We start from the raw sequence: 71,172 nt of genomic DNA, 5'->3' as shown, positions 1-71,172 counted from the left end.
AGAAACTGGAACCTGGTGCATTGCTGGAGCAGCCGCCGTGGGAATGCCTGGCGTCACCTTGGAAAGTTACACAGAGTTGCCATGTGACCCAGCAGTGTGGACAGTTGTAACCGAATTTTTAAAAAATTGAGGTAAAATTGATGTAACATAAAGCTAACCATTTTAAAGTGAACAATTCAGTGGTTTTTAGTATATTCACAGAGTTGTGCAACCAGCACCTCAATCTAGTGCCAGAACATTCCATCACCCCAAAATAAACCCTGTCCCCATTAGCAGTCACCCTCACCTGACTCCTCCAGCCCCTGACAAGCACTAACCTCCCTCCTATCTATCGACGCACCTGTTCTGGACGTTTCCCATAAGTGGAATCCCACACTGTGTGGCCTTGTGTGTCCGGCTTCTCTCATGAGCCCCGTGTGTTCAGGTCCATCCACGTTGTGGCGAGTGTCAGCGCCTCCCTCCTTTTCACGGCCGAGTGACACCCCATTGTGTGGACAGACCATGATGTGTGTCCATCTCCTGCCGATGGACGCTTAGGCTGTGTCCACCTTGTGGCCATTGTGAATAATGCTGCTGTGGACATTGGTGTACAAATACCTGTTTAAGCCCGTTTTCAGTTTTTTGGGGCATAGACCTGGGAGTCTGGTCATATGGTTATTCTGTGCTTATCTTTTTGAGGAATCGCCAGACTGTTTTTTGCAGTGGCTGCCTCATTATAGCCCTGAATTCACCTTCATTTTCTGGGGACAAATACCGGTCTGAGAAAATGGGTGTGAAATCAAGCGACTGGTTTCTTGTCTCAGCTGAGTCAGACCATCACTCAGACCTTCACCAAGCCCCGCACCCTCTTTTGCCTCAGTTTCCCCATCTGACAAATGGGCAGATGGGGTCAGACCGAGATTTCAAATCTTTGCGTGTACTGACAGAACCCTTTATTCAAAGGATCAGTTTGCACAAGGTCAGTGGGGTAGATGGATGAAACGGGGGTTCTCTCTTCTAGGTGAGGTGCATGTTGGGGGGACATTTGACTTTCCTATTGTGGCTGTAACAAGTTGCCACAAATCAGGGCTTAAACCACACACGTGTATTCACTGACAGTTCTGAGGTCAGGAGTCTGAAAGGGGTCTCTCCAGGCTAAACCCAGGTGAGGGCAGGGCTGGTCCTTCAGGAGGCTCCAGGAGAACCATTCCTGGCCTTTTCCAGCTTCTAGAGGCACCACGTCCCTGGCTTGTGGCCCCTCCTGCCCCTCCTCCATCGTCACAGCCAGCAGTGCAGCCTCTTCTATCTGTGACTCTGAGCCTCCCGCCTCCCTCTTATGAGGACCCGGTGATGACACTGGGCCCCCTGGAATCCAGGGCCATCCCCATCTCAGGAGACTTGACTTACTCCACCTGCAAAGTCCCTCTGCCATGTGAGGTGACATGTCTGCAGGTCCTGTGGATTAGGGGAAATGTCTTATGAGGGCCACTATTCAGCCCACCACAGAGGACACCGCTCCACTCAACCTCCCTCACCCTTGACCCACCTTAGAGCCGGGACACCAGGTGAGGGAACAGGTGAGCCCCTGGGATTAGATGATCTCCAGTTGCTCACTTACTCAATAAGCATTTATCAAGCGCCGGCTGTGTACCAGGTCTCCGTACCAGGCGGCTGTATATCAGGACTGGCTTTGTGGACGTGCCACCTGTGCAGGTGTCCACGCTGTACGCGTGGTTCAGTGCTCTGCTGTCACCGTTTTGAAATTCTTGCTCATTTGATCTCTTAAGTTGTGTTTCATTAGTGGAGTCTGATGGACAATGGAGCAGAACAGGACACATGCACAAGACAGGTGTCTAGCCCTGGTGGCTGCGCTTGTACCTGCCAGCTACCTTGGTGGTAGTGGAATGTTTGCAAGTCCAGAAATGAAACGAAAACAGTTAGCTTGTGTGGGGCCATCCTTCAATGGTTCTGGTGAGAACAAGACACATACATGTAGGGGGTGGCTGGTTAGCTCAGTTGGTTAGAGCGCGGTGCTGATAACACCAAGGTTGCCGGTTCTATCCCCGCATGGGCCACTGTGAGCTGTGCCTTCCTTAAAGGAAAAAAAAAAAAAGACACATACGTGTACAACCTACAAAACATAAGCAGTGTAATTTCGGTGATTCTGCCCATAGGAGTTCTGTGCTTTAATATTTATTTGCTTTAAAATTGGTATTGCAACAGAACAGTCACATTCCTGCAGCTCATTCAAATTTTTAATTTGTGTTATGTACAATGAAACAGAAATGCAAAAAAAAAAAAAAAAAAGGCCGGTGGAGAGAGAGGCACTGTGCACCGAAGGAAAAAGCTTCATACCTTAGCACCTTGAATGACAACTTTTTTCTTGCTTTGGAACTAGCGGCCCTGCATTCTTATTTTGCAGTGAATCATGCAAATTCCATAGCCGGTCCGTATGTATACTGAGCGCTGGAGACAGTGTGAACAGACAAAAATCTCTACTTTCACAGCCCAGACATTCCAGTGGGTGGATAGACAAGAAATAAGTGAATATCCCACGTGCAAGGTGACATGAGCTGTAGAGAAAAATTAAGAGGCTGGGAGATTGTGGTTATTTATTTGTCACATGTATCAAACGCCGGCTTTGTACTGGTGGTGATGGTAACTCGTTTTCAAATTGTTTTAGTATAAGGGGGGACTGAAAAATCTCTGGGAAGGACTTTGGCCAGTGTGGGTCATGTGCCTATTCCTGGACCAATCACCACCGCCAGGGGGAGAAGATACTACATGATTGGCTGGCTTGGTTAAGGTACCCACTCTCATGGTTAACACATGGTTCAGAAGGATTCCCCAGAGTGGGAGGAGACAGGGCTGTACACACCTATATCCAGGCCCAGGCAGTTAGGGCTGGGGTGAAGGGTGGGGTGCAGTTAAGATCAAAGGTTATCCTTGGGAACAAGATGAGGATTCACAGAGGAGGGCACATTGGAGTTGGGGCTTGAGGAATGAGTAGGAGTTTGCCTGGTGATGAAGATGGAGGGCAGAGGACACAGCACCAGTGAGAGAGAGAGAGAGAGAGAGAGAGAGAGAGAGAGAGAGAGAGAGAGAAAGAATGGCTGTCAAAGGGGGTAGTGATGGAGACAGGCAAGGCCAAATCAGGAGAGTGGGAACTTTGACCCCAGGCAAAGAAAAGCGGGGGAGACATGTACCACGTCTGCAAGGGAGAAAGGGTGCTGCAGTCAGTGTAGTGGGAAGTCTAGACCAAGAGTCAGCAAACTATGGGCTGAAAGCCAAACGTGGCACTTGGCCTGGTTTTACAAATAAAGTTTTATTGGCACACAGCCACATCCATTCATTTATGTCTACGGTGCTTTCACTATGAGAGCAGAGATGGTACTCCCGACAGAGACTGTCTGGCCCACAAACCTGAAACTATTTATGCTCTGGCCCTTTATAGCCTGGTCTAGAGGAGTGAGAACAGAGGGGGAGACCCAAGAGGAGGTGAGGCCATGGGCACACTGAAGAGGGAGCCTGTTCCAGGGAGATAGGCAAGAAGGCAAGAAGGAGGATGCCGGAAGGATTGAATGTGTGGCCGGGAGAGGGAGATGGGTGGATGGCCGGGCCATCACTGATGGGGATGCAGGAAGACCCTGAGGCCAGTTAAGCTGGTTGACTCTGGGACCCGGGACGGTGGGGAGGGGTTCTCTGAAGAGGGGTGGACACGCAGGACTGGAATCTTCCCGGAGGCCAGGTGGGCCGGGGCTAAGGCTTCCATGGGCCTAGAGGCCCTGCTGGTTATCTTCAGAATGGTCCCCATCGTGCCAGAGCTCACGAGGCGACTTACACGTACAACCTAGAAGGCCCCCGAACTGGAAATTCCAAGAGTCCCACACTGCCTAGGAGCCACACACCAGGTATGGGAACCCAGCTGGTCCGGGGCTCCGGAGTCAAGAAGGGCCTGAGTTGTCAGAGGATGTTCTGTACCAGGAATTGCGTGAGCCATTACCTGTGATGTAGTCAGAGTACAAGCTGTCACCGTAAGTGACCAGGCTGAGGTGTCCACACTGTGGGGACAAGCCTGGCACGAGACTCAAGTCCAGTTCGGGTAGAACTTCACGTGACTGCCAGAGGCACGGGGCTTCGTCCACACAGGACAGGGACTTGAGCCTGTACCAAATGCCCATCCAGCCTGCATTGTGCCCTGTGAATGCCCCAGGTCGGGGCCGCTGGACTTATCCCAATGGCCTTTGCTGACCCGGTGCCCCAGCACCACTCCTGGGCCCCGCCTGGCACAGACCTGGTGTCCAAGGGTGCCCGGAAGGATGGGCCTTGGGGAGGGCCCAGGGATCAATAGCTCCGCTAGTTGCCGGGGCGGCCGCCTGCTCTCCCCCACCCCACCCTCCAGGAAGGCGGATAAGACTCGGGGACCCTCTTGAGCGAAGCCGGGCACCCCTATCTGCCACAGGAGGACCCAGTTCCTGAATTGCTCCGACGGGCCGCACCGCAGGCCTCTGCCGGGGCCTTTAATAGCCAGGGCCTAAGGTTTTATTGTTGGTTTAAAAGTGTAATTAGTTCAAGTGTAAACAGAAAAAACCTGCTTAATTAAGAATTTTTAAACGGGCATAAAGCTCCAGCGGAAACATTGGCGAACCCCTAGAGCTGCTTTCATAAAATCGATCAGAAGAGGCTCCGAGTGAAGGGGCCGGGCAGGGTGGGGGGCTGTGGGGGGCCTTCTGGTGGAGGCCACTCGCTGGCCAGGGCGGGGGCCCCAGGGACCTGCCAGTTTACGACCGGGGTCTCGGGACCAGTGCCTAATCATTTTTACGCATTAATGGAGATGACAGTTGGCCAAGACAGGCTGTTTAAGAAGCCTTTATGGGCGGCTTGGAGCCGAGTCCCGTGGCCCCAGGGCTGGCTGGGTGGTGAGAACCCCACCCCTGGCCAGGGAAGCCCTGATGCTGCCCATCTTTTTGGGGCCAGTTGGCCTGGCGCCCTCTTGGTGTGGGACACACACACACAGGCATTGGTGGACAGAGGCTCTGTGGTTACCAGGCCACCTCCTGCCAATCAGGCCTGTCCCCTGCGTGTGTCAACACCTTCCCTCCCTCAGTGTTGAGGGCTTAAACTTGCCACTCAATTCAGGCGACTCCTGCCTTCCACCAGGGACGGGCGACGTCCACAGCGGCACTGGAGGCCTTGGTACAAACCAGGGCCTGTGGCAAGATCGGCTGGACCTGGCTGGTGGGGAGGGGTGGGTGGGGCGGTCACCCATTCACAGAAGAAGGTCAGGGAGACCCAGGCTGGGCTCAACCACTCACTGAGTCCCAGAATTTGGCAGCTCCAAGTGTCAGGAGCTAGATAAGCAGGGGAAAAGTTACAAAGAGCCGGTGGTTGATTGCACTCCACACCGTGCAGCCTGAAACCTGGGGGTTCAGGGGACAATTTGGGGGGCTGGGGACAAGCCAGGCAGGGCGTGGAGTGAGCGCTCCTGCCCAGCATCAGCGCCCTCTTCAGTTAAGGGGTCTGTCTATTCCTTACCCTTCCCCCACCCCCCGCTGTGACTCTCTGAGGATGAAAACATGCGGTATTTTGAAAGCAGTTGGCAGGTTGAGACTGGTGGCTGGAGTCCCACTTCCAGCCATGGAGCCTCTCAGATGGAGAGAAGGTGGTAGTGTCCTTCACCCTGTCCCCTAGGAGCCCCCTCAGGTCCACCCAGCCCTGCTCCTCCTGAATGGAGACAGGGGATAAGAGCTGGCCTGGACTGTGCTCTTTGTACTCCAGGAGCTGCACGAATTCTGGTGTTATGGTCACTGCATCCCACACAGCCGGCATGCTGCCCCACTGGACAGGTGTGGACCCCTGGGCTTGTCCTGTCCCCATAGTGACCTAGGTGTCATATCCAGTGGTGCCCAGCTCCAAGACCTGAGCTTGGAATGGCTGAGCCATCTAGAGAACACAGGGAGGGTCCAGGGCGGAGGCCCAGGAGAAGACCCTTCGTTTCCAGAACAAAGAGGCCACCTGCCGGGAGTCCTGGCGTCCCAGTCCCTGGAATCTGGGCAAGAAGGGGATCCATGAATACCTTTTGGGTGATCAGAGAGGTTGAGATGGCTGCCCAAGGCAGCCCAACAGGTTGGGGCAGGGGTACCCTGGATCTTGGCGTCTCACTGCCCCCATCTCTCTTCCTAAGAAACAGAGATGAGGTGGGTCCCCAGTGGCCTACTGCCTGCCTGCTCTGAAGTTGGGGGTCTCTGGCCTGCCCCCCCCAGGATGATGGGTGCTCCCTACAAATCATAAAATACATGAAGGGAGGTTTGCGGCCAGCACTGAGGCCGCTGCCCAGAGCCCCGCCTGCTCCCAGCCGTAGCCACGAAGGCAAATCAATAGCTGGCGAGGCAGCCGGATGGGGGATTTCTCTCCTCTGATTGGGAGGTGAATGCTGCTGCAGGGAGAAGCGGGCTGGACATGCTGGAAGCCGGGCCCAGGCCAGATGTGCGAATGCACAGGCACATCTGCTGGCCAGCGGTCAGGACTCCGCCTAGCTCTGCAGTTCTCCTGTGCGTGGTTCACTCGGTGTCTCCATCTCTCCATGTCTCTGTGTTTCTCTCTTTGTCTTTCTGTGTCTTTGTATCTCTTTAACTTTCCTTTCTTGTTAGTCTCTGTTTCTCGGTCTCTCCCTCTGTCCCTGTCCCTTCCTATTTGTCTCTCCCTCTCAGAATCCAAACTAAGACCTGAGATCGCCTCCAGAAAATGTCCCCCCTGGAGACCACATGCCGAGCCCTGAACGGGAGCTCCCAGTCCAGGATGGGCCAAGGCAGTATCACCTCCCGTGGTCCCCCAGACTCCCACCCTGGCTCTGGTCGAGTCTCCTCTGTCTCAGAATGTTCATTCAAGTTTGAATATGTTCCCATCACGTAAAAGCCATGACACTTCCATGGGAAATCTGATTTTGGCCACTGGGCTGCTGCGGCCATTCTGATGTGCGTTCCTGGTGGAGCCCCAGCACCCCTGCCCCGCTGGCCCTAGGCCTGGCTTCCTGTTCATGGACTATTTAGACCCTCACCATCTGAGAGGTGGGCTTTGTACTACAGATGAGCAGACCCAGAAGCTCCCCCTCCTCTTGCCACCCTGAGTTCGAATCTTCCTCCAAGTGGGACCCTGGCTGAGTTCTCAACCCCTTGGACCTCGGGGCTCTCATCTGCAAACTGGGGGCAAGTTTCAGGAAATGACTTCAGTCTGAAACGGACAGGGCCACCTTAGCAAACCAGATGGTCGTGAGTGTGAGAAACAGGAAACTGGACTCAAATGGCACCAACATTGGAACCATAGTGTGGACATATGGGCCAAAGTTCAAAGACAGGCAGCTGCAGATAAGACTTGACCCAGCAGCACAGCCTGGTCACCAGCAACCCAAGAGAATGGCCAGCAGCCTCTTCCCTCCTTCAAGCCCAGCGAGCGAGAGAGAGACAGAGAGACAGAGACAGAGAGACAGAGAGACAGAGAAATACTCTCATTTCCCTCTAAGCAGCTCAAGGACGAGGTTCGCTCTGATTGGATCAGTTGAGGTCAGATGACCATCTCTGACCCATTCCCTGAAGCCTGTGGATGGATAGCTCTGACTGGCTCTGCCTCGGGTATGTGATTTTCTTGGGGTCCCTTCTTCCTAGGGGAGGGGCTGGGGGAGTCGAAGGAAGGGCAGCACTGCCTGTGCACCTGGGACTGATCAAGCCTACAGACCCCACCTACCCCTGGTCAGCCCCAAAGTCTTTCCACCCCCGAATTCCTATACCCCCTCCTCCAGGCAGCCTTCCTTGACTCCTACTCCCTGAATTTCCTCATCCCTCTAGCCTGGCCCTGGCCATGTGAGGCTGGATGTGTCCAGCTGTCCCTACACCTCCAAGCTGGAGGGTCTCTAGGCTTTCCACATTCTGTTCAAACAAGTCCAGCCTCTCTCTGGCCCCCTAGCCTCAGTTTTCCCATCTGCAAGAGTACGTGGAGGACTTCACTGATCAGGGGAGTGGGACAGGAGTGTTCTCAGCCAACACCTCCACCAGAGAAAGAAACACAGAAGGCCCAGTGAAATCTGAATTTCAGAGAGGCAGTGAGTACGTCTCATACTTAGTGTGTGTCTGGGACATCCACACGGGGGGGGGGGGTGTCACTCTCAAATGGCTGCAGGTGACCAGCTAGGACTTTGGCCCCTCCTTGTTCTCCATCAGAGGGGAGCTCGGAATGGGGGGCTGGACCTCCACTGGGGCCATCACACCGGATCGTGCTGTGCCTGGGTCCATGGACCCACTTAGACAAAATATTCAATTCCCATGGAACTGGGCCTCCTGATTTCATCTGGCAACAGAGGGTGCAGGGCAGGCTTTTCCCCTGGCCACTCTTGGGTGTTTCTCTCACTACCCAGGACCTGGCTGACTCGCAATAGAACGTCCTCCTCCTATGAGTATTTATTCAACACCTACTGTGGAGCCGGCACACCCCCAGAGGTGGGGAAGGGGCCAGGGGACACCTGGGTTGGAGGGGGCATGATGCTGGGGCGGCCCAGAAAGGCCAGGAACCTAACCGGGGTCACTTAGCAGGTCTGGCTGCTGGTCACAGAGGGGCCACCTTGGGGAGGGTGTGGCCAGGGCCCCAGGAGGCACAGATCCAATGAATGGCTCTGCCGTGTGCAGAAGCCATGCAGCCTGGATGGAACTGTGCAGGGGTGGGGGGTTGGACACATGAGTGAGCACACGTGTGGGCACGAGCGCATGAGTGTGTGTGTATGCACCTGTGCACACATCCCAGTGTATGTGTGTGTGTGTGAGTGATGTGTCTGTGTCAATTCCTCTCTGTCTGTGTGCATGTGTGTTGCCTGTGTAGGCACCTGGCCCGTGTGTGCCCAATGTGGATGTCTGTGTGGATGTGTGTGGACATCTGTGCATGTGTCAGGGTGTCAGGGTGCTCCACCCTCTAGGCCCCGTGGCTTTGTCTTTTGTACCTGATGGCCTGACTGTGATGGAGAGGTGGCCTTGGGCCACTGGTGGCAGCTACCAGGACAGCAGGGATCCTCAGGGTCAAAGGTCCAGGGTGAAGGGCAGCTGGTCTCCCAGAGCTCTGCACTGTGCACATGTGGGCACCAGGCTGGTGGGCCCGGGGTGCCCGTCCCCCATTCCCAAATGGATAGGACAGGGCAGGACCACCCAGGCCTCCAACCCTTTGAAGCCATTTAATAATCACCTAGTGTGGGAGGGGCTGGGGGCTCCGGATGCAGAGAGAGAGACAGAGATAGACAGATGGACAGAGACACAGAGAGGGAGAAGCAGGGACAGACAGAGACACGGAGAGAGAGAGAGATGGAGGTTTGGAGGACAGAAAAACACGGAGACACTCAGAATAGCATCTTTCTTTGTCTCTGTTTTTGTCTGTCTCTCAGTCTCTGTCAGCTTTGACTCCACCAGGCCAGCCAGATAAGAGATCTGTATATAGAAACAGGAATAAGTAGAGAATGTACACAAGCCAGCAATTCCACTTCTAACTATCTCTCCAGAAGAATTACAAAGAGGTGTGGAAACAAGTACATGTGAAGGCGCGTTCCCAGCACCATGACTCACAATGGCCAACAGATGGGAACAAGTCAGTGTCCACCCGTGGAGGAACGGAAGCACACAGTGTGGTGTCCATACAGTGCAGTGCCATAAGGCCTTAAAAAGGATGGACATTCTGACCCCTGCTACAATGGGATAAACCCTGAGGACATTGTGTTCAGTGAAACAAGCCAGTCACAGAAGGACAAACACTGTGTGATCCCACTCATAGGAGGTCCCCAGAGGGGTCAGATTCACAGAGACAGAGAGTAGGTGGTGGGGCCAGGGGCTGGGGGAGGGGTGGGGAGTGCGTGAGTAATGGGGACACGGTGTCAGTTTGGGAAGATGGAAAGTTCTGGAAATGATGGTGGGCACAGCTACACAACGGTGCGAATGTGCTTAGCACCACTGAGCTGTGCTCTTAAAATGGTTAAGATGGTGAATTTTATGTTATGTGGGTTTTTAACACAATACAAAACATTGTTTTACAAGTGCATAAAAGACAAGGTAAAATTTATGCAAGACAAAGAAAGTTTGATGAGTTATAACAAACATGTCACTTGTTATGTAATATGAATTCTGCCCCGTTGGCTTTGGTTCTAACTCGTGAAGTTCAGTTTTTCATGTTTTCATGTGTTTCCTCTGGTGGGAATTTCTTTACTGTGGTTCTTGCAAAAAAGTATGTACTCATGAGGAAACCGAAGCCACCTGAATGTCCCTCAAAAGGAGGCTGCTACAGTAGGGTCTGGCTCCTGGTGGGACATGTGGGGACCTGAAAGTGCTCACGTGGACGAAGTGCTGATGTGTTCACCCAGTCTGAAGGTCAGAGAATGTTGATAGAGAGACACATGAACAAAAGCACGTGCTCGAACGAAGTCAGTCTGTTTCTGGAAGGAAACCCAAGACCCTGGTGATGGCATCACTGGGGAGGGGGACTGAGACGAGGTGTGTTTTTTTTGCTGTGTTCTGTTTGGTTTGGCTGAAAATATTTATACCACTGCATATAATAAAATAAACATGCTTGCAATTAAAATTTCCTGCTAGTGCCATTGTCCCCAGAAAGCAGAGGCCCCTCCCCAGGCCAGCACTGAAGAACTCTTTTCTGGTTGAAATTTCAACTTTGTCTCTCCCTACCCCACTCCAGCCCCTCAGGTCCCATTTCCACGCCTTTGAGGCTCACCCCTCCCCCCTGGCAGAGGACCGAGTGTCCCTTCCCAGCCATGACTCACCACCCCTGCATAGAGGGGACCAGATAAGTGTTGACTAGAAGATGGGAAGACAGACTGCAGACAGGGACATACCGTGTTTCCCCAAAAATAAGACCTAGCCAAACAATCAGCTCTAATGCGTCTTTTGGAGCAAAAATTAACATAAGACCCAGTATTATATTATATTGTATTGTATTGTATTATATTATATTATATTATTTATACCTGGTCTTATATTATAGTAAAATAAGACCGGGTCTTATTAATTTTTGCTGCAAAAGACACATTAGAGCTGATTGTCCGGCTAGGTCTTATTTTCGGGGAAACACGGTAGGTGGATGGACAGCCCAAAGGATGGACGGGTGGGTAGAGAGTGGACGAGAGGAAACACATGAAGTGTTTAGAGAAGGACCTGGAATGTAGTAAGCAATCAATTAACTGTTAGCTTGTGGTGGGGTGGGGGGAGGGAGGTGGGAGGTAGACAGTGGAAAGAATGAATGTTTAGGTGGTACAAGGATGGATGAATGAATGAATGAAGTCATGATGGACAAATGAATACATAGGCAGACTAGATATGTAAATAAATACCTACATCAATATGCAAATAAATGTTTGAGTGGATGGGTGAATGGACAGACAGATGGATGAATATGTGAGTCTGCGGATGGATGATGGGTGATATATGAATTAATGGATGGACAGATGGGTAGATAGAAGGATGTATTATGGATGATGGATGTATGGAAGTAGGGATGGACAGATAGATGGATTAATAAGTGAATGAATGTATAAATAGAAGGGTGTAGTATGGATGATAGATACATGGATGGCCAGATGGATGACAAGTGGGTGGATGAATGAATTGATGGGTGGATGATAGATAGATGGGTGGATGATGGGTAGATGATGGATGGGTGGATGGATGGATGGATGGACAGATGGATGACCATACACATGGATGGATGCATATGAGGTCTGACAACCAAGTTTGTGAACTCATCCTAGAAAAAGTGCCACTTACCTCATTGCTGAATATCACTATGGTCACCTTTGAAGTCCTCCCCTTGGGAAGCTATGCACCAATACCAGTGATTAGTCCACCCTTCAAAGCAATTTTGGAGCTCTTTTTCCGGAATGGCCGTCAGAGCTGTCATTGTATTACCCTTGATGCCCTGAATGTCATCAAAATGTCTTCCTTTCAGTATTTCCTTTATTATCGGGTAAAGAAAGAAGTCATTGGGGGCCAGATCAGGTGAGTAGGGAGGGTGTTACAATACAGTTATTTGTTTACTGGCTAAAAACTCTCTTACAGACAGTGCCGTGTGGGCTGGTGCCTTGTCATGATGCAAGAGCCATGAATTGTTGGCTAAAAGTTCAGGTTGTCTAGCTTTTCATGCAGCCTTTTCAGCACTTCCAAATAGTAAACTTGGTTAACTGTTTGTCCAGTTGGTACAAATTCATACTGAATCATCCTTCTGATACCAAAAAAGGTTAGCAACATTTTTTTGACTCTTGATTTGGACTGATGGAACTTTTTTTTTTTATTGGGGATGGGGAACAGGACTTTATTGGGGAACAGTGTGTACTTCCAGGACTTTTTTCCAAGTCAAGTTGTTGTCCTTTCAGTCTTAGTTGTGGAGGGCACAGCTGAGCTCCAGGTCCAGTTGCCGTTGCTAGTTGCAGGGGGCACAGCCCACCATCCCTTGCGGGAGTCGAACTGGCAACCTTGTGGTTGAGAGGACACGCTCCAACCAACTGAGCCATCTGGCAGCTCAGCTCAAGGTGCCGTGTTCAATCTTAGTTGCAGGGGGTGCTGCCCACCGTCCCTTGCGGGACTCGAGGATTTGAACTGGCAACCTTGAGGTTGAGAGCCCACTGGCCCATGTGGAAATCGAATTGGCAGCCTTCGGAGTTAGGAGCATGGAGCTCTAACCGCCTGAGCCACTGGGCCAGCCTGATGGAACTTTTTTGATCATGGAGAATTGGCTGACTTCCATTGTGCACTTTGACGCTTTGTTTCAGGGTCATATTGATACACCCATGTTTCATCACCAGTGATAACATGGCCCAAAACATCATCTTGCCTCTCTAAAGGTCTTGGCAAACTTCGACTCTCCTTTGCTTTTGTTCATCTGTGAGCTCCTTTGGGACCATTTTTGCACACACCTTTCTAATGCCTAGATTTTCAGTTAAGATTTTCCTGTTTCTCTGTTGATGTTTACTTGGTCTGCTGTGCTTCTCACAGTCAGCCAACGGTTTTGATGCACAACTCAACGAATGTTTGCAATGTTTTCATCAGTTCTGCTCGTTACTGGCCGTCCTGACCTCGCTTCATCAGTGACGCATTCTCTCCCCTCAGAAAAACGTTTAATCCATTTGTACACTGCCGTTTTCTTCATGGCATTATCTCCATAAACTTGGACTAACATGTCCCTGATTTCACTTCCACTCTTGCCAAGTTTAACAAGAAGTTTAATGTTTGTTTGTTGCTCTAATTCAAGCTCAGACACTCGCGACAGCACACAAAAACACGCAACAACAGTAAAGAACGCCACTCAGCAAGACACCACCACACGTCCACACAAACACAGCTGTGAGACACTAATATCCCAAGGTTATGAGACCTTCCCGAGCTGTTTGTACAGTGCTGCCTATGTGAGCGCACGGTGGCAAGTTCTTGGACGTAATTGTCAAACCTCTATAGACAGATAGGTGGATGGACAATTGTCCTTGTGGGTTCCACATCCAATGGGGCTGCATGCCATCACTTCTAAGGTGTATTGGCTCACAGGTGCCACCCTTGCAGGATTGGATGTGGCCCTCTGCTGGCCTCTGGGTCTCAGTCTCCCCCCATAGGCTCATCCTGAGGGAGGACATGCGGGGACCCAGAGTCCTCTATGCTATCCCTCCCACATCACCCTGCACCATTCCTCTCCAAGAGCAAGAAATGGGGTGGCAGACGCAAAAAGGTAATTCATCTATGGGAGGGAGTGTTAATACCTTGAAGACATGGGGGACACACTGTCAGCTCCTACCAATTAGTGGCCTAAGCTGTGTGGGTGCTCTCCGTGGTGCGGCCGAGCTGATTACTCTAATTAATTTTGCATCGACCTGCATGGATCTGCTGGAAGAGCACTGATCAGCCTGGGAGACGGATGCTGCCAGCCTGCCAGCAGTCCCCATGGCCCCAGCCTCCCCCACCAGCCACTCGGCTCCTCCCTCACTGCCCAGTCTGGAAGGTGAAACACCTCCTCACCCGGCCTTCAAGGCCCTAGGAAGGGGGGACCCTTCCAGACTCTCCAGAGTCCAGCCAACTGCCCAGGACACACAGCTAGACCTGACTCTCTTGCTTCTTTACAGAGCAGAGAAGTGGCACTGCTGGGAACCTGCATTCTCTCTGGCTCCATTCCTTGTAACAATGACAGGGGAGGAGCTGAAAACATGTCCCAGGGTAGGGGAGAGTGCTCAGCTGGCCTTGACACGGCTCATGGTTGTTGGAGGCTGCCCCATGAGAGAAAATGTGTGGAGGGGGCACCATAAGTCAAACACTTGCAGCTAATGAAGCTTTCCCCACCATGACTTCCGGTGACAGCCAGGCTCACACTTTGCCATGTATGGGGGACTTCCTAAGTCAGAGGGGATACAGGTTTTCTATTCCTGCTGTAACATCACTATAAACTCAGTGCTGTAGGACAATACAGACTTGCTCTCTGACAGTTCTGGAGGTCAGAAGTTCTAAAACCCAGGCGAGGGCAGGGCCAATCCTTCCAGAGGTTCCAGGGAGATTCATTTCCAGCCTTTTCCAGCTTCTAGGGGCACCGCATCCTTGGCACCCTCCTCCATCATCACAGCCAGCAGTGCAGCCTCTTCTATCTCTCTGACTCTGAGCCTCCTGCCTCCCCCTTTTGAGGACGCTGTGATGACACTGGGACCCTGGGGAATTCAGAGTCGTCCCTATCTCAGGATTAAGATGACTTAATCCATCTGCAAAGTCCTTCTGCCGTGTGAGGCAACCTGCTGCCCACAGGCCCCAGGACCTGGACTTGTATGTCTTTGGGGCTGTCATTCTGCTGCCTACGGAGGGCCGTATTGGGACAAGGCAATCCCCCAATGCTGATCAGAAGTCAGATACACCATGCCTGAATGGACTATTTAACTTGTTGAGGTGAACGGAGAACCAAAGACAGGAGCTAACCAACAAACACATCCAGAGAAAACAGCACGGGACCAGCGCCCGCCCCCAGTCTCCGCCCTGTTTCTCCATCAAAGGGTAAATGACATGACATCCAGTGTTCACCAGAGAGGATTTCAGTTTTTATAGGTGGGTGAATATGTACATATAGATACACCTAGGTAATCTCCATCCCAGTGAAGACCAACGTTTCCTTCACCCCGGAAGGCTCCCCACCAGTTTGTAGCCCCTGGAGGTAATCGCTACCCTGACCTTCATCACCAAAAATCAGTTTCACATATTCTTGAAATTCATGTAACTGGAGTGTGTGTGTTCTTTTGCTTAACAACGTATCCAGGAGATGCTCCGTGAAATTGGATATACTGACTGCTTATGCTTTTTTATTGTCCTGTAGTATGCCATTGTGTGAGTATACCGCCCTTTATGTATCTGTTTTACCATGGGTATTTGCGTTGGGTGCATATTTGGGTTATGTCCAGCTTGGGATGCCCACGAGTAAATCTGCTGTGAACCAGCTTGTATAAGTCTTTTTTGTAGACATAAGCCCTCACTGCTCTGGGGCATTTTCTCAGGAGTGGAATTGCTGGGGCCCAGGATAAGTGGATATGGCCAGTCTGCCAATGTGGTTGGACCAACTGAAACCCCCCTCACAGCAGATGAGAGTTTTCGCTCCTCCACTCCAGAAGGAACGACCAGCAATCAGGAGACAAGAATGCATTCACACCATTTTCTAGGAAATCGTAGTCATTGCAGACCTAAGAATAAAGAATGTGAGAACTAAGAAAAGGGCCCAGACTTTCAAGGAGATTAGTAGGAGCACACGTAGCCAAGAGAGCTGCACCAAGAAACAGAAGACAAATGTTCCATGCTCTCCAAAGAAAACGATAGAAGACATGGATCTTATAGGAAAAAGACAAAACATTAAATGCTAAGTAAGAGGCCAAGATAAACACTAAGTCTGGCAGGGCTAAGGAACAATGGAAAGGAATAAATAATGACAAAACAAAATTTCAAATATCATTAGATGTGGTATAGATCACAATCCACATTACAGAAAATCAAATCCATGTGGATCACCAGTTTGATAGATTATTCCAGAAGGCAGAGAAAAAAAATAGACAAAACAGAGCACTGGTGTTCCCAGACAGAGCTGTACTCCACAGTCTAGCAAAGAACACTTTCTGCAGATGTAGACAGGTCTGGATCTCTAGTCCAAAAAGGACTTCCATTTTTGAGGCAAAATTAGAGTAAAACAATCAACATCTACATTTCGACTGGGGGAATCCACGCATTTCAAGACTAAGGGGAAAATATACAAAAATGCAGATTAAAACAAAGAAGATCTGCGAAACCCACAGCCTAGGGAGCATAAGAGACACGAGAACTAAAGGTCATGTGGGATTCTGGGGCAGAGAAAGGACACTTAGCAGAAACTAAGGAAATCTGAATATAGGATGAACTTTAGTTATTAGTTATGTGTCAATATCCGTCCATCAGTTGTGACAAATATACAACACTAATGTGAGAGGCTGATAATTGGGGAAACTGAGTGTTTATGGGAACTCTCTGTACTACCTTAAAACTTTTTCTGTAAATCAAAATCTGTTCTAAAAATTAAGTTTATTAAAATAAACAACCTACAAAAGTAAAAAATCAGGCAGGCTAGGTTCAGATTTCTCCGCTCCAACCTCATATTTTAAAGGCAATAAAGCATTTTTACAAAAAAGGAAAAAGAGAGAGAAAGAGATAAATATGTGAGGAGATGGATAGTTACCTAACCAGTAGGAAGAACCCTTTCCCACAATGTACGCGTCCATGAAATCACCACTATGTACACGTGAAACATCTTACAATTTTATTTGCCAATTATACCTCAGTAAAGCTGGGGGGAAAAAGAAGAAGCAATTTAACATTACACTCGGTATGTACAGAGATTAAAGTGTGATTATGAGACAAACAGTAAATATATGTTTTGAGAGATGATGTATAATTTACAAACATTAAAATTTAACAGCAAAAGACTGGACAAAATCCTTGGTCATATCAACAAAAATCGACAGTTTTCGGGATTCAGCAAAAGATCACTAATGGGGGTGGAGTCCATATATACTGTTCTTTTAATAAAATTGCTTATTTGAAAAATACATGGTCACTGTTTTAACGTAAAAGTGACTGATGATAGGACAACAACAAAATGCTATATTTCTCCCCAGTTACTGAAGAAAAAATATTCAAGAAGACATTGACCATAATCCAAATTAACAAAGCAGTCAGCAAGACACATTGATGGAAGGAAAAATAAGATAAAACCACATTACCAGAGAAAAGCTAGAAATCTCTAATCTACAGATAAATGTAAATGACATACGCTCTTTTTTTTAAAAAAAAAAGAAATACTCTTAATTTTTTTGGAGGGGGGTCAAAAAACAAAATCCAACCTCATGTGCACACAAGAGACCCAGGTGACTTGGAAAGATTAAAAGATGGTTCAATGCCATGTGGGACTCTGAAACAGTAATGGGACATGGGTGAAAAAAATGGAGAAATCTGAATAAAGTGTGGAGTTTAGATCACAGTAATGGACCCTGGTTGGTTTCCTAGTTGTGTCAGATGTGCCATTGGTGATGTAAGATATTAACATCGGGAACTCTCTGTATTGGCTTTACAGCTTTTCTGTAAATATAAAATTATCCCAAAATAAAAAGTTCTTTCAAAGCACAGGAGGACTCTAGATGAGGTTGGGTATGGTGATGAAGGGATGATCCAGCAAGCTAGATGTCATTAAAATTAAAAGTGTCTGCTCTGTGAAAAGCACTGTCAAGAGAATGACAAGACAAGCCATGGACTGGGAGAAAATATTTGCAAAAGACACAACTGGTAAAGGACTGTTGTCCAAAATACGCAAAGAACTCTTAAACTTCAACAATAAGAAAATAACCAACCCAATTTAAACATGGGCAAAGACTTGGACACCTCACTCAAGAAGATATACAGATGGCAAATGGGCATATGAAGAGATGCTCCACGTCATACGTCATTAGGGAAATGCAAATTAAAGCAACAACAAGAGACCACACAACTTGAGAGTGGCCAAAGCCCAGAACGCTGAGCACACGGGTGCTGGGAGTATGTGGGGCAAGAGGGACTCTCATCCGTTGCTGACGGGAGTGAAAACTGGGACAGCCACTTCGGGAGACAGTTTGGTAGTTTCTTACAAAACTAAACATATACTCACCGTACAATTCAGCAGTTATGCTGGTTGGTATTTACCCCGGAAAGTTGAAAACTTATGTTCACACAAAAAGTTGTACATGGATATTTATAGCAGTTTTGTTCATAATCGCCCAAATTTGGAAGCAACACAGATGCCCTTCAGTAGTCCGTCCAAATAAACTGTGGTCCATCCAAATAATGGGATATTATTCAGTGATAAAAAGAAATGAGCTATCAAGCCATGAAAATATATGGAGGAACCTTAAAACCATATGACTAAGTGAAAGAAGCCAGTCTGAGAAGGCTACATACACTGTATGATTTCAACTTCTATGACATTCTGGAATAGACAAAACTATGGAGACAGTAAAAGATCGGGGTTGTGGGGGTGGGGGTAGGAGGGATGAGTAGGCAGAGCATAGAGGGTTTTTAGGGCAGTGAAACTACTCTGTATGACACTGTAATGGTGGATATGTGTCCTTACACATTTGTCCCAACCCATAGAATGCACAATACCAAGAGTGAACCCCAGTGTCAACTATGGACTTTGGGTGATTATGTACGTGTCAGTGTAAGTTCATCGATTGTAACAAATGTCCCCCTCTCCTTAGGGGTGTTGCTAATGGGGGCGGCTGTGTGTATGGGCAGGGGCAGGAGGATTTGATAAATGTCTTATTTTCCACTCACTTTTGTTATGAACCTAAAACTACTCTGAAAAAATACAGTATATTTTTGAAAAGCAAAAGAATGAATAAAGCTATGCCAGGCAATTGAAGGCTCAAAAGACAAGAAGGGCCATGATTCTGACATCAGCCAAAAACAAAGTCAGGATAAACAGAGTGCAGCGTGTAAGGAAGCCCCTTTGTTATTATTAAGAATGTAACGCAGGGGGTGGCTGGTTAGCTCAGTTGGTTAGATGAGGTGTTAAAAACACCAAGGTTGCCGGTTTGATCCCCGCATAGGCCACTGTGAGCTGTGCCCTCCTTAAAAAAAAAAAAAAGAATATAATGCAAACGGAAATGTAATTGTGAGGAACCTAAATGTGCCAAAGCATATTCAGTGATACGAAGCTGTCACACAGAGGAGACAGCTTTAGAAATACAGGAAAAAGTGGGCAGATACCTCATAATAGGTTTTAACCCACGTCTCCTAGTACTTGTCAAAGGAATAAACAGGAAAATGGGACTGACCAGAATCAGCGTAGTGTCAATAATGACATCAAGCTAATAGGCACATCAAACTCTGCTGTGACAAAGGACAGAATTTCTTTCTGAAATTTCAAAAGCCAGCCACCTATCGGGCAACAAAGAGATCCCCAATATATTTCTCAGTGGAAAGAGTAGCAGCCATGTTTGTCGACCACTGTAAATAAAACTAGAAATAAATAACAAAATACTAAAAAGAACTAATTCTCGGGTCAAAACAATTCCAGGGTCTTTTAGAAATAATGAAAAAGGGAACCCTCTTACCAAAACCTACGGGTGATGGCTGAGCACAAATCCGTCGCCTAAATGCTTTCATTGCTACAGAAAACAAACAAACTGTGAATGTGAATAAGGTCAGAAATTCAAGAAGAGAACAGCCCCAAAACAGAACTAAGGAAAGCAGACTAACAAATAAAGATAGCCAAAATTAGTGAGAGAAAAGGGGAGAACAGCAGAATTAATAAATAAACCCACAGCTGCTTTTTTGAACAAAATAAAACACTCTAAAATAGATAGAGTGGCTTGTGTAATCAAGAAAATGAGAGAGAAGAAACACAAATGAAAATCAGGAATGAAAGAGGCTATGAAACCATAAATGCTGAAGACATTTAGATGTGTGAAGATAAAATGTAGGATTCTATGCTAATAAACAGGATGAAAGGGGTGATTTTCTAAGAAAAACATAAATTACCAAAATTGATCCCAAATGCAGCAGAACACTTAAAGAAAATCACGGTAGAACTTTGCCTTAAGATGATGCCATAGGTCTCTACCCAAAATAATCGAAAGGAGGTGTTCAAACAAATGCTTGTTCACAAATGTTTATAGCAGCACTATTCACAATGATCAAAAGGTGGAAAACCCCCAAATATCCATGAAATCTTCAGGCCACCTATTAAAGGATGCAATTGTACCAAGTAAACCCGTATCCAGATGAGTCCAGAGAGATCTGGAAGAAAAACCCACCACCATCAATTCAGGCTGGTTCTAGGGTGGCAGAAGTTAGTCACCTTAGAAAGTCTATTTGTGTACCCCACCATCTAAATGGATCGGAGGAGATAAACCTAAGACTCCATCAGTAAATGCTAAAAACATTCACTAGAAATGCTGGGCACGATGGGAAGAGAAAGCTGTGCCCTTAATGTGATAAAGAAATGGACATGTCACCACACAAACTCTTCACAGAACTCTTGAAGAAAGAGGTTCCCAATAGTGTCTTCTGTTTTTTCTATTAGTTTTTTAATGTGTCTTCTGCTTTTTCACTGGTCACTGGCATGTGCCTTGAAAAGGTGTCCACCTGGGAGCAGAAAGCTGGGCATGAGATCTGCACTGAACTTGGAAACCTGCACCAAGTGAGTTTCTCTAAATCTCTGCAGCGCATGGCACACCGAGGGTGAGTGCTGCGTGGGGTGTGTGGTCACGCCCCCTTCTATCTCTTTTCAGTGAAGCCTTCCGGTAAATGCCTGTTGCCGATAGTACTTCATTGATGTCACCAGCGTGGTTTAAAGCCTATCCTGGAAGTGCTAGCCAACTCAACAAGGCAGAAGAGCCAATAGTCCGGGTTAATAATAAAGAGGTGGGAAACCTTGAATCAGTTTCCTAGGGGGCTGTCAATCAGTATAATTTGTGATAGCCACAATAAGGAAACAAATGTTTTTTTGGATAGAGTCATTATATCATGGAAACCCCAAGAGAACTTATGAAGATTCATCCAGGTATTCAAGATGGTTACAATGTAAAAATACAAAGCCAACAATAGCTTTCCACAGACTGGCAATAACCAGTGAGAACGTATATTAGAAAAAAGAATTCATTCACAATAGCAATGAGAACAAAAACTTAAAAGGCTTCAGAGGGAAAAAAATGTAAGACACATGCAGGACTTAAAAAAATACAAAACTATTGAAAGACAAAAAATGACATGGATAAGTGGAGAGATGTCCCGCTTGCTGAGTATAAAGACCAAATAATGTAAAAATGTCAGTTTCCTCCAGATGAATCCATACATTTTAATTTCAATACCAATCAATACGGCGATCAAATTTTTTTCACAGGGTGAAGAAGAACTGAATAAAATAGGTCTCAAGTTAATGTGGGAGAAAGCATATTGGGAGTTGGCCAGGATTTTATGAGCAGAGTGGTTGGGGGATACTTGTTTTTGCAAGGAATTGAAGTGCACTGTGAAATAACGATAATTATTAAGTTACACTATTGTTGTCCTAAAAGCTAACCAAAATACATATTAGCTTTGAGTATAATTGAGGTGTCTTTTCCTTTTCCAATGGCATACAAACATAATGAAGTGGGTTGTCTGTTTCTTATATCAAATAAAAGCCATTTCTGGGAGTCTACAATCTCTCACAATTATACAGAGCTTGTTATAAGATGTCCATGGCAGAAATCTTTGACTTGCTTTTTAAAATTGGAAAGAATCAAAATGTGTGCATTAATCAGGGTCTACCACCATGGTAACTGATTGTAAAACAAGACCCAAGTCTTCATTCCTCCCTTTGCCGAAACTTTGCAGTGGTGGAGGAGGGATAACATCCCCACCGTGGGCACGACCATGTGACTTGTTGTGTCCCCCGGAATGTGATCCCGGCAGAGACCTGAATCAACCTTAACGACACAAGGTGCTGTGTCTTCACCATCCTCAGATGTATGAGTTACCTATTGCTGTGTAACAAATGACCACAAACAGCAGCTGAAAACAACGATCATGTACCATCTCACAATTTCTGTAGTCTGGAATTTGAGGAACAGTGTAACCAGGATCTCTGCTTAGGGCCTGGCAAAGCTGCAGTTGAGTTGTCACCTGGGCAGCATTCTTTTTTGCAACTTAAGGACCTCTTCCAAGCTCCCGTGGTTGTTGGTAGAATTCAGTTCCTTGCAGCTGTAGGACCCATGGCAGCTTGCTTCTTCAAAGCCAGTAGCAACAGGAGAAAGAGAGAGAGAGATGCTGGAAGTCTTTAATTTGAGGCTGATCCGGGCTCTTTTTATCAGGGCCCACCTGATTAGGTCAGGCCCACCCAGGGTAATCTCCCCTCTGATGAACTCAAAGTCAACTGAGTAGGGACCTTCATTACATCTGCAAAAATCCCTTGGCCTTTGCCACAATCTCTGTGTTAAAGAAAGTCACAGGTAATGGCTGCATTCAGGAGGAGTGGACTATACAAAGGGACTCACTGAGGGCCAACCTAGGGTGTGTCTGCCATACCAGGCTACCTCTGTTCTCAGCAGGTTGTCCAGGCCATCCCAGCTAGATCAGCTCACAGCTAGCCAACCTCAGGCAAGATCAACAAATCGACCACTCCAATCATGCGAGCAATATATTGTTTTATATATGTATACTGTTATATATTGCAATATACTGGTTCATATACACTGCTCTGTATTGCAATATACTGCTATATATATTGTTTTATATTTCAATATATTGTTCTATATGGCACTATACTATTCTATATATTATATATACTGCTACATATTGTAGTATACTGTTATATACAGGGTCGGATAATTAAGTTCGCAAACTTAATTATCCGACCTCGTATATACTGTTATAAATTGCCATACACTGTTATATATACTGTTCTATATTTCAATATACTGTTTTATATATATATACATATATACACATACTGTTATATATGGTTATATATGGTTATATATTGCAATATGCTGTTATAAATTGCAATATATTGTTATGTATATATACTGTTATATATTCTATATACTGTTATATATATACTTTATACATTGCAATATACTGTTACATATATTCTATTCTATTATATATTGCAATATATTGTTCGATATATACTGCTCTATATTGTAATATACTGTTTTTTATATATACTTGTATACATTACTTGTTATACATTGTAATATTCTGTTATGTATATATCCTATTATATATTGCAGTATACTGTTAAATATATATGTCCTATATTGCAGTGCAATATACATACTGCTATATGACACTGAGGTATTGCAATGCTTGTTATACATCATCATACGGCAGCTTATGACTGAAACACCTTGTCCTAATCAGAGTCTCTGCAGGAAACAGATGGTGCATGCACACTAGGAAATTGAGGGAAGTTTAATACAGACTTTTTTTTTACAAATGTTTCGGCAACTTGAGAAAACACAAGGGGGTGGCCTAGTACCCCAGGATAGGTACCTCCTGAACTCCTCCCGCCCTCCAATCTCCTACAAGAGCTCCTCATTGGCCAAACCCAGTGGGAACCAAGAAACAAGAAGTCATGTGGGTCAGCCTCAGCAGGCCAGAGCAGAGCAGCAAATGGTGGAGGGAGAGCACCGGGGGAAAGACAGACTTTATCCAGCATTGGTGCCTATGGATGCAAGATGGGACACACACGCACACGCACACACATGCACGCGCGCACATGCACTGGGATTATCATGGAGCTACTAAAAAGAATGGGGCTGCCTCACACACGTAGATAGAAAGCCACCGGCATCTGTTGCTAAGGGAACAAGGCAAGATCTGAAGCAGAATGTGCACTAGGTTCCTATTTGTGTAAAGTCACACACGTGTACACCCTCCTGTTACCTGGGGTGGGGGGTAAACAGGGGCTGACAGGCAGCAGAGCACGGACCACCGGGGATCAAAGCCTGGTTTACCACCAGCCGGCGATGTGAACTTGAGTGAGTACCTTGAACTCCGTGTCAGTTCCCACACGTGTGAACTAGTGAGGCTTGTCACAGGGGCGCCGATGAAGATTAAACGAGGCTACGACAGAAGCACTTAGAGCAGCACCTGGCATCTCAATACGCACGAGTTTAATACGTACTGAACACACTTCTGTATTGTTTGCATTCTTTTGTGACGAGCATGCAAAAGATAATAAGAGGGAGATAAATAAAGTCTGTGGGGAATAAAGTTTAAAAATGAGCAATGAAAGCACAGTTGTACTGGAAGGACAACTAATGATTTGTAATTAGTCCAATGTATGTAATTTGGGGTGAGGAAGTCTTTCTTAGCAAGAAACCGAAGGCAGAAAGTATAAAGGGAAGATGGATAAATTAGGCTACATGAAAATTAAAACACCGTGAGCAAAAATAGAAAGCAAATGAGAAACCTAGAAAAATCTTAAAACATAAATGGCAAAGTTAATATCCCCAATTGATAAAAACATCTCATATATTGATAAGGAAAAACATTGGTACCCTTCATTAAAAAAAAAAAAAGGCAAATCATCAGAATAAACAATTCACAAAAGCGATGAAAAATGGCCAAAATGAGATGCAATGATCGACATGAGATACTATGTTCTACATATTAGGTCAGCAGAACTAGAAAGGTTAATAATACCCACTCCTGGGACGGACGGGGGCATCTCCTGCAGCCTGGGAAGAGTATTAAGTGCTCAGATTCTCAGTAAGGTGCTTTGGCAACAAGTCCCAGAAGCTTCTTTTCAACTGACCACTTACAAAACCATCAGAGGTTTAGAACAAGGATTGCTCTTAACAAAACAACCTTATAAAGACTTAAACAATAGGTGGCTGCTTAAATAAAGTTGGATATTCAAAAAGTAAACCATAGAATGATCATATGATTTGGCAGTTCCATTCCTAGGTATATATCCCAAAGAATTGAAAACAGGTGTTCAAACAAATAAATATACACTTGTGTTCACAGCAGCAAGATTTACAATGGCCAAAAGGTGGAAACAGCCCAAATGTCCATCAATGGATGACGGACAAACAGATGTGGCCCATCCACACACGGGAGTGTCACTCAGCCGTGAAAAGGAGGGAGGCGCTGACACTCACCACACGTGGATGGACCTGAACACACAGGGGGCTCATGAGAGAAGGTGGACACACAAGGCCACACAGTGTGTGATTCCACTCATGGGAAACGTCCAGAACAGGCACTTCCACAGACGGGACGTGGGTTCGTGGTTGTCGGGAGCTGGGGAGTAGGTGGGGGTGACTGCTGATGGGGACCAGATGTCTGATCTGGCATTTGATAGTGGAGGTGGTTGCACGACTCTGTAAATATGCTAAAAAAAACCATTAAATTGTATACTTTAAAATGTTTAAGTTTATGGTATTTGAATTTCACCTTAATAAAAAAGAAAATAAATAAACTCAGTTACATTGGCGAACAATACAGCTATCAAAAATTGTCAAAAAGATGGCTAGCTACTAGCTTCAAAATGTTCACAATACCACAAACAGCATTTCGGCTCCCTATTTGTAAAATGGGTATATTCGTATCCCTAAGATCTGTATGAAAAGAGCCTGAATTATCATGGGTCAAAATAAGAGAGGTCCAAGTCCCTTCATGGGATGTTGGAACCAGAAAAGGACATGAAAAGCCTGGGGACACACGGGTCAAATCTACACCATGTGACAGTGTTGGACCAGCCATCATTTCTCAGTTGTAACAAACGCCCAGTGAGGGGAAGCCGGCAGGGAGCGAGGGGACTTTGTCTAATCTTTGCAACTTGTCTGCACGTCCAAAATGATTCCAAAATAAGAAGTTCAATTGTTTTAGGGGAGAGAACTGCTGATTCCTGTTCTCAGAAAGGAAATTACCAATGAGTAAATTTTCTCCATTATGCTTTCCAGTGTTTTCTAGTTATTTCTGACTCTAATGACATATGCCTTTCTGAATCCGAAAAAAATGCTCACCTTTCAGTGCAGGCTGCAGACGAGGTATGAGGCTATTTTTTGTAAACTTCTTTAATATGTACGTACAATGATTTTACACGCATATACACATCAGCATGTCGGAAATCTCACAAGTGTTTTCTCTAAAAGGATGAGATGAGTATTTTTTGTTGTGGTAGTGATGGATTCCATTTTACTACAATTTGGCAGCACAGACACGCAGCATTTGTGTAATAAAAAATAATAATGGGATTTATTTTTCCACCCCCGAAACGTCCTCCATGGTCTTATGCGAATTTGCCCAATGACCTTTTCCAATACCCACAATAATTGATCCTTAATCAAATATTCAAATGGGTGCTTCAAGGAAAGACACAGTGATTGGGCAACTTTGATGATAAATACTATTTCTTTGCCTTGCCCCCTCACTGCTTCCCCAGTACCCCCTCCCTTTTTGCAGCCCCGATGCTGCCCCCCTCACAGGAGTCTTGCAAATATCTTTTGGTTTTAAGAGTTCCCTGGGGAAGCCTTGTTCTAAATGAGGTGTAAAAATCTAAGCGGCACACACACACAAAAAAATAGCGTGAGGTTGAAATCAATATTCTCTTCACAGCTCCATCGATTAACAACCATATTCTTCATTTATTAATTATGAAGGGGGTTTCAGAGCCACTGTCTCCTTCTTTCCCTGTGACACGGTGGCCTTCCCCAATCCCTTCCCCCAACTCTGCCCCCTCAGCTACCTCCCAGGTCTAGGGCCTGTGGCCCCCTGTCCTCAGAGTTCCCATCCTTGGGAAAAGAGGAGGCAGCTGCTCCTGCCCCCACCTGCTGGTTCAGCCAGGAGCAGAGAGTTTTGGAATCGACCTTGCAGCAAATTATTCTATTTCTTTGCTCCTTTGCTATTTTTTTTTCTTCTGTCTCCTCCGCTAGAACATAAGCTCCGTGTGGGACCCTGCCTGTTTTCTCCCTGCTGTGTTTCTAAGGCTGGGCACATGTGCTCAATAAAGATTTGCTGAGTGATGGAGCAGGTGGAGACAGAAAAGAGGGCAGCCGTGGCAGAGCTGTGGGGAGAAAAGTCATAAAGAGAGCTCCAGCCATAGTAAATTCTTGTCAGTTGGCCCATGGAAGTCTTGTCATGGCCACCACATTAGTGGTAGCTGTCTTTGGCTCCGGGCAGTCCTGGCATCACCCTCCCTGTGTGGGCTTCTGTTTGCTCATCTGTAAAATGGCACCTTGTTTAAATGAGGTGATCCCTCATGTTAGCCCTTGTCTGAGTTTAACCTGGTTGCACATATGAGGGTGAAATGTCCTCAGTTCGGGAACTCATGGAGCAGGCAGCAGGTCAGATTCACTTTATTCCCAGAATGTATCATCAGGATGGCCCGGAAGTGACCACAGAAAATGCTTAGTGTGGACATGAATGGATGGGTGAATTGATAAACAGATGGGTGGGGGGGTGGATGGTAGACGGAAGGGGAATGAATGAGTAGATGGGTGGAAAGGTGGTTGAATGGGTAGATGACTGGAAGCGTTGATGAATGAATGGGTGTGTAAATGGATGGCTGGATAGGTTGGTACATGAATATGTGGATGGGTGGAAAGGTGAATGGATGAGAGAAAGGATGAGTAGATGACTAAAAGGATAGATAAATGGGATAAATGGATGCATGAATGAACGGATGAGTTGGTGAATACATGAGTAGGTGGGTGAATGGATGGATGGACGAGTCATTGGATATCTTGGTGAATGTGTGTCTTGTTGACTGGGTGGATTGCAAAAAGTATTAATAAATGGATGCATGGATGGATGGATGAGTTGGTGAGTGCATGGTTTGGTAAATGGATGGATATATGGATAGATGCCTAGATGGGTGAATGGATAGGTAGATAAATTAATCGGTGTGTGATGTTTGGGAAAATGGATAGACAAATGGGGGTAAAAGTGGGTGGATAGATGGATGAATAAATGCATAGAGGATGGATGGATGAATGGATGGATGGATAGGAGTATGAATGGGTGAATCAATGGCTGGATGAGTGGTTGAATGAATGGGTGGATGAGTCATTGGGTACGTTGGTGAATGTACAGCTCGATGACTGTTGGTAAATGGGTGGGTAGTTAAATGGACAAGTGTCTTGGTAAAAAGGCAGATGGAACATAGGTTGGTGAGTGAATCAATGGGTAGGTGGCTGGAGGAATATGTGGATGGACGAGTTGGTGAGTGGGTGGGTGAATGGGCGTCTGGGTAGAAGAACAAACAGGCTTCAGTGGGCTCATTTTGCACAGGTTACCTGTACAGCCTCTAAGATTTCTGCAATTCCCTTCCCAGTGTTTATTGTACCTGCACAGGTGCTGTGGGAGGAAATCTGGAGCGGGCTCAGGAGTGCCCAGTGTTCTCTACAGAGAATGGTACACAGGGTCCTGGAGGAAGGGGAGACTTACAGAAGAGTGTTACAAGAAACAGAAATAACAGCTAGACTAGGAGCTGTCACCAGGCCCAGGCCTGGGGGATGAAGAATAGGACTCCCAGCAAAGAGGGATTTTGAGGGGAGTGTGAAGACCCAGGCTCTGTCTTCCCCCAGCCTGGCCTCATTTCCGAGGGACCCCTAACACCTGGAGGTGGCCGCCACCTTCCAGAACTCCAACAGCCTCTGGCTGCCCTGCTCTGCCCACTCTGCACCTCCCACCTTCCCCGATCTGTCTGTGCCCGTGTGCCAGTCCTTTTCTCCACATTGCTGAAGGAGAGGGGGCAGCTCCATGCAGGCTGCTGGGGTGCAGAGCCGCAGCAAGGCTGTCAGCTTGGATGGCGGGGAGGGGTGCCTCCACCGAGGTCGATGGAAGTGGGGCCCAGGCTGCGGTTTACACTGAATCCACGAAAATCACCGAAGCTTGAAAAGTGCTCAATACACCATCGATCGCTTTCTGCCGATCGGTGCCACAGCAGCAGGCTGGGAACAAGGGCAGGCGGCTCCCCCCAGCAGAAGCCCATGCAGGACCAAGACGCAGGACCGCAGTGGCTGTACCGCAGTGGCCTGAGCCCACCCACCCAGGCTCCAGTCCTGGGGACTGGGGACAGCATCTCTTTGGTGTGCCTGCAGACTTCAAAATCCCTCCCCAGCTGTCTGGGAGACAATGGAATTAAGACAGAAAACCAGGCTCCTCCAGTACCCCGAGTGTGTGAGACCCCGAGTGTGTTTTTTAACCTCTCTGGGCTTCAGTTGTCTTCTCTGTAAAGTGGGTGTTGTAACAATGCCTGGCTTCCTTAGCGTCTCTCAATTCTGCATTTGTTTCCATCTCTTGGTGACTCCTTTTCCTTCTCAGCTGGTGGAAAGGGTTTCAAACACAGAGGACAGCATGTGCAAAGGTTTGGAGGCTGGATGCCACATGGGGCATTCAGGGAAGGACAAGAGGCTGAGACCTGTCTTTGAAAGGAGGGTGAGTGGGGAGGAATGAGGTCTGCAATGCTTGGTGCGGCTTTGGTATTGGTCCTGGAGGTTTTAGGGGCGACATGAGCAGATGAGCATCTTTCGCCCCAAAGCTATGCTTCTTATGTCTTCCCCCCACCCCCGCAGGGCCGGTGGGCCACCACTTCCTGTCCTCCTCCTTCAGAAGTACCTCCCTGGCCAACCCTACTCTAGCTCCCCAGAGACCCTTCAAGTCCAAATCTGAATTTGCCCCTCCCCTGCTCTAAGCCCCCCATAGTTCCCAATACCAATCCAGGCACCTGGGTCTGATGGCCCACAAAACCTGTGACCTGTCTCACTGCACCTCTAGCCACACGCCTGCCAGCCTGCCCCAGCATGTGCTATCCTCCTGCCTGGAGTTCTGTCTCATCCAACACGCCCGCTAAACCCCTCCTCACCCTCTAAGCCCCCTGCCCCGGGCCCACCTGGGTGCATCTCCCCGACACCTCCAGCCCTGCGGTCTGCTTGGCATGTGTCGGTTCTGTGCCCCCCAGCCCAGGACTGGGGAGGCTCTATGGGCTTGGGCATGTAGGGGTCAACTGTGAGTTTTGGAGGTTAAACAAGGAGTTTGAGATAGAAGGATGAAGCCTGTGAAGCAGAGACTGGGAGGGGATCCTGTGGACACAGAGCCAGAACCTTCCTCCCAGAGCCAGGGAAACGGAGGTGCAGCTGGGGGTCCTGCTTCCCTCAGCTCCCTCTTGCCTTTGAGCCCAGCCCCCCATACCCACACACTCAGCATAGTTCCCCAACCCCATTCTGAAGAGGGAAAATGAGAGAAAAGGGAGTGAGACCAGTGGCTCCCTCCCTCAACTCTTTTCACGAGACTCCCCTTTGTGGACTCTTCTGGGCGGACTTCTCCCCTCACACTCCCCCACTCCATGACCCTCCATGACCCCTGCAAGCAGGGTGGGGGGACACCCCTCCCTAACCCCACATCCTTCTCCCCAAAGGTCAGGGAGCTGATTTCATTCACATGTATCTCTCACACCTCAGTGATTAATAATTGAAGAAAATGTATTTCTTTGGGGGCCTGGGATAATTCAGAAATAACTACAGCATTTGAATGTGGCTGGAGGGCTGGGGACGCCTGAGGAAGAGAGAGCCCGGAGGCGGTGTAGGTCTGAGATTCCAGCAGCCATGATAACACTAAAAAGTCATTTCTAAGTCATAGTAATAGCAGCAACCAGAAGAATAGCTTACTGGGGACTTGCTCGGTATCACGGGGCACTGTGCTTGTGAGAAGTGAAGAATTTCACTGTCTCCAATTTCAGATGAGGAAACTGAGGCCTAAATCAGGGGAAGTGACTTGTCCAAGATCACACAATTAGGTTTCAGACTCAGGGGGCCCTGTGCCACACCTGGGACTCTGCCCAGTACCCCTCCTGACATCTTCCCTTCAACTGGGGTCTTGAGTCCTACATGGGCTGGGATGGGGGGTGCTTGACCCCACTGGGGTCTGTTCACTGCCCCAGACATGCTTCACAGAAGTGGGTGAGGTCAAAGTCACTGAGGCACACCCACACTCACAGCAACACGATTCACAACGGCCAAGCTGTGGACACAAACCAAGTGTCCATAGGCAGATGAACGGACACACACAGCGTGGCCCACCCAATCGGCCATGAAAAGGAGGGACGCACTGACACTCGCCACAACGTGGACGGACCCTGAGGACATCATACTCAGTGAAGTAAGCCAGTCACAGAAGGACAAACACTGTGCGATCCCACTCACTGGAGGTCCCCAGAGGAGTCAGATTCATAGAGACAGAGAGTAGGTGGTGGGGCCAGGGGCTGGGGGAGGGCCAGGGAGTTAGTTCTTAATGGGGACAGAGTGTCAGTTTGGAGAGATGGAAAGTCCTTGAGAGGGACGGTGGGGAAAGTGTGAATGTGCTTAATGCCACTGAGCTGTGTACTTAAAAATGGTTAAGATGGTCAATATTATGTTATGTATATTTTACCACAATGCAAAAACATACATTATTTTAAAAAGCGAGTGAAGCCTTGATACCTGCTACAACGTGGATGGCCCCTGAACACACGGGGCTCATGAGAGAAGCCGGACACACAAGGCCACACAGTGTGGGATTCCACTTACAGGAAATGTCCAGGACAGGCGCGTCCACAGGCAGGACGAGGGTTAGTGGTTGTCGGGGGCTGAGGAGGGGGTGGGGGTAATGCTGATGGGGATGTCGCTTATTTTGGGGAAGATAATAATGTTGGAGCGCCCGTTTAGCTCAGTTGGTTAGAGCGTAGTGCTCTTAACAACAAAGTGGCCGGTTCGATCCCCACATGGGCCCCTGTGAGCTGAGTCCTCCACAACTAGATTGAAACAACTACTTGAGTTGGTGCTGATGGAGTCCTGGAAAAACACACTTAAGTAAATAACAATAAAAGTTAAAATTTTTTTTAATGTTTAGGAACTAGATAATAGTAATGATTGCACACATTGGGAATGTGCTAAATTGTACACTTTAAAACGGTGAATTTTATGTTATATGGGTTTCACCCCAATTAAAAGGAAAACTGTACAACGGGAATAAAGCAGACCATCCCCATTGCTGGGCATCTATGCTTTGGTGACACTGGCTCCCCAAGGGGTAACAAACTTTAAATGCTTTTTATCCAGTGCAGACCTGCAGGTCTTTGTTATCCACGTCCTCATCCCCAGTGGATTTCAGCCTGTTACACTTACCTTTGCTATTTTGCCATTTGCCAGAACAAAGTGTGCTGGGATTAGTCTTGCTGTCCAAGTGGCAGGGGGGATTGATAAATAGTGGATGTCTCTTCTGTGGGAGGAATGTTGGGTGGCTGTTAAGTGTGATGGAGGAGGGAAAATTGCAATGATGTAGAAGGATTCACATGTGATAAAGTGAAAGACACAAACCACATGAGGTCACATGAGGCCACTTTGGTGAAACCCCAGGCCTCTGTCAGCATGTTCCTGGGTCCTAGCCCAGAGCCAGTTATACCCAGCAATTCCTGGGACCCTGGAGAAGACCATCCTCATATCTTCCTCCTTCTAAATATGTCCACCTTGTAATGAGTCAAATGATCTCCCCCAAAAGTCATGTCAACCTGGAACCTCAGAAAGTGGACCTATTTGTAAATACAATCTTTGCAGATGTCATTAGTTAACACGAGGTTGTACTAAATCAGGGTGACCCCTAAATCCAACGACGAGTATCCTTCTAAAAAGAGGAGACACACAGAGACACAGAGAGAAGAAGGCCATGGGACAAGGAGGCAGAGATTGGAGTGATGCAGCCACAAGCCAAGGAATGCAAGGACTGCCGACAACCACCAAGGCTGGGATAGGCATGAAGAACCCTCTCTCGAGCCTCTGAGCCTCTAGAGGGAGAGCTGTGGCCCTGCCCACACCTTGATCTCAGGCTCTGGCCCCCAGAACTGTGCAAGAATAAATCTGTTGTTTAACCCTCCTGGTGTGTGGTATTTTGTTACAGCAGCCCAGGAAACTCATATACCACCAATCTTGGAAAAAGGAAGAGAAATGGAGGAAAGTGCAGGGGGAAGTGCTATGAAAAACCCATTGGCTTTGAAACCAACAACGCAGAGGAATGGGAAGGAGAAAGGGGAGATGGAGGCAGGAGGGGAAAGTAGGAGGAACAGTGAGAAGACAGAGAAGAGGGTGGGGGAGGAGAAGGGCCTCGTTTTCCCCGTTTCATCATCTGTGAGGTGGGGATAAGTCACCCAATGTAGCGGAGTTTGAAGAACCGATGCACAAAATACATGCAAAGCTCTTAGTACCTTGTCTAGCTCACTGGAAATGGTCCACGAACTGGGGAGCAGAAAGAGTGGGAACCTCCTGTAACAAATGCCATCTCTGAGCTGGTGACTTCCCCGCTGGGACCTCAGCGTCCCCAACTAAGAACAAAACATGGTTGAGGCCCAGCGAGAAACCACTCACAGAGTTCTGCCTGTCAGATACCATCTTTACCCGTTACAGGTGAGGATTCTGAGACCCAGAGAGACTAGCCCACATGCCCAAAGCCACTCAGCTAGTGGGTGGTAGGGACAGGATTCTAACTCGGGACTTTTGGCCCCTGCGCCCACCTCTGGGATGAATCCAGACACTCACTGACTCCCCCGGCTAGGATGTTGGGAGATTTTAAGTGCAATGGTCCAGCAGGCAGGAAGCACTGTGTGAATGTGAGCTGTTGTTGTTGTTAGTATTATTATTATTGTTGTTATATTATGTTATTGAAGGGAGCAGGATGGAGGTGGCGGGTGGTGAGGGCACCCGAGCCCCTCCCTTAAGCCCTTCTCCCAGCTTATTAAGCTCCTCTGGCCGCGGCGATCGATGGCCACTGGGCGCCTGCTGCCGCATCCCTACCAGCCGCGGGCCGCGCATGCGCGCGGGCGCCGGATTGATCGCGGCAATCTCCGCTCCATCACTGTGCCGGCCCCGCCCCTCCTCCCGGCCCGCGTTGCCCGGCAACCGCAGCTCGGAGCGCTCCCATTGGCCGGCGGCGAGCCGGACTCCTGGGCGGCGCGTGGTCAGTTGGTCAGCGCGGCCGCGGCGTGGCCGGGGGCCTGGCTCCGGGCTCTGGTCGATGCCGCCTCCCATCTGACCTTTCCCGGCGCAGGGAGGGGGCTGCGGGTGGAAAGGGGGCTCAGGAGGATGGAGCAACCGGCCGGTCTTGGAAAAAAGTTTATTGACCCGTTTCTTATCTCGGGTACGCACGGCTTCCTGCGGTGGGGGTGACTGACTGGCTGGGGTGGGGGGTGAGGAGGCGGCGAGGAACCCCTTCCCCCGCTCTCCCGCTCCCCAGCTCGCATGGGGCTGCATCTAGGAGCTCTACCTGGCCACCTTCCTGGGCTAGCTGGCCCCATTCCCTAACTGGGAAAAACCAATACTCTGAAGGGCTGTGACTTGTCCAAGTCACAGGATTTACAGGGTGGAGCGGGGCCTGGTACCCAAAACGTGTGGCTCAGAGGCTTCCGATTCTCTCTGCCACATCAGGCCCACCACTAACTACCCCCATGAAAGAAAGCCAAAACATTTATCCAGTGTTCACAGGATCCCACACGCTCCACTGCCTATGGCCCACAATCCAATAAGAAGGGACAATGATTTAAATTAAAATGTCAGGTTGACATTAAAGGGCTTGGGGATACTGTGGGGTCTTCATGCCTAAACAGCACCCTCTCCCACAGAAGTCCACAGAGTGGCAGGCCCTGACCCAAGGTGACAGATTTCAAAAAAGACACTGGTTATTTCGAAGGGGGGACGGTGCCGTGTCCTAAACCTTCCAGCTTAGTAAAAACAATATCTCAAAGGCCCCAACAACTAATCGGGTTTATTAAAACTGAGTTTTGTCAAAGAAAAACTTATTTCAAAAGTAAAGATGCTGTTTATAATAAAACAGTAGAATTCCCTCTGTGGGGCCAAAAATATTTCTTTCGTCTTTAGGTGTAAAAACAAGATGGAGTCATTTGAGGCAAAAATTTTGTGTACATGATAGTTTTAATATGTGTGCTAAGTCCAGTGCTAAGAGATTTATTTAAATGATCTCAATCTCCCCACACACCCCCAAATCAACATGGCTTTACAGAGGAGGAAAACAGTGCAATTCTCTCACCACTTTAAAAGAAATAGAAAAGGAAAAACGGTCAGACATAGCTCCCCCGCCTAAAATCAGCTGTGGACATTTTGTCCAGAGATCGCTGGCCTCTGTGCCATGCACAGACATGTTGTATAGAGTTGCAGTCTTCATGTCACCCCCCCAAAAAAAATGTTGGCATTTATTTTATTTTTCACAGAATGCCGCACCTGGGGAGTCCCCAGTCTCCCTCCGTGGCTTTTGCATTTCCAATTCTTAACAGCTGAGAAAAGCGGCATTGACCAGTGGATGGGGAGGAGGGTTATTTTTGAAAGCAGATGCTGGAATTCAATTTTTATTTTAACCTGGTTATTGAGTGGGGAGGGGGAGGGAGGCGGAGGTGGGCCAATTTGTGTGCAAGATGAAAAAGCTGGATTTTATCAAAGGATGAGCTATTTTGAAAATGGCTGCCTGGGTTTGTGATGTACGAATGGTTGCATGGCAGCCCTGAGTGTGTGAGTGTGTGTGCATGGGTGTGAGCATGTGAGTGGCTGTCCCTTTGTGTGTGCACATGTGTGACATGGGTGTGAGTGTGTGTGAGTGCATTATGTGAGGGAGTGAGGAGAGGGAGGGAGGCCGAGGCTGGTCAGTGTAGGTGTGCATTTTTAGCATGTGTGTGCGTGTGTATGTGGGTGTGCACGTGCATGTGTGAAGGTGTGAGTGGGTGTGTGTGTGCTGTGGGTGCATGCATTGTATATTTGTGTGTGTGCACATGTATGTGTTCGTGCATGTGCATGAACATGTGAGGATGTGTGCAAGGGTGTCTGTGCGTGTGTGTGTGTGAGCACATGTATATGAGGGCATACATGGGTGTATATTTGTGCACATGGGTACATATGTGTTTGTTCACATGGGTAAGCATGTGAAGTGTGTGAGTGTGTACTGGCTACATATGACTGTGCGTGTGAGCATGTGCCTGTGTTTGTGCCCGCGTGTGAGGGTGTGTGCGAGTGTGTGTGTGCACAAGTGTGCCTGTATCTCAGCCCCTCCAGCCTTCCACTCTTGCCCAAGCTCCACTCCCCACTTTCTGTGGCTGCTTGTCCCTGCCTGGCCTCCTGCTGTTCCTGCCCAGAGACAAGGGTGTCCCTCTCCCCTGCTGATGCTGCTCGTGGCAGGTCTCTCTTCAAGTGTCACCTTCTCAGAAGCCATCCCAGACTGGCCAGGCCCAGGTGCCCCACTTGGGAAAACACATTCAATTGTACGTATGCATTCATTTCATAAACATTGGCCTCCCTTGGGTGTCCTCTGAGGGCAGGGGCCTGCTGTCCTGAGCATTGTTCTGTGCCCAGTGCCCAGGACAGGACGACTAGATGAGAGTATGATGATCGTAGGTGAGCCACGAGACTACTGGGCTGTGATGGCACAAGGTGACATTGCCAGTGTGGGAACCCCTTGGTGGCTGGAGAAGCTGAGGCTGAGACAACAGGTACCCCCATCCCGGGATGTGCCCCCCACCCCGACCAAGCACCAGCCCTAGTGGGTGTCAGCTGTCCTGGAACGCTGCCCCAGTTGGACGTGGCTGGGCACATGGATTTCCGAAGCCATCTTTCCATCTGGCAGTTTTATTAACCCAATTCGACTGGAGTGATTGACGTGTTTGCTTATCGGCTACTCCTGCCCCTCCAGGGATGAGGGCCAGATGCCCCCCACCTCAGTCGTCTTCATCAGCCCAGGAGGCGAGGGGATACCAGAAGTCCCTCACAGCCCCATCACACTCACACACACACACACACAATTATACACTTTTGGTGACTGGGTCAATTTGAGTGGATCTTCCCAGAAGGCAACGTGCCAATGTCTAACAAAATGTAAAGCCAAATTTAAAATGAGCGCTTGGTGAGGACAAAAACTTTCACCTGTCACCTTCCCCACTGGTGCCCCTTAAAACCATACTCAGCACACAATAGGTGCTTAATAAGTGGTAAACGAATTCCCCTGGCTCTTGTGTTTCCACTGCTGGAAATTTGCCCCGCGAGTATGCACCCAGAAATATGGCACTGAAGATCCCTAAGACATATCGCGCTGAAGGCCAGCTGTCCCAAAGGAGTTAGCAACTATATCCACACAAAAACCTACACACAGGTGTTTCCAGCAGCTTTATCCGTAACTGCCCAAACCTTCCTGGTCCTTCCTGTGGTCCAACCAGACAATGGAATATTATTCAGTGCTAAAAAGAATCAAGACTTGAAAAGACATGGATGAATCTTAAATACATATTACTGAGTGAAAGAAGCCAGTCTGAAAGGTTATGCACTGTGTGATTCCAACTACAGGACATTCTGGAAAAGGCACAGCTGTGGAGACAGGAGAAGGATCCATGGATGCTGGGTGTGGAATGGGGTGCACAGGGAGCAGAGAGGTTTTAGGGCAGCGACACTGCTCTGACGACACTGTGATGGTGGATGCATGATTTTATGCAATTAAAACGCACAGAACATGCAACACAAAGACTGAAGCTTAAAGTAAGTGATGGACTTGAGTTAATGTACGAGTTTCCTAGCACTGCTGTAACAAAGGACCTCAAACTGAGTGGCTGAAACACAGAAATGCATTCTCTCCCAGTTCTGGAGGCTGCAAGACTGAGATCAAGGAGTCGGCGGGGCCAGCTCCTTCTGAGGCTGAGGGAGCATCTGTCCCATGTTCTCCCGGCCTCTGCTGGCTCCAGCCATCTTTGGCTTATAGACACATCACCCACATCTCTTCCTCTGTTATCCCGTGGCCGTCTCCTCCCTGTGTGCATATCTGTGTCCTAGTATCACCTACTTATAAGGACATCAGTCATATTGGATTAAGGCCACCCTAATGGCCTCATCTTAACTTAAACATCTGCAAATACCCTATTTCCAAATAAGGTCCCATTCACAGATACTGAGGATTAGGACTTCAACATCTTGTGGGGGGCACAATTCAACCCATAACACTTAACAATGTATTAATATTAGTTCATTAATTGTAACAAATTAATCTTATAATAGAGGAAGCTATGTGTGTGTGTTGTGGGGGGTATATATAGGAAGTCCCATACTCTGCTCAATTTTTCTGTAAATCTAAAACTATGCTAAAAAGCAGTCTGTTATTTTTTAAAGAAAGAAATGAGCGTATATCTGTATGTGGTACTCACACTATTCACACATAAAAGGAGGCCTGAGAACAGAGGCTGTTGTGCAGACTGGGGCCGGTGAGACAGAGATGGAGGTTTATGGTTCCCTGTACGGTTGTTTTTTTTAAAAAAAAAATTTGTCCACCATGCATATATTCCTTGCTCAAAAAACAGACAGAAAATATAACAAAGAGTAGAGATCCCTATTTGTATTTCAGCTTTTCTGAAGTTGGCCAGTGACACGGGAACACTGGTTTCCCAGTCTCCTCTACAGATGACTCTGTCTGATGCCCTCTCTACCCCTGGAACCTGGGGTCTGTCCCCCATGGCCCCTGTGGCCTCCAGTCCTCCCAGCTCATTAGCTCGGAGCAGGAAGGAGGTCATGGCAGCTCACATCTACATAACTCAGTTTCCCTTTTATATAGTGAAAATAACATCTCCAGCTTTTCCTAAAAACAGTGCTTGTTTTCATCAAAATAATAATCCAACCATGTCCCACCCACCTCAGCCCCTTCCCTGGCACCCCTTATTCTCAAAGTGATGATCTAGCCTCTCATAACCCCACACGACTCCGAATGCTGAGCCTTTGCACATGCTGTTCCCACTGCCTGAAATGCTGTTCCCACTTCTCACTTAACTCCTGCTCCATTTACAGCTATCAGGGCAAATGTCCTCTTCTCAGGGAAGCGCTCAGCTCTCCTTTCAGCCCCCTTAGTCTGGGTTATGCTTTAGGGTCCGAACCCCACTTCCTCCCAGTTCTAGGGCTGGCACTTAGCAGGTGTGATAAAGGTCCTTTGGGCAACTGCATGGAAGATGAAAATACATGGAGAGTTCGCAGCCGCATGCAGCAGGAACTCAGCAAATGGGATCATTTATGAAAGGGGATCATCATGAAAGATTATTAGCAGCCGTCTGGAGCCCCCCTCCCTTATCCCCCAAGATGGGCAGAGGTCGGGGGAGGAAGGGGACAGAAGCCCCTTTAAGGGTCCAGCGCCACCTTCTTTTCTCGCCCGCCCGGCACCCACCCACCGGAGTGAGGCTCAAGCTGCCCATTAAGCGATTTCCCCCTCCACTTACAGCTAGCGCCATCGACAGCGATGCTCAATATCTGAGGGGCTGCTGGCCTTGGGAGAGAGATCGCAGCCGCCTCCATAAAATATTCCCTCTCGCCTGTGCCGCCCCCGCCCCCACCAAAGCTGCGCGTCTGATCCCCTCCCTAACGAGCTCGGCTGTCTGCCCTCCAGGCGGATGAGGTGCTTGCCCACCCTCCGCAGCCTTTCAAGCCCAACTCAAGGGGTGGGGGTGGTGGTGGAAAGAGAATCGTCCACACCTCCCACCTGTCGGGTTCTGCTGGGGTCACCTCCCCCAGGACATCCTCTCAGACCACTTGAGCCCAGTCTCTGCATGCCTGCAGCCCTGATGATCTCGTGCTTTGGGGGGAGACTGGGGTACTTACAAAGACTGGGCCCCTGTGGGGTCACACCGCAGTGTCCAGATGTCGAGAGTCTCATCTGTTCATTCCACACAGGGAGAGGCAGAGCTGGGCTCTGGTATTCCCAGCCCCATGGGGCCAACCTGAAAGGCTGGGCAGGATAGGTGGGGGCACAGGAGATGAAGGGAAAGGGGGGACGAAACAGCATGTAGGGCTGGAGGGAGCCCCCTCAGGATGCAATGATGGCAAACTGGAAGGCAGACAGACCCAAAGTGACCGGACTGGGCTCATCCAGCCTGCCTGGGGAGAAGGGACATAGGGTCTGACCTCGGGGCGGGGAGGAGACTCAGATGGCTGGGCTGGGAGGGAAGCCCCCCGCACAAAGCGGAGACCTCCATTGCTGGCTTCAGCACCAAGGACAGATCCCTGCTCCTCTGGAACTGGAGAGGGGTCGCAGCTAGTCAGGGGTCCCCGCTGGTCAGGGCATCCAGAGCCTAGCACCCCACGACAGATGCCCCCAGTTGCCTCCTGGTGGGGCCTCAGTGCCCTCAATAAAATGAGAATTAATGCCTTACCCTCTGGGAAGGGGCAGATGGGGGGCGTGGCAGACATCAATGCTGTTTGTAAACTATGAGATCCTGGGCGCCGGCCAGTGTTTTTTCTTGGCATCTAGAACTTTGCAAACTCTTCACACAGAAGGGGCTTGGTAAAGGTGTGGGGGGGGGGGGTGAGTAAATAAATGATTCCAAATTTTAAAATCTTATCCAAACCCCTCATTTTATAAAAAGGGAAACTGAGTCCTAAGAAGAATGTGGCTTTGCCCCTCCTCCCCAGCCAGAATCCAGGATCTTCTCTCCAGGCCTAAGGGAAGCTGTGTGTGAGCCCCATTCATTGTGCAAATACTGACCCACCCTGCAGGGCAATGCTGAGGTTCTGGAAGGGTTGGCTCTGGTCTAGATCTCAGGAAGCTGTAGGGAAGACAGGGATACTGGGTGAGCCAGAGAGAGACCCAGGGCTGAGGAGTCCCTGCGGGGAGTGAGGGTGCTGTGGTTGGGGTTGGGGAGGCGCAGCAAGGGGTCTATCTGGGAAAGGAGGGGAGGTTGTATAAAGGAGGGGCCATTGGAACTGGGCTTTGCAGGTAGAGTAGGAGTTTCCTAGGGAGAGCAGAGGGACAAAGGAACAGCAGAAGCACAGGCAGGGAGATAGGAGGGCATGGCCTATTTGGGGAGAGTCGGGAGGGGCTCAGCTGGGGAGGATGAACCCCTCCAGGGGAGGATGGAGGTGGACTGGATGGGCAGGGCTTGCTGCTGGAGGTCTGCTTGGGGCTCGGCCAGGACAAGGAGCAGGTGGGGTGGGTCAGAGGTGGGCTGGGGGGGAGCTGCTCAGAGGGACTCAGGCACCCACTGGGGGCAGAGTGAAGTCTCCCCCTACTCCACTCACGAGACATCAAACCCAGCCTCACCCCCCCCTTCCAGGTTATTAATTTTTCAGAGAAGAAAATGCTTTTTGTATTTTTTCCAGGCAAAATATTGATAATGGGCTTAATGTATCTTTCCAGCTTTTGTGTGTTGAGAGGGCTTTTCTATCCTGGTTGCCGCAGAGGCTGCACATTGCGCGCGCGCACACACACGCGCGCACACACACACACACACACACACACATCCCGCAGCCACCCCACCAGCAGACCACGCTTGTCTGCAGAGACACGGCTGGGCGTGGGGTGGGGTGTTTTGATTGCCGCCCAGTGGGTTGGTGCAGCCCCCTCCCCGCCTTGAGCCCCCTACCTCTGCCTGCACAAAGCCAGACACTCGCCTGCCCTGTGGTGGGTCGATGCATCCTGCCAGGGGAGCTAGTGTTTCTGGCAGCTGCAAGTTGAGATCTATCTTCGAGTTGTTTAAAATTTGCCTTCCTTTCTCTCATGGCAGTCCACCTCCATCCTCCCCTGGAGGGGAATCGGGAAGGTCGGGGCCTCCATTCATTCATCCATTCATTCATTCTTCCATCCATCCATTCATTGATTCACTCACCCACTCGTACATTAGCCAGTTACTATGCGCTTACTCTGCGCCAGGCTCCTGCCTCTTTGAAGTTCACAGTTTGATCAGAGAAAAGGATACTAAGGAAAAAATTCCAGGAAAAAATATATTGCTACAAATCATAAGACCCCTGTAAAGAGACACAGAAGTGTGGGACAGTAAAACAGGGAGGGGCTGATGTGTCTGGGGGCAGGGGTCATCCCTGGGGTATTGACACCAGCTGAGACCTGAAAAACTAGACTGAGTGGCCTCTTCAAATAGGGACAGCAAGGAGAGTGGCCCTCCTCTACAGGGAGCAGCCTGTGCAAAGGCCCAGAGACACCAAATAGCAGAATCCACTCTCTCTGTGGTTTTCAAAGGTAAGCGTGCATCAGGACTGCCTGGAAAGCTCATGGAAACCCTGACAGCCGACCCCCCACATCTGGAAGCCCCCCACATCTGGGGGACAGGCCCTCATTCTAAGAGCCACTGCACCAGGGAAAAGCCAGTTGCTTAGTGAGATGAAGACACGGGACAAGCCTCTAGCAGCAGGCAAAGGGGGACACTGGGGCCAGACATCATCGAGCCCCCACTTACTCCTGTGTACTCTGGGAGAGCTCACTTAAACGGCCAGGCCGCAGTTTCCCCATCTGGAAACTAAGCACGGTTTCCTGTGACTGGGGAAGGGACAAACCAAGATGACCCAGATCAAATGCATAGTGCAGAATCTGACACGTAGTAGGTGCTCAATAAATGCAAATGCCGACGATGACCATGTGTACAATTGATTAAGGAGCAGGAGGCCTTTACTGAGCCACTGGCAGATGGAAATGCAGAAAGCAGGAGCACATCACACCATGTATTAGTTAGCTGATTAGTTGTGAATAACAAATTATCATAAATTTGCCAGCTTCAAACAACACACAGCACTGGGTTCTTTGCTCAGATACCACAAGGCTGCAGTCAAGCTGTCAGCAAGGCTGAGTTCTTTTCTAGAGTTCAAGGTCCTTTTCCAAGCTCTTGTGGTTTCTGGTAAAATTCAACGTCCTTGTGGCTGTAGGACTTAAATCCTGTGTTTCTTTGTGACTGTCAGCCAGGATCCGCCCTCAGAAACCAGAGCATGCCAGCTATTTCCCCACAATGAAGCCCCTCCAGGAACCCCTAACAACATTTTTCAAGGCCAGCAGGAGAATCTCTGCTAGGACAGGATCTTACATAACAAGAACATCAGCTAAGAAAGGGATTTGAGAATCTGGATTAGAAGCTGGGCTCCATTCTAGGTGATCAGGTTGGAGAGCTTGGGCTAAATGCACCATTCATTTAAATTAAAACACACACACACACACATACACACACACACACACACACACACACACACACACTAATTGGCAAAGCAACCTCTGAGCAGGTTGAACCAACCACAGGACAACCACACAACAGCAAACTCCTCCCTGATTTTTAACCCAGACTTTGAATGTTCAACCCCCGGCACTGCTACCAATGTGCCTCCCTCTGCACATTACCTGTGGGCAGCACAGAAAGTGCTGAGACGTGAAGTCCACACATCAGGCCTGCGGGACATGCCACACCTCCAGCCACCAGACAAGGGCCCGGCTTGGCCCCACCCCTCCCAAAGCCCCCAAAGGGAAGATGAGGGGCGCAGAGGCAAGGTGCACTTTCTCGCACTACATGCCTAGCTGTCATCATTAACTGGACAGGCCCCGACCCAGTGCTTCAGGTGCAATTGAACAGCTCTCTCAGGCACTTGTCCCTGCTGCGGGCCTGTGGCCTGAGCTAGGTGATGGGGACACCGGGACATGCCAAACCCTTTGCACCTCCCAGGGACTCCCAAGCTGGGGAAAGCTACAACAAGCAATAGGCAGCCAGCCCACTGTACTGAGTTCTTACAGGACGACCAGGGTTCCAGCAGGGCCCTCTTGGGGTGCTGTCCTCAGACTCTGTATCCCCCATCCGAGCCATCCTTCTTCCTGAGCTACCTCTTGGCAGCTTTGCTCAGCCCTGGGTCCTGAACACAGGCCTAAGTGTGCATGCAGCCAGCACGCATTAGAACAATGGCACCTACCATGTGCCAGGTCAGGTCTAAAAACTTCCGTAACTTGCATCAACTCACAATAATTTGACATGATCCCCATTTTGCAGGTGGGGAAAATGAGGCACAACAAATTCGGTGCATTTCCCAGAGTCTATCAGCTGGGACCTGAGTCCACATCTCAGGTCTGTAATTGTCAACATAGCCAGGGTACTGGAGTCTCAGTTTGTTCACCCATAAAATGAGTGACCTCCCTGGCCTTGCCCACCTGCTGGGATATGGGGTGGGGAGGTGAACTAGGGCCAACATTCTGATGATGCTTTAGGATGCTGAATCCAGGCCCCCAACCCAGTTCCGTCATTTCTGCCACACTGAAAGGAACCAGAAAAAGCCTCAGCCCTGGGAAGGTCCAGGGAACAGAAAATCAGGGGTTGATATGCAGACGCAAACCGGGAACTCTGGAAAAAAAACCTTGAAACGAAGCTTGGCTAACCCCAAGCCACCTAAATCCCCCCACACACACCATGGGCCCATTCTGCCTCCTCCCAGAACCTCCTGTGAAGTGGTCTGCATTGTTCAGTTCAGAGGGTCCCTGCAGGCACTGGTGAGGACCTGCCAGGGCTGGGGGAAACGTGGGGGGAGGAGGAGCCTCCAGCTGCTTCCGCCCACCCCTCACCCTCCTCTGCTCCCTCCTCCCAGCTCGCCCAGGATGGATGTGAGGATCAATCCTGGGCTCCTGTCCTCTGTCTCAGCCCTGGCTCAGGGTCCTTCTGCTCACACGCCACCCACTGGCTCGTGCAGTCTGGGGCTAGCACAAGGCATAGTGGCTGCACTGGTCACCAGCACTTTCTGAGGGTCTACCTTTGCAGTGAGTGTATGTATGTGTGTGTGTGTGTGTGTGTGTGTGTGTGTATGTGTTATGCCCATTTCACAGACTAGCAAACTGAGGCTCCAAAGGGGTCAGGGAGGTGGATAAGCAGGTGCAAGAGTCTGAATCCAGAACCTGCCCTTGGTCTTGTGGGAAGAGGCCAGTGGCACCACGGAAGCACTCAGGGATGGTCCCCTTGATTTTTGGCAATGAAGCACCCCAAGAGGATGTCAGCCCTGTGAGTGGGTCAGCTGCCCCACTAAGTAGCCAGTGCAGGCTCAGTCACCACCCCCCTCCGGTGACATGGACGAATGAATCAGCCATACCCGCGCTGAGCCAGCCCTGGCACACACACCGTACCTCATCTTTTATTCTGCTTCTGAAGGGTTTCCATTTCCCCCGTCAGCTGAGAGGCGCCTGCTCTGGAAGGGCCCTTGGTTCCTCCTTGGTTTCCTCCCCTGGAAAACAAGCAAGGGGTCCCAGATGACCCTCAGTCCTTCCTAACCACTCCCCACTCCTGCTGGGACTGTGATCCCAGGAGACCTGGCCTCCCAGGCCTGGCAGCCCACCAGGGGGCCTGCCAGGAAGGAGCCGGCCTGTTTCTCACTCCACCTGGGTCCCTTCCCCCACAGTGGAGGGCAGGAGGGGCGAGGAGGGGTCTGAAGGTCTTTCCCCCAATTCGCTGCCAGTGGGGGCCTGTCTTCTCATCTCCTGATTATCAGGAGTCCAGTGATAACAGAAGTGTTATGTTGTGCTTGTTTTTTTTAAAGGGAACTCCAGCGGTTCCCACTCAGCCAAAGTGTGGGCATTTATTACAAGGCAATTACACAGGGACTGTTCCGAGGGGCGCCAGTGCTCCTTAGGTGGGCTAACCCACATTACAGCTGTTACACTGGAGGGGAGGGAAGCATCAAGACCCCCCCATTTCCTTCCCAGCAGGACAAACTGAGGCCACTCTCAGCCCCTACAGACCCCACCCAGTGTGGGGTGTTTGCAACAGGCTTTGCTCTCCCCACCCCTCATCCCCACCCTGGGGTCTCCCCAAGGGATCAAGTTCAAGAGTTTGGGGTGGGGACAGCAGCAGCCTTTTTCTCAGGAGCTCGGTTGACCCTTCCCCTCTGAGTTCCTTTAATGATTAACTGGCCAGGGCGGAGCCCAGGGAGGCGGGTGCCACAGACACTCCACACATTTACCCCACCGCTTGGCTGCCAGTCACAGGCCCTGGAATAGGGGAACCCCTCAAGTGGAGGCTGGACTCTTCCTTGCGGTCTCCTCGCCACTGACCCCACAAATGCCAGAGTCTGGGGTGTCCTGGGTTTCCTGGGATTGTCCAGATGGCTAGGCTGGAGGGAAGGACCCTGGGTGGGGACGCTTATGCCCCACAAATTCAGCAAGGACTTCAGTATTGCCACCAAAACCAACTCAATCGCAGGCTGGACACACCAGTGTTTCCACACAACACGCAAAATGGACGCACATTGGGACTGGCTCGAGTCCACTCAGTGTTGCAGGCTGAGGGATCAGCTCACCTGCTTGGGGGCGGGGGGTCTCAGGCAAATCCCAGAAGCTCCCTGACTCAGTTTCCTCATCTGAAAAATGAGGATAATTAGAGTTAGCTGTTCCCTCACAGTCTCAGCTCAGCAGCTGGGCAGGAGCAGATAGAACAGGGTTTTGCTGGGAGCATCTCATCCCCAGGGAACCAGGAACCTCACCCTTCTTCTCACCTTGACCCCCTAGGAAGGGAGGAAGGAGGCAGCTGATAATTGAAGGAAGGGAAAAGCCCTTTCCTTTCTGCACACAGTGACTCACCTGCTGGGCTCAGGAACAAACAGCTCTCCCTCTCCCACAGCACTGGGGGGATGGGTTCCACCGTTCTATACTCAGCTTCTCTGATGACCACCTTTGTGCAAACTAAGGCTAAAGGGAGTTGTTCTAAAGGCCACCTGGGACCCTGTCCCGCTGGCCTCCCAGCCAACAAGAGAAAGCACAACCTCCTCCTAGCCTGGCATTCCAGACCCACCCCTCCTGTCCATTCTCAGCTTCATCTCATTGACGCATTAGACAAACATACGCTTACTGACGGTCTTCAAGGTGCCGAGCTAAGTTAATGCCTGCCACCTGCCCCTGCTCCCTTCCTCCCCAAATTATACCGGCTCTTCTTATCCCTTGACTCACCTACCTGACCCGAACTCCTACACATTCTACAAAACCCAGCCTCAAGATCCTCTCCTCCAGGAAGTCTGGTCTCCCTGCCCTAGTCCTGACCCCAGGGGCCTGAGTGATTGCGTCTCCACCTCCCCGGGCTTAGGAGCTCCACGGTGGAAGGCAGGGGCTGAGGCCTCAGCTGTAAGGTGGGGCTGCACTGGGAAGTTTGTTAAATCAAGTGAATGGCCCAGCTTCCTTCCTCTGTCCTCCACTGGTACATTCATGCACCGCTGGCCCCAGCCGCAAATCCTCAGAGCCCCTCAGAGAGGTCTCTTAGGCCCCCTCACCCTCTAGGGGTACCGCAGAGGAGACACACTTGCAGGGCGGTGGGGGAGGAGGGCGTTCAGCCTCGGGGCATGAAGACGGAGCCTCCTTTGCCTCCTCCCACCCCCTTTTGGCCAAGAGGAAAGGGCCCGGGTGTGTTCAGATAAAAGACGCGTTCTTGGGGCGCCAGGCCTGGGCGAGGCTCCCTGCCGGATGCCACCAAAGCTCCCCGCTGTGGCGGGAGCGTCTGACGCTCCGAGCCGCAGGATCCTCCCTCCCCGCTGAGGCCTCGGTCTCGGTGTCTGGAAGGTGGGCGCTCGTCCAGGCCTGTCCTCCCTGCTTCTGTCGTCGCGTCCTGGGCTCCCGGGCCCAGGGCCGGACACTCGGAGTATCGACGCCGGTGTGTTCGGGTTCTGCGAAGCCAGTGGCCAGGACCACCGCCAAGGCGGCTGCTGGAGGGGCCCGGAGGGCACCCCGCTGCAGTTTCGCAAGCTCCGCAACCTGGGGCCTCCCCAAACCGACCCCTAGCTTTCAGGGTCCGCGGCAGCCTCTCTCAAAGGAAGAGAGCGTTGTGAATTAAATACATACATATTTACATTTTTGATTGTCAGAGCCTCCTTTCCGGGAAGGGCCAGAGGGCGCTCGGGCCGCAAATCAAGTGAATGGGGGTCCAATTCTGGTGCCGGGGATGGGAGCTGCGTGGCGGGAGTGGCGCTTGGGGCCCTCTGCAGCGCGGCGCCAGACGCGGGTTTCGTTGAGCCCGGGAAGTCCGCGGCCTGCAGTGCCCTGACCCGCAGGGTCAGCAGAGTTGGGTGAGGGGGCGTCCTCGAGCTGCCCAGCGCGCCCTGTCCTCCGCCCCCATCCTCTAGGAGGAGGCAGCCCGCGCCCAGCCTCGCTAGGCCTCAGTTTCCCCGACTGCAAACTTTGGGACAGACTCCTAGTTTCCTCACTACTTAGGGGGAGGGGAATCTCCTGAAAGCACAAAGAGGACGGGTGAGGGCCTGAAGTAAGGGTGTACATTCGTGTCTCCAGCCTCTTCTGATTGTGCCTCCAATTTAGCCTCGCGGTATTCACCTCTACGTCTGAGGCTCGAGCTTCCAGCCCACCTCCGGACCGCACTGGACCCGCAGGGCGCAGAAGAGGCGAAAGCAGCCGGAGGGGTCAGGAGGAGAGCAAGCAGACCTCGGGCGCCCTGGGAACACCCCCCCCCCAGCCCTTGTGTGTTTCTTTTCAGATGGGGAAACTGAGGAACGGAAAGAGCAGTGCGGGCCGAAGCCCCGCAGTCCAGGTCCCGGCTCCTGCCAGACCTGACCACGTCCACGCACCCCGAGTACTTGGGGGAGGGGGGAATTCCCTCCGCTCTCTGTCCCTCGGACTCCGAACCGGCGGAGGCCCAGCTGCTGGGGGAGGGGAGCATGACGCAAGGCCCCCGACACACACACCCTGACCCGGTGTCCCCGCGCAAACAAACGCCCTGTTTGCCGAGAGCGCGGCGGGCGGCGCGGCCCAGAAGCGATGAGGATTCGATGGAGCCGCGCGCCACGGCGGGGGCTACGCAGCTCGGGCGGGCGCGGGGATCGATGGGGAGCAGCTGTCGCCAACACGCCCGCGGGAGCATCCAACCCGCGGGCCCGCGGCACCTGGCGCCCCCCAACCGCGGGCCGGAAGCCCAGGACGTCCGACCCACCGAAGGCGAAACCCCAACGTCGCAGCGCCTCAGGTTCAGGGTTGGGAATAATATCCTCGCGCCCAACGTCCTAAGAGTGGAACCTTGGAGCACCCTGTGCGCAGCTTCTCCGGGACCCCCGCTTGGCGGGGAAATCCTAACACTCTTCGGCTCCAAATCTAAATAAAGTCCTCTGACCCCGCCGCAACGAAGGCGCAGGAGTTGGGCGCAAGGACGCGGCCCCGCCGCATGCGCACCGGCCAGGATTTGGGGCGTCTGCAGGTTTCAAGGGCTAGAGCTGAGGCCGGGCCTCGGGCTCTGGCGGAACTGGGGGGAACAATAATCGTCACTATTTATCAAACCTCGTTCTAATAAAAGAAGGGGTGCGCAGGGGCCAGTGACTTTCATTTCCGTGGGAGACAAATCGAATCATAGAATCAGCCGAGAACTATGGAGGGGCCTTGGGGAGGAAGGCCGTAGGTATATTCCCCCCCAAAAAAAAAATTTCCAGCTGCGATGCGGGAGCCAGAACAACAGGGAAGGCGGCCTGTCCGAGAAGAGGAGAGGTGGAGGGTACTGATGAAAGATTACGGCTTGGCAGCGCTGTGTGCGGGTTATGGAGACTGAGGCGGTGCAGGCGGGCCGGGCTCCCTAGGCGCGGAGGAAACCCGAGCCCCAGTCGGTCTTCCCGCCGCTCGCAGGACGCTAGGAGCCTCCGGGTTAGCAGGACCCGAGCCTACAGCTTCTTGGTTCTCCGAGGAGGCGGCTGGACACAGAGAGGGTGGGCGTTGGCTAGGGGCAGCCCAGCGCCCGCGGAAGCACCGAGCAGCGCACACCCGGGATCCAGGGGTTCAACTCCAGTTTTCCTGGAGGGAATGCTGAAGCGGGAGAATTTCCCCGACTTGGCCAAGGTCCCCGCAGGGGCGAGAATGGGGGGCACCCTGCCCTCATCCAGCCCACCTCTCCGCAGCCGGCAATTTGCCTAATGACCCCAAATCGATCAGGCTCGAGCCACCAGCCCGCCCGTGGCAGGCTCAATCCTATTTTACTAATTACTAAAAAGCGGCTGGTGGGGGAAGTTGGTTCTGGGGCTCCACGAGGCCACCTTCTTCCCTCTCTGGAGGTTGGGAAATTTTTGCTCAATCTCGCAGTTGGGAGCGCAGCCTGTGCGGGCGGCAGAGACCCTCTCCCCGGGCGAGTCCAAGTCAGGGCCAGCTTCAGAGGGTGGGGGCCTCCCTGCACCTGGCTGGGGCTGGTTCCTGGGGTCCAGACTCGCATCTAAAGCTGGGGAGCTTAGGGGGTCCTGAGGCAGCAGAGGGGAGGGGAGGTCCTTCTTCTCAAAGCCACTAGTCCACCTCTTTTCTTTCAAAATGGATGCTTTCCCCATCAGAACAGAAAAACCACACTTGCTTGTTATAAAGATAAAAATGATCATTGAGCTGGAGGAAATATAGAAAGAAGGAAGCAAAAGGCTGCATGACCATGAACCCCCCAAATAGCACCCCTCGGTTGACATTTGGGGGTGCGTCCTTCCACCTTTGTTTTTTCACATACAGAGGACCACCCCCCCCCCAGCTCCTGCCTGATCCATGCTTTCTGGCCCTGGGATACGATCATTTTATGAAGCTGATTGATTTTTAAATCCCATGATTATTTTTAATTATCTGTGATTGTTGGAGGGTGGAATTGGGGGACCCAGGCTAGGGTTCAGCACAGCCAGAACACCTCCCCTAGACTTGGAATCTGCATGGGGAGGGGGATATTTCATTTTCCATACCCGCCCCTCTTTCCCACCTCTATTTTCCTACATGGAAGATGGGTGTAATTACTTAAAACAAGAAATCGTATCTAAACCATGGACTTGAAATGCCCATGGACCCCAGGGCAGTGTTACACTTGACAGAACAGGAGAACGAAGGGGGAGCCCTGCCCCTGCCACTCTCTACCTTGGTCCTGAAACAGATATAGTGACTCCCCCACCCGGCTGGGTCAGGAGAGTATGTGTCCGGGGAAATAGGCCGTTACTAAATGCTGAGTCTCCTTTAGCCCTGTCCCACCCCAGAACGTGGAGCAGGCCATTCTGCTGTCTGACCCGTCAGGCTGGGTCCAGCTCATGCAGGCTCCCAACTCCCTGGCGCACAGAGACGGCCCACCCTCTCCAGCTCAGCATAGAAGCGCTCTGCTGTCAGCTGGGGCAGGCAGGGAGAGGAAACTGAGACACAGAAAGGACCCTGCACAGACTTGCAGTTCAAACAGTCAAGTCCCCAAGGTGAAGCTGCATCTACTAGTTGGGGGGAATTGCGTTGAAGGTGGAGGGAGGGGTGTTCAAATGGTTTGTGTGAGGACTGCAGCAGAGGCCTTAGAAGCTTTAACCTTCTTTCCTCTTCTGGGGGACGGGCAAAGGTTCCCCTGGGGCAGATGTCATGGGGAAGGAGGAAGGGGTAAGTTCATTTTGGGGTTCTTTCCCTGCCCTTAATATAGGGGCACCCTTTGGGGTCTGACCTGGCTGCTCTGGACCCCTTCCCTGACCTGCATCTGGCCCCACTGGAGGGATCACCTGGGGGTCTCTCTGAGTGTGGGTGGTCCCCCATTTATCCCAGTTCCCAGGGGCCCCTGGGACTCACGGGTCTCCAGGTGGTGAGAAGAAGGGCCTTTGCTCCCCCCACCCAGAAGCCCTGGGGAAGCGGGGGTTGAAACAGGAGCCTCTTAGGAAGCAGAGAGGAGACACATCGTTTGACGGCAGTGCTGGAGTGGGACAGGGGCTCTTTAGGGGTCAGCTCCAAAGCACTCCCACCCTGGGACTGGAGGAAAGAAGGAGGACCTGGAATTGGGAGCGCCCGTGAAACCAGGTGATCCATTGTACAGCTGGGGAAACGAAGGCCCAGGTGCCCACACTCAGGAACAGACCCAAGCACCCTGGCAAACAGACCCTGAGGACCCCTCTTTCTGCACCACTCCCCCTAGAGAGGTCCTGTGAGGGGCTGTGACTCTGCGCCTGCGGGTAAAAGAAGCTGTTTGCAGAGGGAGCCACTGCCTGGGGTCCGTGCGCTGGGAGTGGAGGGGGACACGTGGATGGCAGGCAGCTAAACAGCCACAACCCCTGGAGATAGACTTGGGGGTGATAGGTAGGAAAGTACCCTTCCTGAGGAGAGACACGGAATCACAGGCACAGAGAGGAAGCCCCCAGCCCCACCTCGCCAGAGTCTGTCCTTGGAACCCCTCCCGTTGTCCCCAGGCGGCCGGAGCAGTCGCTGAGGCGGGAGACCCCAGGTGCCCCGACTCCGGTCCTCTCCGACCGGCCTGGCGCTCGAGGGGGCCGGGGCGGGCAGAGAGCTAGGCGGCGGGAGGCGGCGGCGAGGGGAGCGGGTGGGCGGGGGCGCTGACGTCAGACCCGGGCCGGGCCGCGGGCCGCGGCTTCCCCGCCACATCCTGGTGGCCGCGCTCGCAGCCGGCCAGGGAGCGGGCGGGGGCCATGCAGCGGCCTTGAGCGCGCGCGGCGGGCGGGCGGCCGAGCATGGAGCTGAGCCTGGAGAGCCTGGGGGGCCTGCACAGCGTGGCCCACGCGCAGGCGGGCGAGCTGCTGAGCCCGGGCCACGCGCGCTCGGCGGCAGCTCAGCACCGCGGCCTGGTGGCGCCCGGGCGTCCGGGCTTGGTGGCCGGCATGGCGAGCCTGCTGGACGGCGGCGGGGGCGCGGGCGGCGCCGGCAGCGCCGGCAGCGGCGCGGACTTCCGTGGGGAGCTGGCGGGCCCGCTGCACCCGACCATGGGCATGGCCTGCGAGGCGCCCGGCCTGGGCGGCACCTACACGACGCTCACTCCCCTGCAGCACCTGCCACCGCTCGCGGCAGTGGCCGACAAGTTCCACCCGCACGCGGCGGCGGCCGGGGCACACAGCGGCCACCCGCACGCGCATCCGCACCCGGCACCCGCGCCGCCCCCGCCGCCCCCGCCGCAGCGCCTAGCCGCCAGCGTGAGCGGCAGCTTCACTCTCATGCGCGACGAACGCGCCGCGCTCGCCTCAGTGGGCCACCTCTACGGGCCCTACGGCAAGGAGCTGCCGGCAATGGGGTCGCCGCTGTCGCCGCTGCCCAACGCGCTGCCGCCCGCGCTGCACGGAGCCCCGCAGCCCCCGCCGCCGCCGCCACTGGCCGCCTACGGCGCGCCAGGACACCTGGCCGGGGACAAGCTGCTGCCACCCGCCGCCTTCGAGCCGCACGCAGCGCTGCTGGGGCGCGCCGAGGACGCACTGGCCCGCGGGCTACCCGGAGGCGGCGGAGGTGGAGGCGGGGGCGGCGGCGCAGGCGGCGGGGGCTCCGCCGGATTGCTGGCACCGCTGGGCGGGCTGGCGGCGGCCGGGGCGCACGGGCCGCACGCGGGTGGGGGCGGCGGCGGCGGCCCCGGAGCTGGCGCGGCGGCGGAGGAGATCAACACCAAGGAGGTGGCACAGCGCATCACCGCGGAGCTGAAGCGCTACAGCATCCCGCAGGCCATTTTCGCGCAGCGCATCCTGTGCCGCTCGCAGGGCACGCTCTCCGACCTGCTGCGCAACCCCAAGCCGTGGAGCAAGCTCAAGTCGGGCCGCGAGACCTTCCGCAGGATGTGGAAGTGGCTGCAGGAGCCCGAGTTCCAGCGCATGTCGGCGCTGCGCCTCGCAGGTAGGAGCGCGGAGCGCACCGGCAACCCCGGGGCGCCGGCCCGGGGCTCCCCAGCACCATGCCGCGGCCATGCGGCCCTCCAGCCGGCTCGGGTCTCCCTTGCCGGAGGTTAGAGCGTGGTCTGCGACCCTGCCCGCCTGTACCGTCGCCAAAAGGGAGAAAGGGGTTGTGCCGCCTTTCCCCCCGTAGCCGCCCGCCCAACCCCTCTGGGAACCGAGAATCCCCGAAGCAGCAGTCTGCCGGGTCGCTCATTGTGTAGTGTGTGTGGGTGTGTGTGGGGGGGATGAGGGTGCTGTGCCCCAAACGCTCCGCAGCTGTCAGCTCTGGGGTGCCACTCCCCTCTTTCCGAACAGCCCCTTGCAGTGCCTCCAGCCCAGGGGCAGAGAGCCGGGATCGCGCACCGAGCACCGGCGCGGTGGCGGCCAGGGCCAGGCCGGTGCTCAGCACTCCCGGCCCTAGCGCGCGCATCTTTGTAGCTCGGCCTCCGCGATCGATAGCCCCCTCCCCCTCTCCGGCCGCTGGCAAAGGTCACCCGAGAACGGGCGGGGGAGGGGCGGCCCGGGGGACCCTCGTCCGCACTGTCCCGAGGCCTTCATACCCCGGCCTGCCGCCCGCCGGCGCGTCTGCTTTTGGCCCGGGTGCGCGCCCCGCTGCCCGCCTTTCTTTTCTTTTTTGTTTCTCTCATTTCTCTGTCGGAGCAACCTGGTATCTTTTTGTTTTTTGCATGCTCTCCGTTTTTCTCCTGTTCCTCCTCATCCTTTCTCCTTCTCTACATCAGTCTCTCTTTTTGTCTCTCTCTCTGCTTCTGTGTCTCTGTCTCACTCACACTGACACTCAGTCCCTACCACCCTGGGGACCCCACTCCCACCTCTTTCCCAGCTGGCAACAGCTGGGTCCACACCTGCCCCCAGAGAGGCGGCCTGGCTAGGCCCTTCTCCTGGGTGCATGTAGGATTGCAGGAGAGTCCCCCACTGTCACTGCAGTGGGCCTGGCTTGGGAGGGGGTTCTCTCCCTGGCCGCACTGGGGAGGAGGTGCAGCCACCCCAGCCGTGGGGACAATAGCTGCCGCGGGCGCTGGATCGATTGCCTCTTTGCGTACAGGGGCGATGGGGGCTGGATGGAGTGGGCTGGGGCTCCCACTGGGCGCGTGGAGCAGGGAGGCCGGGATGGCCATGGCTGTGCCCCCTCCTGGGCAGAGGGCTGCGAAGGCGGAGGCGCGTGAGGCAGAAGAGGAGTCTTGTGTTCATTCCTCCCAGGCATAGTGGACAAGCCAGGGAGCCTGCACCACACACGAGCCTCAGTTTCCCCCTCTACGGAGTGAGGTGACTAGCTGAGCCACTTATAGGCTTCTTAGATTCTCCACTTTGGGGGAATAGGTAAATAAATTCTCCTTCATATGTGGCAGGTGACCAAGTGTGCAGGGAGGTCATTGTGACATGTTAGAAATGGCACCAGGAACCTGGACAGTTTTTTGTAAGGGTGGGACCGACTCTGCCCTGCTCCCCATGACACATGCAATGACCAGGTGTGCTCAAAGGGACACTCAATCATATCAACACACAGCCGTGTGTGTACAGTGTAGGTGACATCAGGTAGCAGAGAGCACAGCCCCTACTCCCTGGCCAAAGGCATGCGTTAGATACTGAGTGGTACTCATCAAACGGGTAACACAGGGCATTCGACATACAGCTGTACTGGCCACCTTCCCCTCTTCCCCAGCACATATATTTCGGGGACACTGAATCCAACATGGGTATGCCCCAAAGAACACATGCCACTTTCCATTTTTCTCCCTGTCACGTTATGCAACTAACATGGCCATTGGTGGTATCTCAATTGCACATTTTGGAGCCACCCAAAAGATAGGCCAGGGCTTCAAAAAGACAAAGCACAGGTGAGAAGTCCTGTCTGTGGGGGGGGGGGTGACACTGCAGGAGGTAGTGCCAGCCTTGGCAGGTGTCCTGCCGTCCAAGTCTGGGATTCCCTCAGACTGCCAGTATAATTACAGGTGGGGAAACTGAGGCCAGTCAGCGTCCCAGCCGGGCCTCTCTGACTTCTGCGGGTCCAGGAGCAGTCTCACCTCTCTGAGCTTCGGTTTCCCCTTCTGGAAAATGATTAAGAATCGTAGCCCTGTCAGGGGAAAGTGGAAAGGGTGAGCGCGGGGCCTGGCAGTCCTGGGGTACTGGGGATAATGAACTGGGGTGGCGGGACATGTCCTGCGCTCCTCCCACCTAGGCCCATGTCGTGACCCCACCAACCCACCCGGTCCGTGTGCGGCTCCTGGGCTCCTGCCGCACCTCCGGAGCGCTCGGAGCGCGTCGGCAGCTCAGGGCTCGGATTGGGATGTGAGAAGTGGCCTCGGGCCTCGGGGTAATTAGGCACCGGCCCAGAGGCCTTTAGTTCCGGTCGCTGCTCAAATGAAAAGCGGTTAAGTGGCGGCAAATCGCGCGGGTTGGGGGGAGGCGATAGGGCGCATCCCACTCCTAAATGCGCCACTCCGCAAGCCACAGCCCCAAGCGCCTCAGGTGCCCCTCCTGCTCCCCTTCAGCACATTTCAAACCCCGCAGGGAGGGCTCACCGCCCTTTCTTCTCCCCTGACCGCAGCCCGGGCCCAGCGAAAGCAGACCGCTTGCCCACAGCCTCCTCGCCCTCGGGAAACGCCAGGTTAGCCCTCCAGTCTGGCCAGCGCCCTGTCCGCCTCGGAGGTGTCGCGGCGGGGTGTCTGTCCTGGCGCTGTGGCCAGGAGAAAGGGACAAGAAGGGAGGGAGACACACGGAGGGAGAGAGAAAGAGACAGAGATAGGTCGGAGAGACAGAAAGTGACAAAAAACAGGACGAAAATGAAGAGGCAGAACTGGATAGACCAGAGCAGAAACAGAGAAAGACAAAAAGAGAGAGAGAGAGACAAAGAGAGACCTAGAAAGGGGAGATGAGAATTGGGGGGCTGCAGCCCCTCTGTGTAGGGTCCACTGGTCCTGGGTCTCTCCCCCCACCCACCCTCTTAGCTCCCCACTCCTCTCTCCTTCCGAGATCTGGGGCCCAGGGGAGAAGGGGTGGTTTCTTTGTTCCTATGAGGTACCCATGAAATCTGACCAGGTATACCTCAGGGTCCCTCACCCTGTTGCCCCCCCACGACTGCCTTTTCTGTGTGCCTCAGTTTACTCATCTATAAAATGTGTGCATTGGGGAGCCAGGTTCTGAGTCTGACATTTGTAGATTCTGGGACCCACTAGCTCGTTCAAGGCCGGTCCTATCCCATGGGGACCTCACCCCACCCCACGGTACCCGAAGCCTGGCAGTTTCCCAGCCGCCTCCACTTCGAAGGCCTCCCCGCTCTGTCTCAAACAGTAATTATGGGAGAGGGGCTGGGGGAGGGGCGGCGGGCTCCTGGGCGGGGGGCGGGGCGGTCGATGAATTCGAATTACCGTCTCTAATTCATCACCGTCTCTGGGTCGATAGCTTCGGCCGGCTTCAAATATTGTTTAAATTGCAACTCCGGAGAAAAAATATTTTTTGTAACCGATCAGAAAAAATATGTATAAAATTAAAATATCAGAAGGAGGCAATTGAAAGAGGGGCCCTCTCCTCCGTGGGGAGACCAGAATCCCTGAGGGAAGAGGGAGGCCAGAGTGGGGGAAATTGAGGCAAGGAGAGAGCCATTTCTGGAAGTTGCTGATGGGAGCAGTCGCAGTGATTGTGGATATTGGGATTGGTGGTAGGCGGGCAGAGCAGTGGCTGGGGCTGGGGGTCGGGAGGGGATGGTAAAAACCTAACTTTGAACTGCAAAGAGGCCACGCCTCTTATAGACCCCTCCCCCAGAAAAGACATTCCAGGAGAGCTTAGGACCGGAACTCACCTGGGCTCCCACACTGCCTGGAGAGGGTCTGAGCCTCAGTCTCCTCATCTGAGAAATAGACAGAATCAGATGCCAGCTACCTACCAGATGCTTGCTGAGGTTACTCTAATCGAGCCTTCTCCCCTCCCCCCACGGAGACCCTCAAGACACCTTCACAGGCCCCACACCTTAAGGCCATGTTGCTTAATCACCCCCTCACACCCACTTATCATCTTCAGGGGGGTCCTGGTCATTAGCAGCGGCTTGGGCACAATGGGACCCACAAAGAGTGGGCAGGGGGTGCTAGAAGGGTTCTGGGGACTGAAGGGAACACTGTAGGCCCCCATAGGGATGCATGGAGTAGGGGGACACTGGATCTCTGGGGCTGTGTGTGCCAGAGCCATATGGGGCTGTGCACGTGACTCTAGGTCCCTTCAAAACCAGCCTCCTCCTTCCAGACTACAGACCTGGGTTGAGGCTGCCCCAGGACCCTGCCCAGGTTCAGTGATTCTGGTTCCACCCACCTCATGCTGATGGGGAAGGAGAGGAGAGCTGGGATGTGGAAGCCCCACCTCCCCCAGCTAGCCCAGGAATGAGCGATGGGATCATGTGGGATGACCTTTAAGCCGAGTGGGGTTGTGCCTACTTTACTGACCAGCAAGCCAGCCAAGGCTGAGAGGAAGGAAGGCACTTGCCAAAGCCACACACCCAGTGTGAAGTGGGGACTGTTCCCATAGGGGGGAAACAGACCAAGCTCCCAGAAGCAAGTGAGGTTGCAGCTCCCCTAGCCCATGAGTCTGGTGGATCTACACACCTGGTTTGACATGCTTGCGCTCCCGCCATCTGCAAAGATGGGGACGTGCAGGCAGCTGGCCAGTGGGGACACAAGGCTGGGAGGGGGCAGCTCAGTGGATACAGTAGGGTGGTTTTTAAGGTTACGGTGGCTTGGGAGACCACAGGTGAGTGGACAGTGGCGGCTGGGGAGGCCTGTGCCTGTTCTCCAGGCTCCTCTGAGGGTGGCAGGATTATGTACTCACGTGGTACACCAGAGACCAGCAAAGAGAGTTGTAGGGACCAGGTACCAACTTCCTCCTGTCCAACTCCAAGCCACCAGGATTGCCCCCACACCCTGCTTTTCCTGGCGAAGTGCCCTCTCCTCAAAGCCAGCCCTCCGGGTGAGTGCTAGGCCGGTGATAATCCCTGCCTGCCTGAGAGACACGGAGGGTCACCCCCACTTCACAGAGAGGCACACAGATGAGTCTGGGGGAGCCGTTTGCAAGGCAAGAGGCTGGAGCCGGCCTTTGGCTCCTTTATTCTGAGGGCATAAATTCCTAGAACTAACAAAGACCGAGCCATTCTCATTTTTAGTCTCTCTTCCACTCCTGTGCTTCTTCCCTATCAACCATCACCACTCTAGTCTGAATGACCCACCGCCTGCTACCACCTCCTCCTCGCTGGTTTCCAGGCTCTGCTCTCACCCCAGGTATCCTCTTCCCTAGAGGGGTCTTTTTATGTCACTTGGGGCTCCATCCCCCCTCTGTTTAGTGTCTGGGCACAGGGCTCCCAGAGCCGTTAAGATGTGGAGAAAGGCCTTGGCGCAGCCTTTGTTGCCCTAACTTTCGGTCCCGTGTGGATATGGGAGGGCAGTGGTAGAACCTGGAAGAGAGGCTGGGAGATGGGAAGCCCAGACCGGCTGTAAGGGTTGAGGCTGGGTCCCTGCAACCTGCCTGTTTCTTTGTATGTAGCGGCGAGCCGGGCTTAATCAGGGGAGCTCAGGCTGTTTGAATCAAGTTTTTAATTAAACATGGCCCTTGATCGATAAGGAAGGCAGCGCTAGTGGGGGAGGGGAGAGGCTGGGCTGGGAGACCCATGTGACCTTGGCCAGCCCCAGGACACCTTGCAGCCTCAGTTTCCCCTCTGCCTAGTAGTTGTGGATGGGGCTAGGAAATGGGACCCTCCTGTCGCTGGATTCTTGCCATGTGGGCAGATGTGGGGGAGGTGGGGGGCCCCCTCAGACCTATGAAGTCACACCCACAAAGCCACAGATGCACAGCGAATGGAAACAGGGACAAGGAGAGGGGTCCGACTGGCTCAGGCTGCTGGAGAGGTGCAGGGGACACAAGCGTAGATGCGCACAGGATGTCCACATTCACACCGGGACGAGCGCGCGCAGAATCCGGCACAGGACCGCTTTCTGCCCTCGGGCCGGGTCTGGCATATTCGAGGCCGCACGGGGCGCGGGCACATCAGGAAGATCCCCTTCTGTCTCCCGGAGACCTGCGCAGATTGCTGGGAATCACCCATACGCCCCCCAGTGGGCCCGCGGGACCACCTCTCCCCTGCGTCCAGGCAGATGTTGTCTGACCCTACTTCCTAGTGGCGCGGGCTTGGGAGGGGGTCACATCCGCCCACAGTGACGGGAGTGGGTGCATAGGGGACCTGGTTCCACGCGTGTCCAAGAGCTCTTGCGCATCCACACCGTGCGTTGGGGAGGATGTCTGTGCCTCGGTTTCCTCACCAGGCGAACGCTCCCCCGCAGTGCTAGGGAAGCCAGCCGCAGAGTCCAGCCAGGGGGCCTCTCCACATCCGCCTAAACCCGAAAGAATCGAGCGTGCATGGGCCCTCCGCAGCCTGGCGGGACCTGGGCTCATGCCGCCGGTCTTAAGGAGACCGGGACCCTTGCCTTGCACACCCTCGGCCTGGGGCCTCAGGGTGATGCGCGCGCGCTGGACGGGAGAGCGAAGCCCACGACAGGCGCCGGCATCCCGCCCCAGGGAAAACCACAGCCTTCCCCGTGGGAACCGCTTTGGAGCTGTCTCCCTCCGCGCTTGGTGCGGTGGGCTGTGGGCTCCGAGCGAGCGTTAGGGGCGCAGCGCCGGGAGCTCAGACTTGGGGACGCGGACCCCTTGAGACGGACTGCGGGGGTGGGGTGGGGCGGGGGATGGGAGGAGGCAAGGGAGGGAGGAGAGGCGCCGGGAGCGAGTCCGGCGGCCGGCGCTCAGAGAAGTTCGGAGGGATTGCGGGGCGGCGGCGCAGGCCGGTGACTTGGCCAAGTCGTTTCCCCGGCACTTCGGTTCCCCCAAATGGAGAAGATTCCCCAGTCCAGACGGAGCAGGAAAGGCTCCCTTACGCAGCAAGAGCAATGGCAAAGCCTCTGCTCTCTCCCTCCACCTCCCTCTTATTTAAAAGCGCTGTAGTATTTTTTAAACGGACGCATTCGTCAGGCTCGAGATTTAAATGAAGCAAGAAGGCTTCCTTGCCTTCCTTTCTGCAAACCAGTTTCTATTTCTCCTTCTAGAGAAAGGTTACACTGAATCCAGCTGCTGCAAAGGCACACCCTTTTAGTTTTCTTTAAAACAGGTGTGTGGGGGGGAAAGGGAACCCACCACAAAGGAGAGCATCCCATTTTGTCCCCTTCCAGACACCGGAACTTTCCACATCAGGAAAGAGGGCTCCTCAGGGTCATTTTTGCTGGCTGTGTAGTATTCTTCTCTTTGGCCATTTCCTCCTTTTTTCAGCCACCTCCCCGCCCAGCGATGGTTTGTGGTCGCCCTGGCCACGGTGAATACGTCTGGGGCGGACCATTTGGCATGTGAGTTTATCTGTGGATTTATTTCCCAATCATTGAAATGCTGTGTTCCTCCCCGCCACCACCACCACATACACACACTTTTCAGCAGAGTTGGCCTCTCTGCTCTTTTTCTTATCACTGGTTCCTTTCCTGTCATCTTTTTCAAATCCATTTCCAACTGCCAGCTGCTGTGACTTCTCATTTTTTTTAAGATAAGAGCACTGTGTGTGTCTGTGTGTGTGTGTGTGTGTGTGTGTGCGCGCCAATGTGGCTTGCCCCTGTGTGAGGGTGGCTGAATAGGGGGAGTCTCCGTGGCTGAAGGTCCAAGCATGATAGCTGCCCTTGGGCGGACACCCTGTGCCCCCACCCTCAGCAGTGCAACCTCCAGATGGAGCCCCTGGGAGGGGCAGCCCAGAGGCCTGTGGAAATGCTCATTTCCCTGATAAGTCTTTGAAAGGCTCAGAACTAATTTGAAAATGCAGCCATTAAAATCCCATCAGGGGGAGAGAAGGGGAGGGCTCTCCTGAAGGCTGGGCTGGAGCCAAGGTGTGTGCAGAGGCCAGGAAGGGAGGTGTGGGCCAGGTAGGCCGGGGATGGGGAGAAGGGGCAGAGAGTGGAGAGGCACTGGACAGACGAGTGGGGACAATGAGGGGGCTGCTGAAAGTCCTCATCTGAGGTTAGGAGTCTGGCTCAGCACTGACTCTGCCCCCCCACCCATGGGAACCCCTTCCCTGGCTCCCTTAAAGGTGCAGGGTGTGGATAAAGAGGATTGGACACAGGTAGTGCTCTAGGAGCCCCTCAGAGTAATCTCTGTGTCACCTTGAGCAAGTCACCCACTTGTTCTGGCCTGGGGATGCCAGTGGGGGATGCTCAGGTCAGCTCAGCCCAGTGGGGACAAGCCACCAGGGTGGGGGCATCAATGTTCCCCACATCTGGGGCTGGCCAGCTGGTGGCCAGGGGCGGGACATGTCGCCAAGGAAACCAGTCATCATCCCAGCCGGAGACCTGGCTCCGTATTGAATTGTCTGCTCGGTGAAGCTGGAGCTGAGCGCAGGAGGTGGCCAGAGGGGAGGGACAGCCAGCTCCCGCTCTGGCTTCCACACCCCCATCCAGTCCTCAGGTGGACAGACACTAGGATGGGGGGGACAGACAAGAGAGTTGGTTGCTGCTTTAGATGCTGCACAGACAGTATGACACTGTCTGAGGGATGAGGAGAATCACGCAGGTGCCCCTATGTACAAATTCTGGGGCCCCCCTCCCACTGTTGTCCTTCCCTGTCAAACCCAGCCTTCATGGGGTGGGGGGTGCGGTGCTCATCTTCCTGGTGCCACTTTGGCCCAAGCCCCCTCGCTTCCCCTGGGCTTCACTATTTCCGCTTCCCCACTGTCCCTGACGTCCAGGCTCCGTCTCCAGTTCTCCCCTCCACACCCAGGTCTGGCCTCACAAGGAGGCCTCTGGAGCCCAGCCCTGCTCATGTCTTCCCTGCAAATACCCGGCCCAGAAGGCCTCCATTGCCCCACTGCTCTGAGAGAAGCATCAACAGCCGTATTCTGGAACCAAGTCGGTCGTTTCTGTTTATCTCTGTGATTATTAGAGCAACGTGGCTTTCATGTCAGTTTGTGGCTCCTTAAAGCAGGAGCTGCGTCTGTCTTGCTCACAGCTGTCCCCAGCAGTGCCTCGTGCACAGTGCAGATAGTAGGTGCTTGGTAAATGTATGAGGAAAGAAGAAAGGAAGGGAGGGAGGGAGGGAGGAACGGACGTGTTGCCGGGTCCCAATCATGCAGTGTTTGCTGCACAGATCTCATGACCCCTGCACGGTGGGACGGTCACGCCCACTTACAGATAAGGACGTCAGGATCATGGGGCACAGCATTCACTTGATAAACCAGGAAACCAATGTCCACAGAGTGTGTGTTCAAGGCCACTCGGCCCGAGGAGCCCAGGCCTGGTGTCCCGGCTGCCTAGGAATGGTGAGGGGGTGGGTGGGCAGCCAGCGTGGGTAAGCAGACAGGAACCATGCTGGGGGGTTTAGATGGACACAGCCTGCATCCCCTGCACTCAGCGGGCTTCTGCTGGGACACCACCCACAGCCACTGTCACACCTGGCCGTGTTACATCACACCCTCTGTTCTTCACACTACACCCTCCCGTCTCACATCCACCCTGTGTGTCCCCAAGGCCAGCTAGAAGCGAATGGCATGGTGAGCTCTGTTGGCCCCTAGGTCTTCCCTCACCAGCTTTTTCAGGCCTCTGCCCTCCGCTGCCACTCCAGGTGCCCATGCCACTGCCCTCCTCTCCCTGGGTGGCCCTTCTTACCATCACAGGTTGTGTCTGTAACACATTCACATGCATGTGGTTTGGTTGTGTGTGGACACCTCCCACTGTGCCGAAGCGCATGGCACACAACACTCGCCCACACACCACCCTCCACCTGGCCAGGCCCCCTTGCAGCCCCACCAGGCGAGGGCGGAACAGACAGATGGACACCTGCACAGTCAACCCGCTCAAGACCAGGGATAGGAAGGAGGAACAGGAGAGGATGGAAGGGCAGGACTGGGGAGGGGGAGGCAGAGAGGGGGAAAGAGAGGAGCAGAGGGGGCGGGGGAAGGGGAAGGGAGGAGGAGCAGGAAGCAGTGGGGAGGAGGGAGAAGGAGGAGGGGAGGGGATGGGGCTCTATCAGAAGCTGGTAGACCCCCAGTGCACGCCTGATTCTATCCGACCCCCTGAGGAGTGACTACATCTGGGGCTCCCTCCCGCATGTCCATCAGCAGGTCCAGGCTTCTTCCTCGCTGATGGGAGAGGGGGCTCCTTGCTGAGGGTGCTCCCAGGGGTCCCACTGGCCCTCCAGGGCAGTGGCTGGCTGGGTCTCTCTGGGCAGGGTCTTTGAGTCTGGGCTGAGTCCCCTCATTGCCCCACCTCCATATGGGGGCGGGTCACCAGGGGCACCAGTCATTGGACAAACATATCCAGCCCGCTGTCTCCTGTGGACCCACTCCATGCTGGACAACAAAGGGATTTCAAGCCCAGGCCTGGTCCCACAGGGTCAGAGCTGGGGGTCCCAGAGGAGAGAGCTGGGGCTCTGCTGGGGTGAGGGGAAGGGCTTCCTGGGGGAAAGACCACTGCTGCAGGGCCTTGAGGGATATATAGGAGTTCTCTGGCTGGGGCAACCCAACTCCCTGCTGCCTCCCTCAGTTTCTCCATCCCTCCCCACTCCAGGAAGACCCCAGGAGAGGTGCTGAGGCTTGAGGCCTGTCCTTAGAAGAGAGAAACTTCATGTCCTCTCAGCATGTGGGGCCCATAGCCGAGCTCTTTCTAGGGACTCGAAGGTCAGAGCTCCGGGCCTCAGTCCAGCCTCCATCAGGTTCAGCACTTTTCCAGCTAAACGCCTTTCCACAGCCGGACAAGACAGAGACAATGATTAAGACCATTTTCTAGTTGAGGAAACCGTCTCAGATGGCCAGCACTGTGCAGTAATCCCCGAGGAGTGGGGTCGGACCCCCTCTAGGGCCCCTGCGGGGGTCCCAGTGGGTGGGGGTGGTCTGCTGAGCCCAGAAACTTTCCAGGAAGGCAGGAAGCAGGAGGAGACAGGTGCTGGGGGGGCAAGTCCCTGGGGGTCTGAAAGGAAAGGGCTTCCGTCTAGAACTTGAGGGCCCCGATTCACCTCCCTTTGCCCCCACCTGGAATATGGATGAGCAGGCCCCGCCCCTCCTGCCTGGGCTGCTCTCTGCCGGTCACTGCAGGAAGCGCGGGCCAGACGTTACCGAAAGGCCCCGGTTAGCGTGCTGGCTGGGCGCCCCGTGAGGGGGCTGGTTTGGGAATGGGGTCTCCAGCTCTTCTGGGTCGCCTTTGATCTCCCAGAACCTCTGTCCCCCCACCCCCGAAGCCAGCCCCAGACCCTGCTCATGTCTGGACTCCAAAAAGACTGGGAGCGGTGGGGAAGACAGCATGGGGTGCGGCACCGGCACCGAGATGAGCGTCTCAGATTGGTTCTGAGAATCAAGTTTTCAGTCCCTGGCGTCATGGAGGGTGGACGGGAGAGAAAGTTGGGACCCAAACCCTTACTCGACCGGCCCCTGGACAGGGTGCGTGAATCATTTTAAGTGCTACAGAAAAAAAAGTAAAAGAAAACTTGGTGAGGGGGGAGGTAGAGTTGCAGTATTAAATTGGGGATTAGGGTAGGCCTCACAGAGCAAAGGCTGGAAGGAGGGAGGGAGCAATGGAGAAACAAGGGGAAGAGCAATGCAGGCAGAAGTGACAGGCAGCGCAAAGGCCCTGAGGCGGACCATGGCCAGGAGGAGACCGGTGTGACAGCAGAGGGGTGAGCAGGGTGAGGGCCAGTGGTAGGACAAGGAGGTTACTGGCTGGGAGGCACGGGGAGGGGAAGGGGCCGAGTGAGGCGGGGAGGGCTTGGGGCAGCTGATGTGCGCTGAAAATATGTCTGAAGGAGGCTGAGTGTCCCAATTTTGCAAATGAGGGGACTGAGGCTCTGCAAGGGACTGACTCAGCCAGGGTCCCAGAGCGTGTCTAATGCCCCAACCCTGCCCCCCCAAAACAACCCCACTAGCCAACCTGGCTGGCTCCTCCTTCTGCTGTCATGGCAACTGTGCTTGGTGGTGAGGGTCTTTGGGCCACTCCTGGTGAGGGGCCTAATCCTCCTGTGCTGGGCACATACGTGCAAGATGGGCCCTCTGAGGGGGCTGGTGAAGTAGGTGAGGATAATGGAGGAGATGGCGGTGGAGGTGCTGGTGCAGGGGATAGTGATGGAAGTGAAGAAAACACAGGAGGAGGATGGTGGAAATAAGAAAGGTGATAGAGATGAGGTGATAAAATGGAAGTGGAGGAGGTAATGAGAATGGAAGTGATGTCGATGTAGTGATGGAAGCAAGGGAAATGGAGGTGGTGCTGTTGATAGAGGTGATGGTGGCGCAGGTGGCGGTGATGGTGTATGTGCCGGAGGGAAAGGTGCTGGTGCTGATGGGGTGGAAGGGAAACTGATGGTGGAGGAGGTGCTGGTGGTAGACTTGATGCAGGCGGGGGAGGTGGAAGTGATGGACGTGGGGAAGGGAATGAGGTACTGATACTAGTGGTGGAGGAGGTGATAGAAACAGGAGGGATGCAGGCCGTGGAGGAGGTGATGGTGGAAGAGGTGATGCAGGTGGCTCTCCCCAGTGGAGATCCTCATGGAAGAGGAGGCCATAGCAGTGGCTGTGCAGTCTAAGACTGGTGGTTGGTGCCTTGGTAAGTCCCGGGCTTCTCATGCCAGCTCCCGCTGCCTGCCCTGCTCCCTGGTCAGTCCTTCTCTCCCAGCCTCAGTTTTCACTTGGGTCAAAGGGGCTCATGCCCACAGCGTCTCCTCCTCCTGGGGCTGCCCTGGGCGGCACAGGGACTGCAGTGGCCTTGGAGCGGGTGGCGGTGATCCTGTGCGCCAGGTGGGATGCTGATGGGGAGCGTTTGAGCCGCCTCCCCCGGCACACCTCAGCAGCAGTGGCCTCCAGGCCAGACTCTGGGGGGCTGTGGGGGATGGAAAGGATGACAAAAGCTGCTCCTGGTAAACAGCTCCAACTGGAGCCTGGATCGATTCAGGCTGTGACGAGCTGTAATTAGATTGAATGCCAGGAAGGGGGGGGCAAACGGAGCCCCTTTTTGCTGTGATCGACAAAACGTGAAGTTTTTCCTCCACTCGGCTTCACCCGGCCCCACCCCCAGCCTCTGTCTCGGGCGTGCCCACTGGGCACTTGATTGGAGAAGGGGGAGACAGGAGGGAAAGAGGCGACCTGCATCTTACCTCCTTCCCCATCTGGGCCAGTCAACCCTGATTCCTGTCCTGTAATTCTGTGCCAGAGATTGCTGAACAACTCCGGGCAAGTGAGTCACCTTCACTGAATACCTAAGAAGAAATATTCCTGCTTATGGAATTATTACAGGATTAAAAATAGGACACATGTAAAGTTCTTGTGAGTTTTCTGAGGAGCAGTTGTATCTCTGTCCCTACAGTAAAGTAGGATGAATCTGTGAGTAAATTGTTAAGTGAATGAATGAGCGAATAAATGAATGAGTTGAAGATTACAACACGTAGGAAAGAAGGGCTCCATTGGAATTTAAAGGCCTGGGGCTGACTTTTGATCCCCCCCCCTCCCGTCTCACTGCCTAAGACCCAGCCTTCCCTTTGAAAGAATGGGGACCTGGCCCCCTCCCATGACCCAGGTTCCAAGAAGATGGGAGGTCAAGGCAATTGCGTGCAATTCCTTCCAATGTTTTTTTATGCCGATAAAATATGGACATATGTTCTTGCTCTCCCATTTTGTATACAAAGGCTTCTTGCCCTGTTCATCCCCTAGGTTTGCTTCACCATTTTTCCATATCCATACCATACCCTCTCTCTCTCTCTCTCTGTCAACTTTTCAATACAGTTAAAAATACACTCTTGCCTAAGTCAATTTTCACTATTTACATTATTATGATTTCAGTGAATATCATCCATTGCTGAGCCACATAGAGTACTGGGATTGAATTTCCTTTCATGTACAACTGTTTGTTTTTCCAGGATTTAGTAGTCTCCAGTCACAAATTCTTCCCACACTTCCCAACAAAATGCAAAACGAGCTCAGTAGGGTTTCCCACACACTTCAGGTTACCTCCCCTTCAGACTGTCCCTAGTGCGTCTGCTCAGACCCTGGTGGAGCTGCCCTCCTTGCCCCTGGTGCCTTTGTGCTGCTGTCTTCCCGCTTCTCCCCTCCTCATTTGGGTGAACCTCTTTTCCCTTTCTCCTAGGTTGAACCACACCTGTCCCGAATTCCACACCTTCCTTTTTTGATTTACCTCCTCATTTTGATGGAACAGCTCCTACAGTAGCTTTCTCACAAACGGTGCACAGACGTCAACTTTTGGAGACCTTCAGTGTGTCTATAGCTTTATTCCACCTTCATGCTTGATGTTTGGCTGGGCATACAATTCTAGCTGAACATAATTGTCCCTCAGAATTTTAAAGGCATTGCTCCACTGTCTCCTAGTTTTTGAGAAGCCCAAAGCCACTCTGATTCTTAGTCCATCATATGGCTTTCCTCTCTGGGGGTTTTAACAATCTTCTCTTTTTTCTGGGTCTCTAAAATTTCACAAGGATGAGCCTTAGGGAGTGTCTTCTTCATTCCTTGATCTGAGCACTTTGGGCTCCTTTAAACTGGACTTTCATGCCCTTCAATCCTGCATTATATTTTCATTATTTATTTGACAATTTCCTTCTCTAGTTTTGGATTGATTGCCTCTTGACAAAACCTGCTCAAGTTATCCTCTAACTTTATTATCATCTTCCTCTCATTTTCCATCTCTGCATCTGCTTTCTTCTGTTTCCAGGAATATTTCCTTAACTTTATGTTCCAATCCTTACATTGAAACTATTCCCACTATTATATTATATATTTAAATTCCAACGCATTTTCTGACCCTTTCATTGTCCTTTTTATTGAACAGCATCCTGTTCCTCTTTCATGGACACAGTATTTTTCTTGTACCCCTCTGAGAATATTAATTATAGCTTGCCCGATTTGTCTGTTTCTTCTGAGATCATCGTGCCCCTTGCCTCCTACCACTTTTCTTGTTTATTCTCTCTCTCTCTTTCATTAGAGGCTTTTCTAAAATGTCCAGTAACCTCCAGCCATCACTCTTACTTAATCATAAAACCTGAAACAGCCAATAAGAAGTGCTGTGTGTTCCAGGTCAGAGGGAGATGGAGAGTGAAGTGGTGAGTCGGGTCACACGGGAGAACCTGTTGTCCCCGAGAAGTGAGCCACAGCACAGGGAACATTCATCTATTTTTGCGGACATGTGCGGACATTGATCTGGCATGCCATCTGGTTCAGACTGTTCCAGAACCAAAATAAGCCAGCTTCGTGTGTGGTCCCAGCAGGCCACTGAGGCTGGCAGTGGGGATCTGCGAGTATAGCCTGCACTCCTGGTCACTTCTGGGGAAGTAGCTGGGGGCATGCTGTAGATGGGGAGGCAGGACAGGGCAGTCTCTCCAGCACCCACAATCCCGGACTGGTATGTGACAGAGAAATTGAGACTCTGATAGAGTTTGTGCTGATGCCACAAGCCTCCCCCAGCCCCTGTCTGATGAAGCCCATCTTCTCCACCCACTGGTCCCCACTGCATTGGGGGAGGGAGTCCACTTTGGAACTGGAGCAGGGGAGAGCAGGAGCGTAGGGGCCAGCCCTGCTCCAACACCCAAGCTGCTGCTGTTTCCCCTTTGCAAGCATCTGCAGCTTCTTCCTGCTCTGTGCAAGGTGGTCCTGCGAGAGGGAGGGGTGGTCTTGCACCCCCGCATTCTCCTTAGATCCTCCCCGCTCCACGGGGCCCCTTGGGCACTTGATGGGGGCCACGTCTGGGTCTCAGTCTGCAGTGGGAGAGGCAGGCCTGGGTGTGGGGTTCAGATATTGGAATCAGGCTGTGGAAGCCAATGTCAGCCTAATAGAGGGTCCCTAAGGAGGTCAGGCCTCAGAGGACAGCCCAAGGAAGGAAGCATGGACTGTCACTTCCCTTCTGAGAACCTGGTTGGTTGCCCCATCGCTCTAGGGGAGGTCACTGCGACTTGTGATGCATCCAAGGACATATTAATTAACTGCCACGTTCAGCCATCTACACTGAGCCAAGTCACTCACATGGAGACCTTCCGTGTCATTTCCCCCAACGTTGCCCAGATGTGGGCTGCAGAAGGGAAAAGGGGGAGCCACCAACACCAACTGTTGTACTCTTTGGGGTGGAGGTTTGGGGACATGGGGGTGGGGGCTAGGCTGCAGAATGGGGATTGGAGGGTGGTGGTCCGTGCCTGTGGACGTGTGCTCACGCTGTGTCCCCTTCTTTGTCCCGTTCCCCCTCCCCCACTCCTCCATCCACCTTCCCTGTGCCTCCATGCTGTATCCCTCCCTCTGTCGGCCCTCCCTCTCCTTCCATTTCTTGCTGTCTATACTACCTTCTTACTGCCCCTGGTGTCTTCCATGTCGCCCGTCCTATTCACATTTCTGTGTGTCCCTGTTGTCCTTCGGCCCTGTCCCTCTGCTGTCTCTCCATCTCTGTGCATTTCCCGTATTTCTGCTTTCCTCGTGTCTCTGTCTCTGCACTGGGCTGTGTCCGTCTTTCCCGTGCTGCTCTCGCCCGGCCACGCGTTGGCGCTGTCTCCCGGTCGCCTGCCGGTCCGCGCGCCGCCACTCGCCCGCAGCATGCAAGCGGAAGGAGCAGGAGCAGCAGAAGGAGCGCGCGCTGCAGCCCAAGAAGCAGCGCCTGGTGTTCACCGACCTGCAGCGGCGCACGCTGATCGCCATCTTCAAGGAGAATAAGCGGCCGTCCAAGGAAATGCAGGTCACCATCTCGCAGCAGCTCGGCCTGGAGCTCAACACCGTCAGCAATTTCTTCATGAACGCGCGGCGCCGCTGCATGAACCGCTGGGCGGAGGAGCCGGGCGCGGCCCCCGGGGGCCCCGCCGGCACCGCCACCTTCTCCAAGGCCTGAGGCACCCGGTCCCCGCGCCCTCCCTGCCTCCACCGCCTGGGCGCTGCCCTCCCACGTCTCCCACCCCACACTGCAGGCCCGGAGACCCGCCCCAGGGGGCGCCTGGAGGAGGTGCTGTCCGGGTCCCCCACACCCAGGGAGGGGACGCAGCACACCCCCCAGCCCAAGTGCACAAAAAGGGCCCTTGTCCTCCCTCCACCCCTCCCCTCCAGGCCAAAGGAAGCCCTCCACCCTTCCCCAGAGGGTAGGGGGTGACAGAAAGGGGCTCCCCAGCTCCCTCTGAATTCAGGACGCGCAGGGGCCTCCGGAAAACCAGGGCTCACCATGTCCTCCCGAAAGCGGGTCAAGAAGCACATACTAGAAATATAAACCGGGTATTTAAAAAAAAATTAAGAAGAACTCCTTCGCCAGCCCCTCGCCCCCATAGAGGGAGGCAGGAAGAGGATTCCTCCCCACTCGTCCTCCGTGGACCCTTCCCTGAGAACTCAACCTCTTCCAAAGTCGCCATGTGGAGCTGGATCCCCATGGTGCCCCCACTCACACCAAGACCAACCCCATCCGCTGGCAGAACTGACCCCACAGCCAAGAACCCAGCTGCCCCTCCCAGCGGCCAGGTTTCCTTGTGCCAAGAATTGCCTGCCTTAACGTCTGGGGAGGGCCCCCCCCCTGCAGCAGCGAACGCCCAGCACCCACAAACGAGCACCCTCTCCCTCCCTATCTGACTGGAGGGGACTGCACGCTCAAACATGCGGGTAAATTCCAGACGCCTCCCCCCCCCCCCCCCCCCCCCCCCCCCCCCCCCGCATTCCTCTGTCAGTTCACTTTAGCTTTAGGCACCTTGATGAACGACACACAGGGAGAGACAGACCACAGGAAACAGAAGAAGACATCCAGATTCCACAGAGAATT

The 71,172-nt window shown here is 52.6% G+C and overlaps 1 protein-coding gene across 1 annotated transcript; it reads left to right on the top strand.

The window, feature by feature from the left end:
• The first annotated feature begins 52,216 nt into the window (after positions 1–52,216).
• Positions 52,217–70,263, top strand: ONECUT3 (one cut homeobox 3). The gene is made up of 2 exons (XM_033135506.1): positions 52,217–53,357; positions 69,974–70,263. Exons 1-2 carry the CDS (start codon positions 52,217–52,219, stop codon positions 70,261–70,263), a joined length of 1,431 nt encoding a protein of 476 aa, XP_032991397.1.
• Positions 70,264–71,172: the final 909 nt, after the last annotated feature.

This window comes from Rhinolophus ferrumequinum, chromosome 18 (assembly GCF_004115265.2).
Source record: "Rhinolophus ferrumequinum isolate MPI-CBG mRhiFer1 chromosome 18, mRhiFer1_v1.p, whole genome shotgun sequence".
In the NCBI taxonomy this organism is placed as follows: Eukaryota; Metazoa; Chordata; class Mammalia; order Chiroptera; family Rhinolophidae; genus Rhinolophus; species Rhinolophus ferrumequinum.
This window is presented reverse-complemented; position numbering and strand designations above follow the sequence as displayed.

What these genes read in the sequence shown, in the direction of transcription:
- ONECUT3 (XM_033135506.1), top strand. Translation starts at nt 52,217, where the DNA reads ATGGAGCTGAGCCTGGAGAGCCTGGGGGGCCTGCACAGCGTGGCCCAC. An exon ending in GTCGGCGCTGCGCCTCGCAG is followed by an intron (nt 53,358 to 69,973) that starts GTAGGAGCGCGG and finishes ACTCGCCCGCAG; the next exon opens with CATGCAAGCGGAAGGAGCAG.